The sequence below is a fragment of the Diadema setosum genome, chromosome 2, assembly GCF_964275005.1.
Source record: "Diadema setosum chromosome 2, eeDiaSeto1, whole genome shotgun sequence".
Classification (NCBI taxonomy): domain Eukaryota; kingdom Metazoa; phylum Echinodermata; class Echinoidea; order Diadematoida; family Diadematidae; genus Diadema; species Diadema setosum.
Window position 1 is genome coordinate 2,338,061 of NC_092686.1, and position 72,089 is coordinate 2,410,149.

At 38.3% G+C, this 72,089-nt stretch overlaps 3 protein-coding genes and 1 pseudogene across 3 annotated transcripts; 2 read left to right on the top strand and 2 right to left on the bottom strand.

Moving 5' to 3' along the window:
* Positions 1 to 15,996: 15,996 nt before the first annotated feature.
* On the bottom strand, positions 15,997 to 43,878 carry LOC140246367 (uncharacterized). The gene is made up of 22 exons (XM_072325835.1): positions 43,779 to 43,878; positions 41,925 to 42,065; positions 39,278 to 39,340; positions 37,739 to 37,817; positions 36,433 to 36,613; positions 34,299 to 36,095; positions 33,482 to 33,778; positions 31,918 to 32,138; positions 31,446 to 31,462; positions 30,880 to 31,000; positions 29,997 to 30,077; positions 28,196 to 28,407; positions 25,854 to 26,019; positions 25,161 to 25,218; positions 23,897 to 23,951; positions 23,269 to 23,303; positions 22,027 to 22,322; positions 21,366 to 21,457; positions 20,993 to 21,191; positions 20,089 to 20,168; positions 18,938 to 19,020; positions 15,997 to 17,907 (listed from the first exon to the last, which is right to left on the bottom strand). Exons 2-22 carry the CDS (start codon positions 42,055 to 42,057, stop codon positions 17,821 to 17,823), a joined length of 4,353 nt encoding a protein of 1,450 aa, XP_072181936.1. The 5' UTR covers positions 42,058 to 42,065; positions 43,779 to 43,878; the 3' UTR covers positions 15,997 to 17,820.
* LOC140238862 (uncharacterized) lies at positions 20,975 to 22,309 on the top strand. The gene has a single exon (XM_072318762.1). The coding sequence runs from the start codon at positions 20,975 to 20,977 to the stop codon at positions 22,307 to 22,309; it is 1,335 nt and encodes a 444-aa protein (XP_072174863.1).
* Positions 24,237 to 25,247, top strand: LOC140238872 (uncharacterized; annotated as a pseudogene).
* A 13,111-nt stretch (positions 43,879 to 56,989) lies between the features above and the next one.
* LOC140246369 (uncharacterized) lies at positions 56,990 to 59,561 on the bottom strand. Its single transcript, XM_072325836.1, has 3 exons — positions 59,555 to 59,561; positions 57,248 to 58,003; positions 56,990 to 57,171 (listed from the first exon to the last, which is right to left on the bottom strand). The coding sequence occupies exons 1-3, from the start codon at positions 59,559 to 59,561 to the stop codon at positions 56,990 to 56,992; spliced, it is 945 nt and encodes a 314-aa protein (XP_072181937.1).
* Between the last annotated feature and the right edge of the window lie 12,528 nt (positions 59,562 to 72,089).

The window sequence follows — 72,089 nt, forward strand, 5'->3', positions numbered from 1 at the left end:
TGAAATACTACCTGTCCAGTAAGACAACTAGATTTGTTTCCCTAACTCGTATACTGTATGTGTACCACAGTGTAAGCACCCTGTGTGCCACATTATTCTGAGACTGCAGCACATGAACTTTTTTTTTTTTTTTTGGGGGGGGGATTGTTTTTCAAAGTCATGCAACCTTTTATAGAAATAGACAAGCAATGATCAAAGTGATAGAGAAAATTTCAGGCTTTGCTGTAATGTAAATCTCATGACAAAGCTATAATCATTTTTCTTGCACATGGTCAGAAGCTACGATATTGTCCAGATCTAGAGGGCATGACTTTTGCAGATGCAACCGCAACAGTAAATTTGAATTTGCTTGAAAAACCCCCGTGGAATACCACTATTCAATCACCATGCAACTCCATTAAGCTTTCTGTGTGCAGTATGGAAATGCGAGTGAAGCTTTCATTGAAGCTTCCACAAAAAAGTCGTGTTATGAAGTTGAAGAGAAACACTGCAAAAATCCGCCTGAGCGACTAGCAAGTTCATTGTGCCATTTGATGCAGTTAAGATCACCACCAGAGAGAATGAAATAATTAGATTTACAAAGCTGGATCAAGGCACTGGATATGCCGGTACTCATTAGTCCCTAACTCAGTTGTGTGCCCTTCGACAATCACTTTTCAATCTCTGACCTCAAGAATGCATAATCACACTTCCTCCTCTGCCCCATCAAAACAACAAATTCTTGGCTCTCTTCAGCTCTCTAAGCACATGCGGGGGAAATAATACATCTTATAGGCGCTATTTCTTCTTTACGGCCCGTACATAACAGCTTGATGATGTCACTTCTTCCAAGAAATCACTAACCAGGGTACAAATTGTTTTGGAGAGACAATTACTAGGAGATCTGCCCTGAAATTAATGATGCACAGGCAGAAGGCTAGGCCTTCATCCAGAGTGAAACTCAAATACACATATGGATTGAGTGAATGCAGCAATACAAGTAGAACACATCAGCAAAGTTTTAAAGGGAATAAGACATTTTATTGAACAGTTACATGAATATTTAAAGTAAATTAGACATTTTTTAAACAGTTATATGAATATTTAGAGTTTCGGTGCCTCCACTGATGAATGAGAAGACCAACAGTAGGCCCTACAGTTTGTGATGTCACAGCAAGACAACGATACAAAGAAAATATAAAGAGGATTCCAGATCATTTTGCCTTTTTAACATGAAAAGTACATATTCCCTTGACTTGTTGGGAATATTATTCCTCCTGCTTTTTTGAAAGGGATAAGTGTTTTTTCATTATGCTATGAAGGTATAAATATTTAGAATGTTCTTTAAAATTTCTTACAGTATACTTTATGAGCTTACTGGAGAGTGATCTTGATAACATCTGTCAATGTCAATGCTAAATACAGACATAATTTATGACAGAATTTGCAGCCATTATGATACAATTTGTGTTCGGCAATAACAACGTTCTGCACCAATAGACTGGAAGTTTATAAAGAGTACCAAGGCAATCCCATCCATCACTGTATTACGAGAAATATTTGCAGCATGAAATTTTTGTGAATGGGAAACAACAGCCTTTTCCGCGGTGTGGAATGTTTGCAAATTGCCACAGGCATTCCATGTAAATAGTGTAGAAAAGAACTTTTGTGTGTACTATAATTTTGCAAATCTTGGCTCTCGCAAACTCAGTAAATTAAAGTGGATGTGAAAATCTCTGGCTTTACAGGATGTGCCAGAGATTTGTTAAAGAATGTCTTTTCTTTTAACAACTATTGATGTAAAACAATACATTTTGGACTACTCAAAGAATTAAAGAAAACAGGTGAAAAAAAAACTTCTTACTACTTCTTACTGTCATATACATTGGCTAAAATAATAATGTACATTTCTCCCAAGCATGTAAAGTTCAAGAATATTTCTTTAAGTTCCCAACGTATGAGGCTGGAACATGTTGGAAGCATGAGCTGCAACTTGGCAAGATCTCAAGAGTTTGCTATTCAAAGTCAAGTGACAATCAAATTTCCAAGAATCCTGGGTAACAAAGGGCTCCCCCTACTTCAAATGCCGTCACAGGTGGGCTCCAGCGTAAGCCACAAAAACAGCTCTCTGTCGATAGCAGCAAACCTCAAATGTGGTTTTTATTTCTGACTGGCTGAATTCCACCCTAACGACAAAGCATTCCTTCTGTAAAACAATAGGTGTTTGTCTCACTTTCTGAAGGTCATAATCATTTTATATGAAAGATCTCAGAAATCTGATAAACCTTTTTTTTTTTCTTGGTATCATAAATCATTGTGATTGATCAAGGAAAACAAATTCAGCATATGAATGCTGTAAGTCACTTTCTGGCCCGAATTCACGAAGGTGGTACAAATGAAACCACGGTTTAAACCATGGACAAAAACCATGGAGCGCCAAGTGTCGCTTGGAATATTTCGTTACGAAATCAGTCATTTCGTCGATGAAATGATTATTTTGTAACGAAATGACAACATTTTGTAACTAAATGAACATTATGTCCATGAAATGATAATTTCGTTAACGAAACGGTCATTTTGTTGACGAAATGACCAATTTCGTAACGAAATATTCCTTGCGACACTTGCCGCTCCATGGTTTTTGTCCATGGTTTAAACCACGGTTTCATTTGTACCATCTTCGTGACATCTTCGTGAATTCGGGCCTCTGTGTCCAGTGAAGTGGATACAATTTTGCTACTTGATTGTTCTGTCTAGTGTTAAGTCAGTCATCGAGATACATACAGTAGCTCATTTCTATCTGCCCCAGCATTACAGGGTGCTTACATTCTTGCAATCCCTATCAATTCTTTCTGAGATGATAAGGTAAAATAACTCACTAGCAACTTACCACAATAGTTTGCATTGTCTATGGCCTTTTGACAATAATAATAGTAATAATACATGGCACATATAAGGGCCAAATCCATCTAATAATTAAATGCTCTAGGCTTAACCATGTGCAAGATGCATTTTAAACTAGTTATCGGTTTTAATGGATTGAATATCATAAGCCGAAGAGCTGAAATCAACTTTGGTCTTCTTACCCCAAGATATCAAAGCATACTGCATCAAATCTGCTCACTGTATCGACCTTCCGATCATGAAACTGAGCATTCAAATGTACCATCTATTCAAATGACTTGAGAACCCTGAGAGTGGAGATCATGTTTCTTGATTTGTTAGGTGTTCACTCTTCAATAGAGCAATTGAAAATACTTAAAGTGTATACCAACAGTCTGAATTTATTCAAGAAAAGATATAAAATACATCCATTAAGTCAATAGTTTTTTCTGCTTTATATGATTTTCTAATCAAATTATCATTTCTTATGTATGAGGATTAACAAATTATCCTAACTTGCCTTTGTTGTTTTGCCTTTTGTTTTGTACTTTGCAGTGTTCTCTGTTTAAGTTTTTGAGATGTGTGTTTTCTCTTGTCCATGTATGATTGAACATATTTCTTGGGGATTAACCTTGAAAGGCTGGTCTACGCCTATGTTGATTCCTCCACTTCTCTCGATATAAGGCCTATGTTTTGTATATTTTTCATTTGAATTTATGATGTATGCAGTGATGTGCAATATAACTGTCTTTTTTTAATCAGATTTGTGGAAATAAATTCAATTGAATTGAATGGAAAAAGATTCCGGTCCAGGCATAATCATCTCCACAAACAGTATTACTAGCAAATATTTATGTGTTCTATCGAAGGGTTATCATCAATGTTAGGTTTCTATAATTACTATAATATCACTCTAATTAGCTGCAAAGGTGTAACAATGAATGTAGAAAATCCTTCCCTCAACAGAGGAGGGGGATTTCGACATAACTTTTTGCTAACCTAAAAATTGGTAATCCAGAAAATTCCTCAACATCAGAGCACTAAAGGCAGTAACACTGCCCATTCACCCATCATTAGGGAACACTTGTCCACTAACAAAGTGATGCGGACGAGACGCACAACTGTACCCTTTGTAATTTTCACAGTTACGTCTAGTCGAACAGATTTAACCATGTGTTGACACTAACCATCCATCCACAAAGCGAAACATTAAAACTGTCCCATCACTGCTGAGATACATGCATCACCACAAAAAAAAAAAAAAAAAAAAAAAACAATACACAAAATGGGGTCACGTGCTGGGATGGTGCACATGGAGCATGGTAGCCATGGCAACAGACATGAGTTAGGACTCCAACTGCCTTTCTGCATCAGAGTTTTGCAAAAACAACCACAAGGTCATCCAGAGGGAGCAGAGAAAAGAGAGTTCATGCTGTTCCTACTTATCACTTGATTTTCACCCAGATTAGGTGAGATTGGTTGATATCTGTTCATCCATCGAGAACAGCTCTGGAGTATACTTGAGTATACTATACTTAGGTATTAGCTTGGCAAGAGTACATCTATCACTGAAACTCCTATTTTCAAAAGAGACATTGAAAAATACAGTGAAATATATGTTTCAGTTAACGAGAACAAAGAAAGCCCTGGGCCCCATTTCATAAAAACTTGCTATGATAACAGCTCTTCCTGCAATGTCAAATTGTCATGGTAATGACGAGATTCTTGCTGAAAGTGATTGACTGTTGCTATGAGATGTTGCTATTCTAGCAAGAGTTGCTATCCTAACATCTTTTGTGAAATATGACCCTGGAGCCTGGTGTAAAAAACAGCAACATCAGCATACTGCACACTTCAAACACATCCAGTTGACATCAATATTCAAAACCTGTGTAATGGTAGAAGCAAATATTTTGTCTAGTGTGTCACACTTTGCACATTATCATGAATTATGAAAAAAAAAACATTATTGTTGTCAATATTCATCTTTGAAGCCTTTCAAAAACTTACTAAAATCATCTTCTGCCATATATATCACAACACTCTCTAGCAAAATGAACATGATAGATCTACAATAAAGCATCATGACAACTTCAAAAAAGTTAGACAATTCTACACTCAAAAGATACCGCACGGTATCTGCTTAGTCTATGCATTGAAATGTATATTCAATGCTACCTCTATACAGACTTTTCTCTGTTAAAAGATGTTTAAATGACTTCTTGATCATTGAATTTAGATTCATTGTTTTGTTCTCACTTGACACTCGCAAACACTCTTGTTAAAGGGATCGTATAATTTTGGTTGAGACCTAATGTCAGGTTTCTAACATTTTTGGTGAGATAATAAGAAACCTCTTATGAAATATGAAAGAGAATGTAATTCCATGAGGAATTCAACGTTTATTTGATGAAAATTGGTTTTGAAATGGCTGAGATATCCAAAACAGAGCGATTCTAATAAAGTGTGGGACCCACATTTTATTACGATTGCTTTGTTTTACTTTGTTTTTGGATGTTTCAGTCATTCCAAACCTGATTTTCATCAAATAAACTTTGAATTCCTCTTAAAATGGTATGCTCTATACTATTTCATATGTGTTTTCTTGGTATCTCGCAATAAGTTAAAAGCCCAATTCTCCTCTCCACCAATACTGTACCATCCCTTTATTCTTCATGATGCCAAAGAAACAGTACTTTCCACTTGTCTATCACTCACTCTAGACAGTATAGCATTAAAGAAGCCCTGGTCATGTGCTGGAATACAAAACATGAATGATTGACTTGATATAAGATCTTGTCTTTCATTCAGCTCTCACAAAGTCATCATCATGCGCACCACACCCATACTGGAACAAGAACAAGATGCATCAATCATTAACTACTGAAATCAGAATAGTTGTTTCATTATCACCTGCGTTCCAAGATGAATTAGTTTTTGATGCAGTCTCCATTTTCCTGTGTAAGTATAACTTTTGTTTTGTTTAGTTTATTGCACAGTAGCTGCTCTTACTACAACAAGAAAGTCAAAACTCATCTGTTTACCAGTGCCAGCCGAGACTTTCCTTTTTTTTTTCTTTTTAAGGGAGTAGCCCCTTTTCCTCCAAACTCTGTCCATTTCATCTAAGTCCATCTTCTCTATACCTGAAGAAGGCATTTGATTCAAATGTAGTAGGCTACCTATAGTGCTTCATGCCAAACACGGAAGTCAAGCTACCTGGAAGCTTTGGTCGGACAATGTAGTAGTAAATAAAATCGTTGCTTTTATTTCCTCTGCACGCTTATACATGAAACGTTAAGGTTATATCTTTGAGATGCTAAGCAGGACACATTCCAAAAGACAACATCTTGGAAGCATGATTTGCCGTAGACTCTCAGAGGAGCCAACGTTTAATAGTACAATCTCTTTGGAGGATGCTAAGCATTACATGTATTTCATTTTAAATATGACATACTTGCAATTCAGACATTTGCGTAATGTTTGATTACATAGTTCCATTCATGACATATGTCAGGTGTTCTATACACACGTGCAGAGAAATGATCACTCTTGACTTTCATGGCACACTGTTCTGAGACTGAGCATCTTCATTGTTATGGTTACTGTCATTATCATTTGGTACTTGCAGCACACAACTCTTCATGTTATGGTTGTATCACTAATCTCCAAAACATGGCCATTTTGCATCTTGTTAACTAGATTTCCTGCATCCTACCATGCAATATCATGGCTGGTATGACTTCTTAATCAACACTTGCAACAAATTGTTGTCCATCTTCAAAGCATGATCATTAAATTGTCAATCATTCTTAGCTGATACATTATACCACAACAGCAATCTGCACCTACATGTACAACTGCTATGTGCCTGTAAGGCACTGTTACTATGGTAACAGACTTGACTTTTTATCCTACTTGTTTTGAAGTATTCGTTCATATAATATGCAAGGTCATCTTAAGAGGCAACGCCCATATCAGCGGTGTACAATGTGCATCCCTCTAATTAATTACATCTTGTAAATGCTGAAATAACTTTTGCACGGATATTTTTTTGCATCGTGTCTAGCTGCTTTTCCATGGAATTTGCCTTACAAAGAAAATTTTGCTGTCTGAATAGGTCAAAACGTGGTAAAAGTCAGCGATTTTTAAACTGATATCAAATGAGTATCACAAATCTATACACGGTTTTCATGCCTTTATGCAGTCTTTTATGAAACTGTGCAGTGGTCCAGAAAAAAAGGTATTTTGCTCACATAACCCCAAAAGCTTGACTGGCATTTCATATCAACATGTCACCTAACATGGGACTTGCGAGGAATGTTGAAATGATGTATTAGTCTGCTTGAGTAGACTTGTTGAATAATCACATGTACAAATACACACAAGCAAAAAAAAAAATATATAAAAAGATAATAAAATAAACAAAAAACGATAAAGAATAACATGGGGGGGGGGAATGATCTTTAAAGATCTATTTGAAGGAATGCCTTCTTTTTGCTAATGGTCTTGAATTTGATGGATTAACCCAGAAAACTGACATGACAGTCACAAAGTCATATTACGTTTCCTGTGAGCATATGGAATTTGCATCATTTCATTTCTACTTGGATGTCACATTGAGGCATGACTGGATTTTTAAATCACTTTGCAAGAAATGGAATGGTGATTATTTTCTTTAACATTCATTGATAATGGTTCTGTGTAAATAAATCATTATAAAAAATATATATGAATTTTAAGCACACCTTTAGGACATTTAAGTGTCAAAGTGTCCCTCCTCATAAATATAATGATGTTCAAGAGTATACAAAGCATCTAGTTAATCTGATAATCCTTTTACAGTGGTTGCCATGGATATCTACATCCTTTGTGTTGTTGTTGTTTCATGCACAATAACAGGAAATCAGTGCACTTGACCAGATTTATAACTTCAAAACCTACTTCATCAAAACTAGCATTCCTGCATGCTTGATTTTCAATCATCTACTTTATGTTTGTTAGGATCACCCAATTTTGATGAGATGAAATCACTCTAAAGCTCTTCTTGCAGAATTTTAAACTCCCTCAAATATTCTGTCTGGTGAGTTTCATGGGTTTTGCTATCTAGGGTCACATTTGCACTTTTAAAACTATTGCCTGGTTGTTTCCCATTTAGATCACATGGCTTCCACTATCATACATGCAGTACAGTAGATTGTCATAACTCTGTTCATTTCATGTAGTCAATATAACTCTGTCCATTTTATCTAGCTGTTTCCTCTTCTGTCCACTTTTATACTGAGCCATTTGTGATGAAGATGCTTGCATGTGTTGGGGGCGGAAATAACCTACTAAGCAAATGTCATCTATATCAGCAAATATGAATAAATTTGGTAGCATGATTTTCAGTCTCCTGAAGAACCACACTTTACTATAACATTTGTAAAGTGAAACAATTTCTGGTTTGCAATATAGGCTTTAGCACATTTGTAGTACACTACAAATGTTTCCAAAATCACATCCAAAAAAAAAAAAAAAAAAAAAAAATCAACTTCCTATCTTGTGTTGAGGAGTAATCCATGCTTGGTTTGTGCTAATTTTGAGCACTAATATTGTCACACCTGATCCTTTCTTTGTAAGTCAGCTTAGCACCCAATCTGACACTTCCCCCCTTCCTCTTCTCTCAAACACAATCTTTCTGAGGTGTCTTCATCAATCCCAGCTCTGAAGAGTGTCCCCTCTAAAATGAGCTGCTTTGACCGCATGCCAGGCCTAATTTCTGCGAGTCTCATCACATTATCTTCACATCCCTGTTTTTGATGCGCCTTAAATCTCCCTTGTTCTCTGGCAAACTTGGCGCTTCCTTCAGGAATTATGTTCTGTTTTTCCCCCCTCCAAGCCAGCCATCAATCAGAGATTAGTACCTTCATGTACCTCGCCACGCATGCATGTGTAAGACAAAGGATTAGTCAGCTTTGGTTTGTGTACACACCAAGACAAAAGGAAAGTTTACTATCTGACCGTCACATAAAATGCATACTGTGATGTTCACAACTGTTCTTACAATTCTTTTATATAATCAACCGCTCTTTAGCAAGGTGTCAAACTTGCAGTAAATCATAAACTTTGCAAATGCTGATCTCCAACCTTAAAATGTACTTCATCTTCAAGATGACTATATTGAATACTGACAGAAGAAAATCAAACAGAAGAGTAGAAGTTCCTATATAAATTAGACCAAAATAAGAGAGAAAGTTACGGAAAGTTGCAGTTTGATTTACATTGCAGTGTCAAATGTTTTCATCCTCTATAGACTATTTTTTATATAGATTCATGCCATTACTGAATTGTCGTAATTGAATATCTATACCATGTTCAGCATCACAGAAATGTACACAGAAAGCATACAAAGAAATGTTGAATGTGAATGGGTATATAGTTTTAAATCTGTAACCTCTTGTTCTGCAACACTCCTGTGCATCTTCACTATGTACCTACATGTACCAATTCTATGTAACATAACAAGCACTGGCAATGACTAAATAAACGGCAGTGAATGGAGTGGTGACAGATATGACAATAATGCCATTTATATTCTCACAATAGGATAATGAGAAATGTAATCAGTGAACAGAAGAAAGGAAGAAATACAATTCTGGTTTGTTCAAATGCCCTATATAACCCCCTAGTTATGGTCCTGCTACTAATATCTTAATCAGTGAATGTTCTCACCAAATTTGCAATTCACAGTGGAGTTCCATACAACAAGTGGCAAGAGTGCTTATGTATCATATTCAGGTCACTATTATTCTGCCTAACCTCACAAAAGGCAGCAATATTACATGAATTGCATGTACCTTATTCATAAGGATGGGCCGGGATTCTATGGGTTAAGTTGCCTGCCTCTCAAGTAGAGCTCAATACCATGTGAACAACAAAATTGATCACACCAGCATGAGTCATGCTGGCCGTTTACTTGATACATTTCAGGGGGCGGGCTGATGATTCATTCACCAAAATAGCATTAGCAGAGGTAATTCATCGCCCTACATTAACTTCATTGCTCATAACATTTCACTGCTGCCGACAGCTGGTCTAACATTTGATACACATATCAGACAAGGACACTCTAGGAATTACAGATTGTAAAATCCTATGTACTGATAAATACTCTTTAACCTCTAATGATTCTGCAGTGATCTCAACAAAAAATAATAAACTTTTGAAAGACTTCTGTTTAAAAGAATGCCTACAGTAATTCCTACTAGAATAAGAGATAACAAACAATAAGCACTGCTCTGCTCAGCTTACATGCTGTCTTTCACTGCTGAGAAGCTAACCAGCCTCAAGTCTACACAAGACTGACAATTTGGAATAGATTAGACTTCTTATTTCTATCCACGTATACTTTGGTCCCTCGTAAGGTTACCATCTGGATATTAAATTATGATGAACTCTGTTGTACCATGGTTTTTCGAAACACATATACGTAGCTCCTGTCCAGGGACAGCATATACAACAATGGGACCGACAAAAAACTCTGAATAGCAATGTAGCCACTACAACTGGTGTACTGTGCTACATTTTATGACACAGATAAAAGAATGGATCTGCCTTGCCTGGGATTTCTTTGGCGGCAGCAGCAGATGCTGTAATTGTCTCCCATGGCAACCTGGTTGCCACGACATCAACTAGCACCTCCCACACTCAGCAATGAGTACTGAGTGAAGTCAGCATCCTTTCTTGGTTCTTCTTCTTTTTTTTTTTTTTGGTCAACAGTGAACACCGCAGAATCCAGGGCTGATACTGTAAAAGTGGATATTTTCGCGCGACTAATTTTTCGCGCTCAGCCTGGTAAGAAGAGTTTCGCATGTTTTTAATTCCACAGAATTAAGACATCAACTATTGAAACGTATGGCAAGCAAAAATATTCGCGTGCTTTTGTTTTCACGCTAGTTGCGCTGGTTGTGGCAACACCACCAAAATTTTCACTTTTACAGTATAAAGCAAGAGCGTCCCCATTCAAAGCTATCATATTTGGTACATAGGGTCTATGTATCAAGACCAATTATGTAATCATTATAGTGTTCCATGCATGAAGACTATTAGCATACATTCATGATTAATCATGAAATTTAGCAAAAACTGAAATGATATGAACATACTATACACACTCATATACACACACACCCACACAACCATTTCATGCAAAACAAAAAAAAAATTGTATGCAGACCAAAACAAACAACAGAACACCACGGAACATACCAGTCTGATTCGTTCTGAATAAAGAAATACTGTACAATTAGTTATTATAACAATGAAAATAACACAGTGGTCTCTGTTTAATCAGATAGAGTCTGGCAGAGCATTTCTTAAACCCTTTTCTATCATATGGGTTAGTCACACACCAGTTCATGATTGAATAAACATGATCATGTGAGTTACAGTTGTAGCTCAGTCGGTAGCGTGTCTGCCTCATATCATAATGATCCTAAGGACCCAAGGGGGGGGGGGGGGGAGGAGGGGAGTGTTTCATAAAGCTGTTCTCAAAGTTATGAACAACTTAAGAATGACTGGTGATCAGTTCTTGTGCTGAATTATTGAAATTCTGATAAGTACATCACATCAGAATGTGATCCAGTTGTTAAGTCGTTCGTAACTTTAAGAACAGCTTTATTAAACACCCCGCGGGTTTGATTCACAAGCCCCACTGAGCAATGTTGTGTGTAATCATACCATCACCCCTAATAAGAGGCAAAACACTCTGTCCCTCGGATAAGACATAAAATGGAGGTCCCGTGTGTGAGAGGGTCACAACTCATGCATGTAAACGATCCCGCTTAATGATATTCATCACAAAGAGCAGGGTGTTTAACCCAGTGGAATAGTTTTGCCTAACATCCAACTGGACCCCATGGAAAACCAGCTATTGCAGCTGAATATGGGCTATCCAGCCATCTTCTCAGATGGAAATGAAACAAATAAACAAACAATAATCAGCCATTTTCACAGTTCTCCCACAGATGAAATGTTCTTGGGGATAACCTTGCAGGGCAGCAAGTCCTCGCATCAACCTTTTGGAGGGATCCGTTCTGTGTTTCCTCCCGTGCTAGTAATCATGTAATGAAACCAGGCGCTGGCCAATTTTGTTAATTTACTGTTTATCTCCACAAAACATGACCTTTTTGGCTAGTTAATCCGCTCACTCGGGGCATTCTCATACCTCAGTCCAACAAGAAGGTCTCTGTGACACAATAGGGATTAAAGGGAATTACAGAATTTCTACTCAATGGCAGGTAGTGTCCAAACATCTGTGCCAGTCAATGACGAAAGATATCCAGCGGACGTGTCAATCAGTGAATAAAGCGTAGTAAAGGTTAAACATCTAATCCCCTGTCCTGTAATATCTGAGCATGGATTCCCTAATCCTCACAGAAAAAGTATAACAGACTCGGAGAAAAAATGCAACACTTTCAAAGTTGTACAAATAACAACCTTGCGGCATGTTTTCTTTTTATAAATTACAGATCACTCCTCCAAAAACAGAATATGAACATGACTGTGATTATGGGCTATAAGTGGGAAACTAGTGTACAGTAAACATGCTCTTCTAATCATTGAAAAAGATATGTTAGTTTCCCCTCAACTCAAGTTTAAAAGTTGCGAAAACAGAGTAGTCTGGCTGGAATGGTTTATTATCATATCAAATTCTTAACATACCTCTTTAGCAATGGTTGCTGCCAACAACCCAAAACCTTGCCAAAGACTTTCTTGACATATAGCTGTAAAACCAAACAACATTCCACAATTAAGAGCTGAAGTGTTTTCTCTGTGAATAGATGTAAGTGAATATCAAGTACCTCAATACTGCATTTCAGGGGAATATGTCAATGTACTTAAAGGCATGAGGAAACTTGCCCAATTTCTTGAAGAGAGAGAGAAAGGGGAGATGAAGGAAGTTTTTAACAGAAAGACAGATTATCAAGACTTCACAGCAACTTTATCTCAGCTAGCTGGGATACCATGAAAACATAACTCTCCACTCCTCCCTTTGATATTGAAATAACACACACACAAAAAAAAAAAAACCCTAACACCATCCAAAGCCATCCCAAGGTAGGAAGAGACAAAAAGGTCAAGAAATTCTCCACATCCCTTGATCAATTCCCGGTTACTCCAGCTCCAGATGTGATCTTGATGACTGCCAAATGACACGGCTGGTCTTCATTTGGAAACATCTCGAAGAACCTTGATACAGACCTGATTCATTAGATGGCTGAAGACCGACTACCTGCATGGCTCCAGTACACATGGGTATCCAAGAATTTGATGCTCCCATTGAGAGATTAGCAGGTTTATCATTGTATCCCTTATTCATGATACACCTGCCTAATATACTGAGCATTCAATCACAATAACATTAGATCAAACTAATGACTGTACACTTGCTAATATGTTCAAAATTTGGCAATGCTCCTCTCACATTCAGAGTATTACAGAATTTTGTACAAACTGAGACCACTTGCACTTTTTTTTCAACCTTTGACATTTCATTTTCAGAAAATAACTTTTCTATTTCTCCTTGCATCTCTCTCCCCCTCTCACATCCCGCATTCACACTAGTCCCTGCGTCACGCCAGGACTTTCCCCTAAAAAATGGTGTAGACGCTTACTGGGACTTGTCCCCCAGTCCCCACAAAGCAAGTTGGGTCCAGGGACAAAATTTGGAGTAGAGAGTGACCTTAGGCTCAAATTGATAGCGCCAAGCTGTATTCATCAAATGTTGACATGCACGAAGTCTAGTTTCATGTGGCATGGTTAGCCCCAAGCCCCGATTGCCCCTCCAAGTTGGGGATAGTCGAGATAGCAGTGTGGACGGTCCTGTCTTAAAAAAGATAATGTCTGTCTTGAAAAAGATAATGTCTAATCCCTTCTGACTATCCAGCGATGCAGTGTCCAGTGTAAACACAGGGAATTAAACAGGGCGTAGTCTGCCAGGATGCAGTCCTTCCAAGAATTAGGTCTCTCTGGAGGAACCAGGGCGGTATTCAAATAGTCCCTATGGCAGAGATGTTGACCACTATCAGGGAGAAATTTAATCTCGGGGGGAAGAACAGGAGATTTTGCGAAAACGGGCTTTCAGCGAGAGACCTCCCGTTGCAAGCCAGAGAGTTGGAGTCTCTGGCTAATGAATATCCCAGAGACATTACTCATAACTGCCAACCCTGAAACATAAGAAATATCAACAAATGAGGGGAATATCTTTAAAAAGAGGGTCATTCCGAACTTTCCAATACATTACTGCACACATTTTTCACAAAAATAGGGACACATTATAAAATAACTCATTTTTCTCTCTTCCTGGGGATAAAAAAGGGGACAGTCCCTTTTACATAGGGAGAGTTGGCAAGTACGATTATTTCCTCATCTCAAGTTGAAATCAAAACAAAATCAAGGTCAAAATCACACTGTGAGAAAATCGGTTAAGAATTCTGCCAAATCAAGGGGCATTTCTCAATATTTGGCAGGAAATCATACGTTGAGTGGCTGTAATGGATGTCTCAGCCAGTTTGAACGTTTTCTGACAAAACACAGAACTTGGGAACATATACTGTCTAGGCGCATTATCATTATAAAGTACGTATACTATGTTCACTTTAAAGTGGAAATATGATACTGGAATTTGAATCTACTTAAAGTATAATTTTGTATGATACACGACATATTTCTGTTTGTGAGATCATGCCATCTGCACTCTCATTGTATGATCTCTTTGTAGATCCTGATAAAGGCCATACGTGCTAGTAAGTCAAAAGCTTGATGATTTGAGGGCAACGTCCTTCTCAAACCTAATTTTTTCCACAGATACATATATATATATATATGAAGGGGTCGGTGCAATATAGTGCTAACCCACACTTCTGTCAAAATTGAGTTACATGCATTTTCATAATCCTTATACTTCACTCTAACCTCCATGAAAATATCATATTTGAATTCAACCAATAAGATGGTAAAAAATGCATGCATTCATGTTTTATCAATACACAATCTATGGACTTTCCAACATTCAACAGCGATTATCTCAAAATGAACATTGTGTGGGTTAGCACTATATTGCACCGACCCCTTCATATATATTATATATATACACTTTTGTGCATTTACATATGTAGTATATACACACATACATTTGAACGATATCCAGTGAACTCCCTCCTAATCAAAACTCAGGAAAACTGCACGCTTGTGAGGTTATCAAATGATTCTTTGATGAAAGAGCGGAGCTTTTCAAAAATGGAAACATGACAAATAAATCATACATAATTTACAATATTTTAATAGGCATAATTTGTTCACAGGCTTCACAATATGATGTAAACTCAAACATGACAAAATAGTGTCAATATTTTGTTCACCACTCTTGCTGCTAAACATTAGAAATAAACAATGTGTTCAAATTGTGGGACAATAAAAGCTGAAGTCTTAGAGTAGAAGCTCATTTGTATTGGGAATTCAACTGAAATTGGTGTTTAACTTTTGATCTCACTACAAAATATTTACCTCCAGAATTTTCAGCTGTCAATGCTACAGCCTTCATCAGAAGAATGACCCATCTTTGCCTTGATCATGTGACAGTCAATAAGCGGGTCATAGATTTTTGGAAGTTGAAAATTCCAGAGGTAAATATCGTATATTGAGATCAAAAGTTTAACACCAATTTCAGTTCAAAAGCTGAAGTCATCTATCATGTCCCATTATGCACCACTGAAGAAAAGTGTATCTTCTGTTGTCAGAGCAACAACTGCTTACATAATGTCACTTGGGGGGGGGGGAAGCTCAATGAGATTTAGATACAAAAATGTGGTGGTTCATTCATACTATTTTTCATGATGTAGGTAAAACACGATTTCACTTTCTTCATCATGTCAAGTGTGGTCTATATTTTCACTGCACCTTGCTGAAATTGTAAGATAAACAGCTACTTTGTTTCAATATATTCCAGTACAATCATACCACTAGATGGCAAGCTTGACAGTAAAATATGAAACAGACTGCATTAAGTAGAATGAGCTGCCTCAAACTGTATCAAAACAGTTACAACTTCAATGCTACACCTACTGTGGTCTTCCTGGTAAACCAGCTGCTGTGACTTGGCCCCACCACAGCAAAAAAAAAACAAAAAAAAACAAAAAAACAACAACAACAACAACAACAACAAACAAACACAAAACAAACAAACAAAAGCAAAACAAAACAAAAACAAAAAACAAAGACGATCAAATGCAATGATGATGGAATTTAAGAGCAATGGCCCAAGAAGAAACAAAACAAAACAGTGGTTCCTGAAAAAACTACCCAAGTCTATTACAAAACTTTAGAAAAAATAGAAATCATTAAATAATTTTGTAATGCTTTTAGTTTTTTCAGTTATTGGAATATTATTCATAAAAATTTAAATGTAAAACATTCATTTGACTGATTATCTATCTTTGTGTGACTACGTAAAGGGTCAACAAAGATGACAACCAAATTTGGACTTGGGTAGTTTTCATGTTCAGGTATTCAATTGTAGAGTGTAATTTCCTCAGAGATGAAGTTTGCTCATTGTGTGTGTGTGTTGTCTTCAAAACACACTGTTCAGTATTAAAAATACAATTTTACAAAGTCTAAATTCAATTTACAAATTAAAACATCAGTAGCTGAGAACCAGAAAGGAACTATAACCACAGGCAATGTTCAGCAAATAAGCCCTTCTAGCCCTTAACCGACATGCCATCACCATACACAAGCATTGTAATTTCATTCAAGCCCTGTGTCCTAAAACCCTCTCACTTTATTCTGCTTTCGTCAATATAACACTTTCTCTCTTTTTCTTTTTTTCCATGAACTCTTTTAAAAATAACCTTCTCTTCTTATATAAATCTTTTATCATATTTGCAGTTTCACACACTTGAAATAAAACTTCTCTGATTAACTAGGTCAGACTTGATATGTTGCGCACACTTTTTGTAGGTACATCAAATTCCACAAGGTTTAAGAGCTCCAAAAAGAGATGTGGCAGATTGTCACACATGTATACAACAAAAAGCATCATGTACAATGTACATGACTGATATAAATGTAAGTCATGCTAGTGAAATGTTATGATCAATCAATGTTTTTAGTATATGTGTTTAAAGTGGAAAGAAGTGTTGCAGCACAGCAAATCTTTTCACTCATCAGAGACTCTGTGAGTAGAATTCTTTAAAAAGTACCAACCAAGGACAAGATCTAATGTGAATGTATCACTCAACAGTACAGAAAGACCACCACTGATATCTAAAGGCACAGAAATAAGGCCTCTGCATATGTACTGTATGCATGAGCCTGATAGAAAGACAATGACTGAAGGAAAGTCCAAACAACTTGACTGGAAAGTTTTGTTTCTTCTTCCTCTTAAACAAACAAACAAACAAACAAACAGTGAATGTTCCGAAAATAAACATCCTGGGCAACATACTCAGATTGTGAGGACCGCCATAACAATTCAAGGAATTAAGGTTAAGGATAAGCTGCCCAAAGTGCATGGACAGAAGTTATGATTTAGTGGGTTATATTAACAGCAGGGTAGACAATGTCTCATTTATCATTGTCATTATAACAACAATGATAGTGCTGATGATAACAATACCTACATAGATACAGATGATGATCATCATCATCATCTTCGTCATGATCATAATGCTAACTGTGCTGTTATCATGATTTTTATTACCATGATTATTATTTTGGTTACCATAATGATCATCATCATTATCAAAGACAATGAAGAAACCATAAAGATTCATCATTTGACCTCAGCCACTACCTCTAGATTGCTTTTGCACTGAATGTCAATTTTTGTACTAATGTTACACTTGACTCAGTATGAATGCAGATTCATAAAATTTATGTCATTTTCATGACTGAAAGAGCATTGCTTTGAGGGTCAGTTTACTTCTTTGCTTTCGTCGACTTCTTCGTCCACTTCTTGGATGCCTTCTGGTCCCGCACTGCTCTACGATGTCTCTTACGGAAATCCTTCATGAAACGGAATAAAAAACAAACAAACCTCAAATCAGGTGATTTACTCAAAAGTGCATAAAATAATGTAATTTTAGCTTTGCACAAATTCTTCAATACTTTCCATTATTAGCCACTAAAGAGTGTCCAGACTGTGAAAATTAACTGGGAAAAAAAAAATGCAAACATGAACACTTCCCATAAAAAGATGTTGTTAACAGTATCTATAATTTTGAAAATATAATTTCATCACTGCTGGCTAGGTGAGTTACCTCCATTGTTCCATACTCAAATACTTCTAGATGTGTTTGCTCATAATACTATTATATTATATCAAGCATGACCATATATTTCTCGAAATATCATTATGCTGTGAGTGAAAAAATGTGAAATACAAAGGGGATTGCAATGTTGCATCGGTAATTTACTCTATCTCCATAATTCATTTTGAGTATGCGATAGTACTGTTGCAGTACAGGTATTAATGTTAATCACCTCAAAACACAATGCTACTGTTCACTTACATGAAAAGATTTTGAAGTGGGTGATAATATACGGCTGCTCAAAGATCACGGTCAAAACAGAATAATTAATTAAACAGAAAAAAGCAAATATACACTTCAACATAAATGTTTCCTTCCTTTCTCTACATCAATTATGCAATCACAAGGTAACTTTTTCAGACAGTGCAATGACATATAAAATGAAATAATAGAAAACATGCTACATTACACAGGTACTTGAATTTTCACAAAAAAAAAAGGTTTACAGTGTCCAAAACAAAGCATTATCAAGCTATAATAATGATGTGTGACATTCTTGAACAAAATGTATAGTTTACCAAGACTTGTGTTCCCAAAGAAATGTTAGTGCACATACAACGTAGTTCACCATCACAGTCATCACTAGAAACTTATAAATCTTTAATAAGAGTGACTGACACATAGATAGTAACTCAAAGATACAATATACATTGTTAAGAATTTTGCCTCAAGTACATGTTACAAGTTTATCATCTCAGAGAGTGAAAAACAAAACTCCTGCTTACATTTTGTAGTTGTGCTTTAACTTCTTCCCAGGCATTTACCATAGCACCTTGGTCTTTTGGGCGACAAAATGTTTCGGCACCATCTGGTAGAAGGAGGAATACAAAACAGTGATAAGCTTCATCAACTTAAATCATAAACATGTTCTAAAACCACAAGAAAATAAACATTCCTTAATCTATCATTAATTTTCAGCACTGCACACACCAGTTTGTATGTTTGCTGTCACTGAAAATTAATTTTATATCATTTCAAGCTGACATGCAAGTATTTCAGTAAGAGCACATCATGCCCATCCTCATGACAGTGATTACTGTTGCCACCACATAATTTGTCAATCCTTAGAGAAGACCTACATCTAACAGATAAATTGATCCGCTATTTTTCTGTGGATGCAAACAATTTCAAGTGATTCTGCAGTGAGAGCATCATTTGGGATGAGGTGGAAACTTGTGCACATAGTGTACAATGTATATGGAGTGGACATTAATAACATCAATGACATAGGTAGGTAATTGGCAATCAATGATTTCACAATAATGCAATATTATGAAGTGGCTGCCTTCAAGAATCAGGTGGCTAAACATGAAGTATTTAACAATGGCATATTCATAATTAACGATTGGTATATTCTGATGTAAATTTGCATTCATGACTGCACACCCAAAAACATTCGTGGCATGGCACTTTCATGAATTGCCACATGCATTCACTGCATTGTGAACACAAAACTTTTCACATGCATTTTACTTTTGTGAATATTTGCTCCTCAGGAAATTCATGAATATTTCATGAACATGAACATATCTGTTTTACAGTATTTCAGCAAATGATTAGACGTAGGTATATCATCACCACCACCAATACAATTAATCATTCTTATTCCAGTGTCTTATACAATAAGATACTGTATAAGCTGTTGCTTTCGTGAGGATTTAATTTTCGTGAATTTCGCGAATCACAGTGGGACCGTGAATTTAACAACAGGCGAAAATGTCACCATGCACTAAGTTAATAGTGTGCTTATGAAGGTCTCTGTAACAATTCGCAAAAACAACATCTCGCAAATATGTACGTGACCTCCTCATTCGCGAAAATATCTGTGTGCGAAAATAACAGCGTATACAGTAGCTATTTGTCATTAAGACATTACCCTCTAGTCTTTGGTCCTTGGGCTGGAAGAAGAATGTACAGGTAGAGCTGGCATCCAACTCTGGCTCTTTAGCTGTGTTCCTAAGCAAAGAAATAAAAGAAAACACAATTACGCCATTATGAATCTGGTTCCCATTCCAGGGAATGACACAATAAATTCTGCACAATATAAGAATGACAAGTCCACCTCTCATAGATGCATGCTGGAAGGTTGCAGTATAATTATAGGCCTGCAACAAAAGTATGGAGGTTTGTATTTTGCTTGGTAGTATATCATCTGCTTTTCAATGTACTGGGGATTTGCTAGGGGAAACAATGAAAACAAATTTGAAATTTCTATTTCTAACTGCAAACTCAAATACCCATATCAAATATTATATTTGGACTTACCAAAAAAAAATGAACAATGAGAGAAATAAGATACCTCGAATGGCAGCAGGGAAACATCAAATATTACAATTGTCTTTGGATGAATGTCATTATTCTACACATACACTTCGTAGAAATCATTTCCTCTTTTTTACTTTAAAGTACACATCAGATAACAAAGAGTTGAATGCAAGGCATACCTGTATTACCAACAGTTTACCAAGTCAGATATTTCACTTGATAGGGTGTTGTGCTGGATGATAAACCGATATTTTATCTCGTAATGTACGGTAGAGAATTCAGTCATTGGCTGCCCATTAGCCATTGGCTGAATTTGCGTAATATGAGAGGCCGTTCCGCACGCAATCGCCATCTTCGTTCCAGCGCAATTTTATATCGCGAAGCGATTTTTATCTGACCGGGAAAGTCGAAAAATATCATCGAAATCCGTGGAAATACGGAACTGATTTCGTGCTCTCTTAAAAGCGTGAATACCATTGGTTTGTTTCGTACTCAGCATGGAAGAACCAGCTGACAAATCGGACAATGCAAAAGCCAAAAAAGATACCGAGCTGTGTGAGCCTAAGGCCAGCCCAGCTCTGGCAGCGAAGAAGAAAGCTGCAGGCAAAACTCTGTCTAGCGGCGGGAGGCCTAAGGCATTCTGCCCCGCGGCTTCGGAGAAGGCACAGCCGAACCCGCCCGCACCAGCTGCTACCGCTCCAAACCCGACCGTGACTACAGCGGAGAATAGCATGGAGGTTATGTCCCGCATTGGGAAACTCGAGTCAGTGTTCGAGAAAATGATCAAGACCTTGAGCACACCTCATCATGGAGAACAACATGCCAACACGCCGCGGGATTGTTTTAGTGAATATGGCGAGTGCGACACGCAAAGGGGAAGCAGCTCACCACCCGTCATAGAATTGGCGGATAATCGCAGCGTGGCCGATTTCCTGTCGGCAAACCGGGATGACGCGGTCAGCTTGTTTTCGGACGTAGGCCTACAGGAGGCAGATAAAGACAAATGGCCAGAATTAAAGATACCACGAATGGCTCAGAAATTCGTGGCTCCGTCCGGGATAGGGGAACCACTCGATGAGGATGTCGCAGACACCATTGTGTATATGATGGGACAGAAACTTGACCAGAAATCTCTTGACGAAGCAGCAACTCGCTACCCCTGCCCATCAAACTGCACATGTCTGGAAACCCCTAAAGTTAACAGCACAATCTGGGAGAACATCTCCACGGGGACGAGACACAGGGATCTGAAACTACAAATGATCCAGTCATCCCTCTTGAAAGGGATAAACGCGTTTGCTCGTACCCTTCCAGCAACTTTGTCTGAAGCTCAGCAGGATGCTATGGCCTTTCTCTGCGATGCAAATTTCTCCCTCAACTGCATGAGAAAGGACAGCATAAAGCCTGACATGAACTCAAATTTCCACCACCTGTGCAAGCCCTCTCACAAAGTGACAAAGTACTTGTTCGGAGATGACCTTGGGAGTCAAGTGAAAGAGATCCAAGAACAAAGGAAAACAATGTCAGGCATGATGAAATCACGCTTCACGCGAGAGCAATCAAGGTTCCAGCCGTACAAGAAACCGGATGTGACATCTCGCCATCAAAACACGTCGACTGGGTTTGCCCGTCCTTGGGGGAGGGGCTATGACCGTCGAACATCACATTCCAACCCCATGGCCGGTTCATCTGCACAGCCTTTTTTAGGGAAGGCTTGGAGGGGAAGACCTCAAGATCCTCCTCACACTTACACACCATCGTCAGCAGCAAGGGAGGGTGGCAACAAGCAGCCAACCTACCACAGGCAGAGCCAAAGCCAGGGGAGGAAATAGAACAGGTAGGTGACTATGAACACAACATAGACATGAAAGAAAACGATCTAGTTACAGCACCAGCTGTCAACGGAGGTCGTCTGAAGCCATTTTTCCCTGCTTGGGAAAATATCACAAGAGACCCACACATCATACAAGCAGTTCAAGGCTATTCAATAGAATTTGACCCAGAAAAATTTCCCCCTTCTCGAGATAAACCTCTGCGTTCTTACAAGCGGAATGCTGAAGAAACAGCCAAGATTGACCATGAGATTCTTGTTCTGGAAGAGAAACAGGTCATTGAAAAATGTGTCCATGAAGAAGGGGAATTTATTTCAGAGGTTTTCACGAGACCAAAAAAGAATGGAGGAGTTCGATTAATTCTTGACCTGTCCGAACTCAACAAAAGTGTTCAGTACCAACACTTTAAAATGGATAATATTCAATCTGGTATCCTACTCCTCTCAAAAGGGTGTTATATGGCTTCAGTAGACCTCCGTGATGCATACTACACAATTCCCATTCACTTAGACTCTTGTAAATATCTCCGCTTCGTATGGAGAAACAATTATGGCAGTTCAAAGCTTTGTCAAATGGCTTATCATCCGCCCCAAGACTGTTCAGCAAAGTACTGAAACCAGTGCTTGCTTTACTAAGACAACAGGGACACACAGTTTTGTCGTACTTGGACGACACACTGATAATTGGGAACAATAAAGCAGACACTCACTCAGCTGTGCAAGTCACCACTGACCTTTTGACTAGTCTAGGGTTCATTATTCACTCAGAGAAATCAGTACTTGAACCATCTCATGAGATTGAATTTCTGGGTTTCCATTTAGATACATCTGAAATGAGAATTGCCCTTCCAGCCAGTAAAAGTAATGACATCCAAGATGCATGCAGATCCTTACTTGCCAATAACAAACCTAGTATCCGTGAGGTAGCTAAAGTCATTGGGAAGATTGTGGCTGCCTTACCAGCTTCTCAGTACGGCCCCTTGCATTACAGGCAGCTGGAAAGGGAAAAAATCAGAGCCCTGAGAAAACAGAAAGGACATTTCGATAGACATATGAGCCTATCGAATAGAGTCAAGGCAGAACTAGTTTGGTGGTCATCCCATGAACATCTCGTGTCTAAACCCCTGTACCCAGAGAAAGTATCAAAAGAAATAAGAACAGATGCTAGTGGACAAGGTTGGGTTGCCACAGACCTGCAATCTAAGACATGGGGTAGATGGAATGCTCAAGAATTAGCAAGAGCAGCAGGTAATGAAATAAACTATCTGGAAATGCTAGCAGCCGGTCTGGGCCTCAAAAGCTTCTGTTCAAATGTCAGAAATGCACATATACTGTTGAGATTAGACAACACCACAGCGGTGACATACTTGAATAGCATGGGCGGCGTCAAGTCTGAAGCATGTAATGAAATGGCATTGCAAATTTGGGATTGGTGTAGTAGACGACAAATTTGGATAACAGCATCTCACTTAGCAGGCTCTAAGAACACAGAAGCAGATACGATGTCAAGGAAATTCAATGATAATATAGAATGGATGCTACTAAGACAAGACAATATTCTCTGAGATAATGCAGAGGTATGGGTTACCAAACGTAGACCTTTTTGCTACCAGACTGAATGCCCAGCTCCCAACATACGTCTCCTGGAGACCAGATCCAGGGGCATGGGCAGTAGACGCATTCACCATTGATTGGGGACCCCTAGATTTTTATGCGTTTCCCCCCTTTAGCCTAGTTGCAAAGTGTCTCCAAAAAATAAGACAAGACGGTGCTAGGGGAATTTTGATAGTGCCCAATTGGCCAACACAGCCCTGGTATACCGTACTACGTAACATGCTACTGGAGGAGCCCTGGGTATTGCAAAAACACCAATTGTTAACTCAACCTATTACAGGTAGACCCCATCCACTTACACATCTCTCCCTCTTATGTTGCAGGGTTGGAGCAAACATTTCGTAGCTCAAGGGCTGACAGAAGAGACTGCCGATATAATGGCAGCGTCTTGGAGGAAATCTACCAAGGAGCAGTATATGGTGTATATTAGGAAGTGGCAAAGGTTTTGTCACGAGCGTCATTTATGTTGGACCCATACAAAGGTGGGAAATTTGTTTGCGTTCTTTAATTCCCTGTACGAAAATGGAGCAAGCTACAGCACATTGAATACATCAAGGAGTGCACTTGCATCAGTTGTTCTTCTACGGGACGAGAAATACACCATTTCTACACATCCTTGGATTTGCCGGTACTTCAAGGGCATCTTCAATCTCAGACCACCTACTCCGCGATACAGCTTCATATGGGATATGGGGAAGGTGCTGAGCTACCTCAGACAAGTAACTCCAGCTCACAAGATTTCGCTGTGTTAACTGACACACAAAGTATGTTTTTTACTCTCGTTGACTTCCGCCCAAAGAGTGCAAACACTTTCATACCTAACCCTTGACAATGTGAAGGTGTCCAAAGATTGTGTGGAGATAGCAGTTGCTGATTTGATAAAGCAGAGTCAACCTGGGAATGTTGGAGTGAAAGTAACACTGAAAGCCTTTCCCGAGGATAAGAAACTCTGCGTTGTACACTATGTTAAAGAATACATTAACAGAACAAGCACATTGAGGAAGGAGGAGAATGCACTATTTGTCACCTACAAGCAACCTCATGGGAGGGCATCAAAGCAAACCATCGCTCGATGGATTAAAACTGTGTTGAAAGCATCAGGTATCAACACCGTTCTCTTCAAAGCACACTCAACAAGATCAGCGGCAACGTCGTCTGCCAAGAGGAATCATTTTCCATTAGCAGACATTCTCAAACATGCTGGGTGGAAAAGTGAATCCACGTTCAAGAATTTTTACCTGAAACCCACATCCCAGGTAACGTCTTTTGGACAAGCAGTTCTGGGACAACAGACCTCTAGGAGGGGACAAGATACAGTTCTGTAAACATAGTAGGTAAAGTTGTCCAAAAACATATCTCTGACATATATCCTCTGTGAGCAATGACTACTGTGAAAATCTTTAAAGTCTCATATTACGCAAATTCAGCCAATGGCTAATGCGCAGCCAATGGCTGAATTCTCTACCGTACATTACGAGATAAAATGGAAAATTAAATGAAAAACATTGAAATTTAATTCATATTTTACGAGTAATGGGAGGATAGAGAATTCAGCACCCTCCGCTCCCTCCCTTACTCTGAACAGCTTTAAATGTGGCTTATACAAGAACTACAATTTTATCTCGAAATATTTTTCACAGTAGTCATTAGCTTTTAAAGATGGCGATTGCGCGTGGAACGGCCTCTCATATTACGCAAATTCAGCCAATGGCTAATGCGCAGCCAATGGCTGAATTCTCTATCCTCCCATTACTCATAACATATAAATTAAATTTCAATGTTTTTCATTTAATTTTCTATTTTACGGTCATCACCTCATATATTTTGGCCCTCTTTCACCAATAACTGATATGCCCCTGCACTATCACACTTTTGGAAGAAAAAACAATTCTGATCATAAAACAATGGACAAGAGCAAGAAAACAACTTACTGAGTCTTCTCATGTGAATCATCTGCTTCCATTTTTTCATCTCCTCCCTCCTCCTCCTCCTCTTCCTCCGTATCGCTGCTATCATACTTGAATCGTTTGGATGGAAAGAGGGATGAGGCAAGGTCAAGAGGCTCAGGATCTTTTTGAACATCTTCCTCAGCTCCACCTTCAAGTGACAAATGGACACAATTTACATTGTATACCAGCAAAGCATATACTGTATACGCCATATGTTTTAGCGAGTCAAAATTTTAGCAAATCGGGACTTCCCAACGATTTCATGAGTGGTTAAATTCGCGATCGTGGAGTACTGTACTGAACGGAGAAATGTATACAAGTGCATCACATTCATATCAGGATCAGAGTCATTATTTTCGCATGTCTTTAATTTCGCAAATATATGTAGCACCTGACTCGCGCAAATAAAAACGTCACGAAATATTTGTTGTGTACAATATGTATCTTCCACAATTTACACCAGCAAAGTGTACAACATCTGACCTCTCTTTATGGAAAGAAATTATTGACTAAGTCCCTCTTAATCTCTCCCTCATTTCAAGTCTTAAAGGGATGGTATAGTTTTGGCTTTTTTTTGTGAGATGATGAGAAACCTCTTACGAAATATAAAGGAGCATACAATTCTAAGAGGAATTCAAAGTTTATTTGATAAAAATCTGTTTTGAAATGGCTGAGATAATTAAAAAAAGGTGGTCTTATTAAAAGGTGGAACCCATCTTTTACTGAGACCACTTTGTTTTACTTTTTTTTTCTTGGGGGGGGGGATATCTCAGCCATCTCAAAACCTATTTTCATCAAATAAACTTTGAATTCCTCTTAGAATTGTATACTCTGTACCATTTCATGAGTGGTTTCTAATGATCTTGCAAAAAGTTACAATGTGAATCCTATAAAACTATATCATCCCTTTAAAAAAAAAAAAAAAAAAACCCAGAATGTTCCCATATGAAAAAAAATGCAAAAAATTGTCACCATCACATCCTACTACTGATACTCTGGTACCACCTAGACTATCTAAAATTGGTTAACTGTGTGCTGTTTCCAGGGTGACCGCAATCATTGCAACCACAAAAGCTGTCTCTAAAAAGGAGCCTAGTGTGAATAGAAATGATGTGAGGACTGAGGGTAATGGTATGGAAGATTCTAGTGCATGCTGGTGAATAAAGGGTAACTGCAGCACCTAGAAATGATATGTGAATTCAAGAGGTTTGAAGACTGGGGAAAGACAGGTTATTAAAGATTTCTGGTTCAATGAGATTGTTAGAGGAGAGTGGTGACCCAAGGAGGAAGCAGAGCTGCTAGACAAGGGATAAAGACTGACATGTCTTACGCATATTAGTAAGAGTTACTGTAAAAGTGGAATTTTTGCAGTGTGGAAATTATTGCGCATTTCACACAATCAGACGCTAGCGCGAAAATAAAAGCACGCAAATATTTTTGCATGCCATATGTTCGAATAGTTAAAGCCTTACAATCGTGGCGAGTGGTTTGTGCGGCACGGAGACGAACGCAACACGCTGCCTCCCCCCATTCTGCATCAAATGTCGTGACACCGAATGAGAATAGCGCTGGCTCAATGGGTCAGCGAACACACGCTGGACTCTAAATCACCAGACCCAAAATGGCTGTCCAAGCCACGAGAGCTTCCGATCAGTGCCGAATGGACGCACACTCACAGTGCGCATGCGCATGAAGAGAGGCCAAAAGAGCCCCGCGTCTTCTGGCCTCTCTCCTCCAATCACTGCAGCTCGCGGTCACAATGTGTGTGTATGATGCGTACACACACACACACACACACACACACGTGTCTCAGTGGCAGCATTGTCCCACATGTTTATGGATAGCACTGCAGTCTGGCATTGTGCAATTGCATGCACAAATTTCGTTCGTTCGAAAGAGTTACACAACAACGTACCATTAGAGGTGACGATGGTCCGACTTTAATGTCCTGATTCCGCGGAATTAAAAGCACACAAAATCCATCTTACCCGCCCGAGCGTGAAAAATTACTCATGCAAAAATATCCACTTTTACAGTAAGGTACTATGTCTGAAATGTCTGATGCTTAGATCTTTTTTTGTGTTTTTTGGAGGTGCAGACAGTTAGTTATTGACTACAGTATCACGTATGTATTTTTTTTTTGTTACTGTTATTTTGGTTTGCATTTTCCTCATGTTATTGTGCTTACTAGTTTTCTCGTATGAATAGCATTAGTGCACTTAGAAACACCCGTATAAAGCCCCATATAAATGCAATTATTATCATTATTATCATCATCATCATTATCCATCTATTTTTTTTTCATTATTATTTGGTAGCCTTACCTTGTGAATCATCTGGTCCAAAGAAGGTGAACATCCCTCCTCCTCCTCCTCCTTCTCCTCCTGTTTCCTGGTGTCCTCCGGTGCTGAATGCATCTTTCAGGTTAGTGCTGACCTCAAAGAACTTCTCCTTGGAGACCTCCGGTATCTTGGCTCTCTCCTCCTCCAGCTTCCTCTTCTCCCTCTGCATCTCTCTCTCCAATTTCTTGGCATCACTGGTTAACAGATGACACAGAGACCAGAATGAATGACATTGGAGTGTGGACCATAGTGTAACACTAGACATTTTTGCAAGCATGATACTTCCTCAAATTTTGTTTGGAGCCAAGGTTCACAAAAATTTTTGTCTACATACTCCATTGAATACCAGTTACTGGCAATCTGCGAAAGTTTCATGACTTGATAAAGGCCATCAGCTCCAATTTTCAAAAGTTTCATGCTGCAAATGTTCTGGTTTGACAGTATACTGGGTAGGAATGTCCTCACTTACTTCTAGTTTGCATTGATATCTACTTGGTTATCACAATGGTGCAAAGACATAACACATTTTGGTATAAAAGTTTTGCAATGCTAATGAAAGCAAGACTGTATACACTGTTACACAAAATGCTGTTCAAGGAGTCAATCTCCTTAAAATTTCAAGTGGGGTCACCTACAAAGGAGACAATGAACTTGAGACAAAACAGATGCAACTACAAAAACTGTTAAACTCTACTTGGGATGTGATTTTATGCTTCTAAACCATGTTGTTGTTGTTGTTTTTTTTTGCATATATGATAAAGCGAAGTCCTGTCAAACACACCAAATCCCACAATAGAATTGTCATTCCTATTAAAAAAATTCACCTATCATACTTTTTGAGGATTATGGTGCAGCATTACATACTGATACTAAAGCCAGCCACAAGGCCACAAATCATCCATATTGTGAAAACTGTGGCCAATATTCTGTCACAACCGATAAGCTAAAGAATAGATTTTCAAGGTGACCGAATGCATCACAATATCTATGACATCTATTTAGACGTGCATAAACTTTGTTGAATAAACTGGACTCATCATACAGCAACTTGATGATGCTGTAAAGATAAATTGTTCAGTATCTCCCAGGAGCAACTCAGGAACATGCTGCTACAAGTGTACCAATGCAGATGGATTCTCTACCCAACCAGTGGCCAAAAGGTGAACAAAATAAGAAAATAGCACAAATGATTTCTTTCCTGTCTGCCTAAATACAGATATATTTGTTTGTTTGTTTGTTTTTATTCTGCATTCAAACAGATACATTTTGAATACAAATTTCAAAAAGTACAAAGACAAAGAATAACAAGTGCAGTGAAATAAATCCGTAACAGTACACAAACAATACAAATAGGTGGTTGCATTGAGCAATGTAGATACAACTGTACACAGAAACATAAAATAAGATACACAGTATTTTTCAGTAAACAACAGAGATCACTGAATGCAGGAGACCACCATCGTAAGCGATTAAGCTTGAAATGGATGGAGGCCTCATGCATTCTGCAAGCCAGTTCATAGTTGTGTAGTTCATATGCACTTTGGTATAAATGACCTTTCCTTTTTTTATTTCTCATTTGGTTAGGAACTTCAACTTGTTTCAAAGCAACATGATGCATAAGCTTGCCAGACATATCAATTTATGGAATCATCATTCATGTTCAAATAACTTGCATTGATCAGGTGACCAGAACTATATGTCAATGAACACTGGAGGGAGCTAACCATTCTATCAATTCTGCAAATTCTTCAAAAATGTCAGGCCTGACGGAGGTTTCATTTACCTTTCGTCATCTTCCCCGCCTTTGATTTCATACTTGCTGTGTTCCTCACGGCTTGGATCGTAGTGAAGTAATCCTGGATCTCTGCATATAGAGCAATGAAATCAAAGTTTTAAAAATGTTAACATGCCAAACAAAGTTGATTAATAACATCCAAAGACCATGTATGTTCATTTTGACCAAAAATAAATAAATAAATAAATAATTCTTTTTAAAATAAAGAAATAAACAAAGAGCATTCTAATTCAAAGTCAAAAGTGCACACAAAGTTCAGCATTTCATACTGACCACTTAAAATTGTGATATTCAATTGTTTTCAACTCTTATTATGAGAGGACCACTATTACAAATGTATACAAACTATTTGGACAGGCAGAATCACAGAGTGCTTTTGGTAATAATTGACTTCAATATTTCCCATTTAAACACAAATTACAACTTGAAATTTGAGAACACACATATCTTTGAGAACACACAATCTTTTGCTTTTCTCTTCTTTTTACTGAGTGAGAGGGCCAACATACCCTCTGAATATGGAAGGAGGTTATGATGATGCTTTGTAGACCAAAAATTGCCACATACTAAAAATATACACTACCCTGGAATTTTGTGATGGAATTGACTATCAATGTACTGTTACGCATGACAACAGTTGATCTTTTTTCTCGCATATAGTGTACTCACTGGCATGATTTCCTGCACTTTGCAAAAACCCACAGGAACAGCATATGTTTTCCACACATTTCTATGTAACAGACAAAAAAAAAAAAATGAAATGAAAAATCCTGTCTATTTCCATAATGTAATTTCAATTTCCTGGGTAAGTTTATACTCTTACAACAGTAGAAAACTAAAATAGGAAGATTTGTACATTCATGGCACATACTTAAAATTTGGCTCCTTGCTCTTCACTGCTTTCACTGCCTCAGTTCCCATCATGGCTTGCAAGATGGCGAGTGACCTTTGTTTCTCTTCCTGGAGGTCACGCCCAACTTCATCCTGGACCACTGTGGTAGAGATATGACATGTTGGTGTTTTTATTTCAAGGTAAGCACAGTTGCTTTAAGTTGACCTCTCACAGTCTATTACTGGGCAGAGCTTATGCTTTCCAATTCCTGATAGTGTTTTGAATCAATATGACTTGCGGGAAAGTTGAATATAATTTACACAAATGCCTTTTCTATCATTTTTTTTCTTTCTCTCTGTTTGAATTCAACCATTAGGCAAAACTGACAGTGCTTGTTCTCATTTCATAATCAGAAAATGCACTAAACATTGCATGGAGCTACAAGGTAACAGTGACAATGCTGGGTTTCTCTTCCTAGCTTTCCAAATGCAGATTCTTCACTCTCCCCCAGGTAATCACGACCTTTCAAGTTTCTCATTGGCTTTTCTGCACGATGGGTCACATCTTATCAAGGGTGGGGATGCCAGTCCTTCCCCTCCCCTTACCCAGGCTCGAGATCACCCTGGTGGGGTGTGAAGAAATGGACAGAGTTGTGATGATCTGAGGTTACACTGAGTCTTAAGGACAACTTTCCAATATCTTGCAACAGAGGAAAAAATATGTTGCGCACAGATAAAAAAAATCCGGTAGGAATGCTTTTCTATGCAATCAAAAGAAACCATGAAGAAAAGTGATACAATGCTACTGTAAAAGTGGATATTTTCTCGGACTAATTTTTCGCGCTTGGCCGGGTCAGAAGAGTTTCGCGTGTTTTTAATTCCGCGGAATCAAGACGTCACGCACAGGAACATATGGCAAGCAAAAATATTCATGGGCTTTTATTTTCGCGCTAGTTTCTGGTTGTGCAAAATGCGCGATAATTTCAACACCGCAAAAATTTCCACTTTTACAGTAATCATGACAGGCCTTGTAACATTGGTTTGCACCAATTCTCTGTACCCAATTCTATTTTCTTACGAAGTACAGTAGACAGGAGAACTGATGAAATCAAAGTCAGCTGTTGGTATGACACTGCCATAGCTGGCTCTTGACATGGTAAAGTTGATATGGAAAACTCTCCTACCAATCATATTGTCATCCTTGACAGCATCATCTTTCTCCACCTCCTTATCATCCAAGAAGTGCTGGCTTAGTTTGAAACGATCATCCCCTCCGTATCTCTCCTCCATTTCTCTCAGCTGTGCACAGTGGGTAAAGATAACAAACTCTTATTACCACAATAAAGGTCACTGGCAGACCAAACAGTAGTCTTAAACTCTTCCATTAATGGAATCATTACCTCCGCCAAGGAAGGAAGTTAAGTGATCATCGGCGTTGGTTTGTCTGTTTGCAAAGTAACTCAAAAAGCTGTATTCGGATTAAACTGAAAGTTTCATAAAAGGTCGATATCGACACAAGGAACACCTCATTCAATTTTGAGAGTGATCCAGAAATTTTTAATGGATTTTTGAAGGATTTTTCATCTTTCAGCATATAAGGTCAACGAAATTGGGGTTGAAGCTGCGCGTACTGGAGGTTTACATATGCGCACTAAAGCGCACTCTCTGCTCGGGCAATGACATAAACAAAGGGCTTCTATTTTGGGATATTGCATGCATGTAAGGGTGGAAATGAGTTGCTGGCTTGGCGGAGGTCTGTGCTCTCTGAGTGCTTATCTTAGTTTAATACTGCTGTAGTTTTGACACCCTCAAAGATGCTCTTTAACGTTGTCGTGGCATGATTAAAAAAAGATTTTTGGACTTTCCTGACTGAGCTCCAATGATGATGTCTAAATGCATTAAGAAACCCTTAACACTCCAGCATCGCGTCGCTGGGGCGATAAGACCTCGTATCTACAAAATGTCAAATGTTCAGGAGAGCCAAAAAACATGGCGGCCAAAGCACTGTGGCGAATGGAATAGCCTTTCCTTTGACATGCCGTGGTGGCTTCATTTTTGGAGTAAGACAGTTGGGATTTGGACAGGACATCATTTAATCCACTATTTGACCATTAATCCAAAAAACTCATTTTCACCAAAATTGCAGATACAAGGTCTTATCACCCAGCGACGAATTATATAAGAATAAAATATGATGTCACTATCATAAGATCTATGAACCAATTTCACCACACTAATAAACTATTACCTAAATTGTTTATTCTAACACTATTGTCAATCAAATAACAATTGGGTAAATAATTAGAAAATGATTGGCCAAATGTAACAACGGTGTGTTCTGTTGAATGCCTATTTTTCATCTACACACAAGTTGCACAAGGTCTGTGAAGTCATTGCCACTTGGAGAATAAAAGAGAACAAAGAAATGTAAGATTTACCAGGACAGATAATCTATGATTAAAATCACCACAATTTGAAATAATGATTATCTTGCATTGTTGGATTTTCCCACACTGCTCTGTAGTAGCCTGCAATATCCAATGAAAAGACATACAGAAACTGCTTGTTGCCTACCACACTTGTAAACGGATGAAATAATCCAACAAGGCTAGTAATTTTTGGTATGGTTGGCCTGTACTTACTTTCTGACCAGCTGTTCCTTCGTACTGGGGCTTTATCCTGAATCTCTGATCATCGTCATCGTCATCATCATCATCATCATCGCCATCGTCATGGTTGTCATCTTCGCCTTGACTATCACTGCTTTCCCCATCACTGCCAAAGAGAGAGATTCGGCCATATTTCTTTTGTCTGCTGCCAGATTCCACAGGCTCTGACTCGGGAAATGAGGCTGCCACTGGTAGAATAGCTCCATCATCATTGTCATCATCATCTGAATCAAATGTGATGTGTTTGCCTTGTTTCTTGTCTTTTGAGTCCTAATAATGCAGTTAATGGCACAAAAAAAATGTTTCCTTCATTAGAAATGTATATATAATCAACTGGCACATTTTAATTTCATCTTTATATAAAAAAAGGAGTTTCTCTTTTTTTGCAACACTGAAAAAACAAACAAACAAATCCATCAGAAACACTTTGGGCATTGAAAAGATTTTCTAGAAGTTGCAAATTGTCACTCCAAAAGCTGGAAATGATTTCACACCTGAACAAGTAGCCTTCAAAGATGCAACCATACAGGTTGCTCAAGGTTACCTTGAGTTTTATGGCCTACCTAGCAACTGTCATTGTAAGCACTTGTTTAATACTCAATCGTCTTGCACAGTATTTCATTTATTCTAGCAGCACTAATGTTCTTCACATTAACTTTTCTTTTTTTTATGGACAAACTGCAATGATTGGACAACTATATTTGAATGATGTACCTACATGTATTTCTATGATGCTAAAACAATGCTAATACTGCTAATTCTATAAAGGATGGGAGATAAAAAATCTTACCACAGCAGCAAGAGCTCCCCTAATCGCAGCCTGACGATCTAACAGTGCCCTCTGCTGCAGTTTGGCAGACTCCAAACGTCTCTCGTTGGCAAGTCTCTGCTTTTCCGCCAACTCTCTGGCGAGCTGCTTTTTGGCAGCTTTGGAGAGTTTCTTCGGTGTTTCAGTCTTAGCTTCCTCTTCTGGCGAAGCTGAGCCTGCTAATGACTCACTACATGATGTACTTCCAATATCAAATCTATCTGGTTTAGACATATTTTCAGTCTGCACATTGCATTCACCTGCATCATTTTTGTGAGGCACTTTTGAAGTTTCATCATCAACATCATCATCACTTGTGAGGCTACCTGTAGTATCCTCCTTCTCCTGCTCCTCCACTTCCTCCTCCTCCTCAACCAGATGACTACTAGTCCTTTCATCATCAGTACCAGTGCCATCACCAACTTCACCAAGTCCTGCAACTGGACACGTCTGCTGTGTGTCCATGGAGATGGCTTGACCACACCCTGATGCTCGGTTCCATCCGTTCAGTGCAGTCCTGTCAAGTATCAGCGGTTCAAAGTCAAATCTGGCCAATGGATTCAATCCAACAACTTTTCCTTCCACGTCATCATCTGGATCAGAAGACCGAGGTTCTGCGTCATCCATACAGTCTTGCTGAAGAATCGAACCCTCCGAAGTGAGACCCTCAAAGTCAAGGCTGGAGTCTGCTGTTTCTTCCCCAAATCCATCTCGTTTTGGGGCAAGCACCACATCCTGATGCATCAAATGTTCTATATCTACCTCTGAGTCATTTTCACAAGCATCTTCATCAGAGCTACCACTGTGATAGCTACTGGTGACAACAGGGCCCTCTCCGGCTTGACTGGATTTCCTAACCTTAACTTTTTTCATTTCCTCTGGAGCTGCTGAGCGCTTCTTGCTTCCTATTTTCACATCTCCTTTGCTCTGCATCTTCTCGATGTCATGTTCATCCTTGCCACCATCCTGCTCTGAGGAAGCTTTCGTTCTTTTGGACCTACCAGGTGGCTCGTCTCTGAACTCTGTCACTGAAGGCGTGGCATTTTCCTTCCTATTTTGTGTTTCGACAACATCAGGTGCTCTAGCTGATAATGTTTTAAAAGAGCTGCAAATTTCATCCGTATCTACTGAATCCCTGTCAGAGTCGTCCGACATCCCTCCCAATTGGTCGCTTCCTGGCAAGATTCCATGCGCATGAGATAAATGCACAGATGAACTGTTTATGGAAGAAGCATTCACACTTGGGCAGGAAGTATGGCTCTCGACAACAATCTCAAAGTCTGAAGACTGGCTATCCTCATCACGGTCACCTGCATCTTTCACAAGGTGGTCATTACCTTGGTGATGGTCGTAGGGCATCGCAAAGTTGTCATCGCTGCTGTCATCGTCATCATCGAAAAGATCCTCCCCACTGGAGTCCGAGTTGTACTGCCTGCGAGCTCGGGCAGCGATTCTGCTCACCGGTAGTGTGCCCGCAATTAACTGCTCCCTCCTCACAGCGGCCGCATCTTTTATCCTCTTTCTGTGGATCATCAGTGGCCTTCCCTGGGGAAACACCCCTTTCCTCTTCAACGTGCTCTCCGAGTCTCCTTCTGGGAGTTGCCACGTCAGCTTGGAGAGGGGAGGGAGGTCGTCCGCCTCCTCCGTCCTGCCTTCATCTTTCAATCTCTTCACATGGTGGCTATACTTGGAAGGGTCATAGCAAACAACTTTCTGCTTGTCTTTCCTCCTGATGTACACAATAGGGAGCACCCTCCCATATTTACCTACAACCCAGTTCTGCAACACGGAATGAGAACAGAGAGAAAAACAAGTTAACAAAGAGATCACTCCTGTATGCTCCTGTATGTAAGTAACTGTTAGGAAACTTTTATGACTAATACACTTCATGAAAACGAAACTATTCCCAACTATACAAAACAGTCCCCTAGCAATGCCAATAAACTACACAAGATTGTCTAAGCAGCTAATGCATTACCCTTGTTGATAAAAAAAAAAAAAATGTTAAAAGCAGGGATTGTAAAGACAAAAGTTACAAAAACAACAGCATAATCATGTGCATCTCTTATTCTCACAGAATCCTGGTAACTGAGTGTTGTTGATTTTCAACACTTACCTTTTCTCCTTCAACCAAAGTTCCTGGAACTTTCCCCTTCACATTGAAGTCACTTGCTCCAAACTTCTCAAGGTTTTCAGATAGCCTCTTTTCAGCCACTGCCCTGAAGGATGGTGAACTCGACTTCTCTGGGACCTCAGATTTACTTGGAGATGTCATCTCTGCCCTCTCCTGATTTAACCTGTGCATTAAGGTTTTGGGTATACAAAGGAAATGATTATCACACATGTCATTCATGACTGAGTTAATGTTTTGTCAATCCTCATCACTAAGTGGATCCACAAGAAAAAAGTTCTACTTATACACAATAGCTGTACAAAACAAGAATGTTGATGGCAAACAGGTCCAAAAAATATGTGTGTCTCTGCAGACGTCACCTGAGAAAAGTGGCAGGTTCCATCATACCCTGTGTATCTACATTATGTAGATCCTGTGTGGCGGGAACAGTCAGAAGAGATCTTAAAATATTATTTTGACCGTCCCAAATCTGCAGGCAAACGGTGGTTTGGAGTGAGCACTGCCATATGCCACAAGAGTTCGCGCATGTGCACACAGCTAGGTGCTATCAATAACAAGTCTAAGATCACTTCTCCCCTCAAAATCTTGTCTCCATACTTGACAAGCTTTGATGGGGTGCCCAAAGAAAGACCTCTCGGTGAGAGTCCACATGATTTTGTGTGTGTGTGTTTTGTTTATTTGTTTGTTTTTTTTGTGTGTGTGTTTATTTGTTTGTTTGTTTGTTTGTTTGTTTGTTTTTTTGTGTGTGTTTTGTGTGTGTGTGTGTGTGTGTGCTTTTTTTTTTTTTTTTTTTTTGGGGGGGGGGGGGGGTCCTGCAGTCCACTCAATGATGTGGGACCTAGTGTGAAAGAAGGGAAATTTAAAGGGTGTGTACAGTTCTGGTCGAGGTGAGGATTTAGCTTTTAACGTTTTGCGAGATATTCAGAAACCACTCTATGAGATGTCAAAGAGCATGCCGTTCTAAGGGGTATCAAAAGTTTATTCGATGAAAATCGGTTTTGAAATGGGTGAGATATCCAAAAACAAGGTGAAACAAAAGACCCTAATAAAGTTGTGGCATGTCGCCTTTTATCATTAGCACTTTTTGGGATATCTCAGCCATTTGAAAACCAATTTTCATCAAATAAACGTTGAATACTTCTTAAAATTACATGCTCTTTCATATTTTATAAGAGGCTTTTCATTATCTCACTTAGGAATGTTCAAAACATGAATCCCCACCTCAACCAGTACTGTACAGTCCCTTTAAGAGCAGTCACTAAGAAATTCATATAAATCATGTGCTTACTTAGTCAGAAAACTCTCCTTGGCCAGTTGAATTTGCATGACGTTTCCCTTCCATTTGGCATTGTTGTACGTACTCATACCTGGAAACAAAATTATGAGGCAAGATTCAAAAACACAAAACCACAATGTACATTGAAAATAATGTGAAGAAAAAAAGCATACATGTAGGAATATGAAAAAAAAAATTAAGTATCATAAATAACTTTATCTCCATAAATATTCACAATGTATGTTTCAAAAAGATTTAATCACCTGCAATGCAAATCTCAAGATCAATTGTCTTAACTGAAGTCAAACATACAAAACGAGAAGATTGTAATATCACTGCTTTTTTGGTCATATGTGCAGCTCATTATCATCACTACAAATAAAGATTATCAACCCTGGAAAAGTATGAAAATACCATATGTGATCATGCAACATAATCCAATATAACACTTTCCTTTCCAGTAGGCCATGAAGTATGTGTTTGGGTCAACACAGTTTATTCCTGGAATTAGAATTTTCTAGAAGAGTAACTACTTTTCAGGACAACACTTGAACATAAAAGCTTAGAAAACATTAAATCCAACGCGAGTAATGACTTTTACCATTTTAGTCAAACATAACTATTTCTTTTTTGTTAATAGTTTTCTTGGTTTTCTAAGTATGATGTGCATGAAAGTGTGTGTGAAAATAAGACAAAACACTGTTCAAAACAGTAAGCACATCATTGATACTTTGGAATATTCATGAACAGAATTTGCCAAGTTTTGCAACTTAGTTTACCGGATAATACTCATGCTATTAAGATTTAATTTCCCTCTTTGTGCTGTGCACAATAAGATTGGAGCATGGATATTTCAATCAACTACTTAAATATGTTAGGACAACCAGATGTTGATAAGTGATGTAATACTTCTATGACATAATGCTTCCAATATCTGACCTGATCAGAAAAATGTTTTCTGGCAACTTTATGTTAAGTTTTGTGATGTAAGGTCTCACATACTTTATTGCATACTATTCAAATATCATAGTGATATGGGCTCCTTTGTATTAAATTCCTATATAGTGGACTCCCATTCTAACGAAGTCCTTGGGACTAGCAGTTTTCTTTCGTTATATTGAAATTTTGTTACAACCGAACAAATAAACAATAGAAAACATAGATCAGATAATGTTTGCGGCCCAAGTTTTTATTTCGATGTAACCGGAATTTCATTATAACCATGTCATTATGAATGGGAGTGCACTGTAATTGCAATGTATAATGGTGAAAGGATACTTTAACAAAAATCTTGATAAAATAAAAGCGAAACATATTGTCCATAAACACAATATTTACAATATTTGTCAACAGAAATGTAAATACTATACTCATAATAGTTGTGAAGATTTTATCTCAAGCCAAATCACTACTTCCAAAGTATGTACGGTGTTTGTAATATGTCACAATGTGCTTCATATGAAGACTACTTCATGACTTAAGATAGATACTCAAATGACCCAAAACAACAAAATTAAAATGAAGTTTTCAGTCTGGATGATCAACACTTACATTTCTTTAGTTCACTTTCAGGCAGACAAATGTCCAAGTAGGCAAATGTCTTGACAGGATTACCTGCAAGAAACATAAATAAAGTGACCTACAAATTGCATATTGAGAATGAAAATAATGCAATTCATATGTGGTGCAATCATGAAACTTTGTGCTGGACTTTGATCTATGACTGGCCCAATAATCACATACAAACCACTCAAAAAGAAGGATACTGCATAAGGCCAAGTAAAAAAAGAAAGTAGTTTGTCGTCCGGGTTTTTTGAGCAAGGCGATGAGGGAGGTCCTTACTATTTGATATCTTACTATTTTTTCGAGGATTGTCAAAATGAAAGTAACATGTGTTTCTCATCCGGTAATTCTGAGAAGGTAACGAGAGAGGGCTTTACTATTTTCTATATCCAATTTATGAAATGAAATATAACTCTGGTATGCGGTAGCCGTGTTATGAGAGACCAGGTCCCAAGTGGATGTCTTGCCAGCACTCTGTGCATTTTCAAACAAATAGATATATGTACCATACTTGAAATGAAACTTCATGCATGCAGAAATACATTTGCTTTTCCTTTCCACTACAGATGTCAAGGGAAAATGACCATCTTAATACTGGTATTTAGTGTCGTAATGGCATTTCTGATACCAGTGTACTTGCAATTCTGACGTATTGTGCTATTAATTGAAACAGGTATAAAACACTCTATCAACAAATGTACGACTGAAATAAATTCCATGATATTCAAAACACTGCTTTATTTATCATTGGTGTTTGTGACTTTTTGTGTCCACAGGCCTATCTGCATCTCTTCACAGCACAATTGTAGCACATTCAACTGGAAACTGGCTGGTACATGGATGTCAAAATGATACTGATATGGCATTATGGCATTAAACATTTAAAGATGTTTCTTCATGTTCTAAAAAGACATTTGATAATCACTCATCATTTGGATGATGAATGATTCAATCACACTACAGGTGATACGACTCACGGCCGTGTCCATGAATTTACATCGTAAAGAAAAGTATCCCGCAGAAATACGAGACAAACCAGAATCCGTGGAAAAGTTATTCATTTTGTAGATACACCCATCTAATAATTCTAAATTTGCTGGAAAAGCGCATTCATATTCTCTTCAAAATAGAATACTAAGTAATAATAGTATATCGCCGTCAGATGCAACGTTACAGAGCAGAGTGTTTGGGCCTCTACACATTCGAATGTGTTCATGCGTGCGTGCAGACAGCTGACAGACCAGGGGATGGGGACCCTGACAGTTACAGACACGCATACGCGGCCGGCACGGCCACTGCACTGGCACCGTACCTTCCGACACGGCACACACATGCACATAGTCACAATGACATGAAAATGTATACATACAAACTCGATACAATCCTCACAAGCATTTGCACAGTACAATTCATCCGCTTAAAATATGGGAAACGGGGAAAAATACGAACAATGCGCGAAATATGCGTGGAATTAAATGTTACTGCTATCGCGTTCACGACGTACCGAGTGCGCTGTACATATACATCACAGCCCAGGCCCGCCGCGCGCCCATCCAACTACAGTTCGACTGCTTTGTGGGTCATTCCTTCTTGCCGAGCTCGCAGTGTGAAATGCATGCGTTAACTCATACGCACTACAGAAGCTACAGCTGTACTAAGTAGAGGACGCAAGGCGTATTTAGCAATGAGAAATCACGATTGGTAGGTGAATTGTCGATATTTTTTTTTTCGGCGGCCGAAAAACTAGTAAATATCATAAAAGTCGATGCGGCAACTGAAATTCGATGCGGGCGGGGAGCGGGCTGGGACGAGAATTATGAATTTCTTGGTATTTTCAGCGCCATTTTGAAAATAGTAAATACTTTAAAAAATCGATGCGGCGACCAAAATCGATGCGCGCGAGGACGAGAAACTGGTTTCTTTTTTTACTTGGCCTAAACTGTATCTTTAACATCCAAAACAACCTTGCTTGTAAAGAGGTTCTTGGTTACCAATAGTACTGTAGATGCAAAGCAAACATACATGTAGTTTACAAAATCTTGCATATCAAAGTATGTGTTACCTTTTGATGCCCATGCCCTTTTCTACAATTAAGTTCTCATCATGGCTGTCAGCAGTTGAATAAAATGTATCAACTCTGCGAAGTGAATGGCATATTAAAGAGGCAGAGGTAAACAAAGGGCGAATACCATCTGCTGACATGTCAGTTTTGTCTATAAGCTGCTATAGCTCTGAAGAAATGTTAGTGGTAGAATGTCTTTCTTAAAATCGAGAAGAGTCTGGTTTAAGGCTCGGAGAGACTAGCTGAGCAATGTTGCGTGCTATCATACTATCCCCTCTGGTAAGAGGGAAAACAATCTTTTTTCCCCAGTTGGTCATGAAATAGAGATCTTGTGATCTAGAGAACACAGAGAGAGTCACATATCTTCCATGTGACCCATCTCATTTCACTCCTCATGATGAATACAAGTGTAAACTTGATGATGAAGTGTTCCTTCCCACACACAAGGAACACAAGTAAAGGGCATTGGTCCCTTGTACTTTGCCCCAAGTGAGTAGATAAAGGTAATGAATTGTGACATAAAAATGAATAGAGTAACTCCTCTATTGATGGTTTGAACTGCTACATTGTTACCTCTCAGATCCTTCTTTGTCTTGATCTCTACTGATGAGATGGTCCCATGTCTGGAAAATCTGTCCCTGACTTCTTGCTCAGTGACTGACTGGTGGAGACCACCTACGAACAGCCTTTTTTGCTCCGCAGCCATTCCAAACTCTGCAACAAAAACAAAAGGAGAATAAAAAAGGAGTGAATGGATGAAGGGAAAGGGGAAACTTCAATATAGATGAAATCAATAAAATATATCCTTTTTCATCAAATTACACATATTTTGTGACAAATAGGACAAATAAATCAAGTAATACAATCAGTCCATGCTCTGCCCTGCTCAAGTGTACTGCTGCACAATAGACTGCTTAACCTGTGAAAGTGCAGCACGATGATGATCCGGTTCATATCAATGATTACTGTGCGGAGAAATGTGATCTAGAACTTAGTTAGAACTAGAGTAACTACGGCAGTATGCGGCCTTGCAGCCGTTCGCGGCAGGTAGAGCATACACGGTAATATACCGCTAAACACAGCACTGCACTGAGTATGCACACTACACATATACTAACACACTAGCAATCAACAAAAACCAACCATTAAAATGGGCACGATCTCTGACGAAAGTGAAATTTTCTCACCTAAATGACAACATATCGCATCCAAAATGAAATTTTCGGTACTTCTTAACATAACAGTTAAGAAACAATGGTCCAAGAAACTGGTTTTTTGTCATTTTCTCGATGTTCATGGATTTTGAAAACATATCCTCACGTAAAATAGAACTTTCGCGAGCCGATGTGGGCCGCCATTTTTTTCGGAAAGTGGATGTTGCCATAAAAAAAAATGAGAAAAACACGAGAAAGACATCAACAACACCGCAAGATTTGCGATCTTGTTTGCGGCCAATGCATGTGCGCCCGCTATTTTCATGTGCTTTCGCAATGGGAATTGGCGCTTACGCAATGTTCGCGAGACATGTGAAGGCGTTCAGCTACAGATCGCGGAGCACGCGCGTATTGCATAGGGATTGTACATCGTGCCGCAAGCAGAAATACTACGTCGCATATCGCCCTTATCGGCGAAAATTGTGCCGGGTTTTGCCCTGGTAAATCATGAAAACTGCGTTGGTCATTGGTAAATTTCTTTAATGAAAACAGTTGTGTTAATTAATAATCTTGTCTATGATATATGAAATGGTTGAAAATAATTTGCCTGATTTGTTTACAAGTTGGAAAAACCCTTAACAATGCTTAAACTGCCGCAAACGGGATATTTTACTCTAGTCACAGTGTGCAGATGATGCATTAAATCTTTGTTTTCGGTTAAGTTGGAGGCCTGAATGTGAATTGTGTATTTCAACCCCGACAACATCAAAATGACGCTTATTTGATTAAGATTGTTACAATGCTTCTGAGTAACGGGTGTAACGTTGGTCGTTTCAAGGGTAACAAACATGATCAGCTGATGATGTCATGAATCCAAGGACAGTAAATTTAAGTAAACATCTTACATCTAGAAGTTGAACATCTACCCTGGCTTTATTTATTTATTTATTTATTTAATTATCTATCTATCTATTTATCTATTTATTTACTTATTTATTCATTATTACTATTACTATCATTACTATTACTATCATTATTATTCTAACGATGCGATGCGATGACTGTGCAGTGGCATGGGCATAAATTTAGCTCGCGTGAGCATCCATAAGTTTTTACCCGACTTACTTACATATATTTTCACATATGGGACTAACGAGATCTAGGCAATCGTAAGGACAACTTCACATCCAGCACAAGTTGACGCCATGACGAGGAAGGACATGCTACCTTTCTTGCCCCTTGAGAAGTACGCGTAATAAATAATCATACTGACCTGTTGTTGTGGATTCAAATATTCTACATTAAATTGTAGAGCTAAATACGGTGCAATGCCGTCATCACACATGTGTCCCGCGTGTGCAGTCTGAGCGGTCAAGGCCAAGGAGGTACTAAGCTGTACAGTATACACAACATTAATGTACTAGCACACTACGCACAATGGTGATGTCACGAGCGTGGGAGAAAACAATTTCACGTGGGGAATCCCACACATAACATAACCATTGTTGTGATCTTGTGAGAGATGGGTTAAGAGGTGCACTGAGAATCATTCATTCATTCATTCAATAGAACATTTATTTCCAGATCAATTCGTGTAACAGCAGTAACAATTCAGTAATGACAAACTGGAGGTGACAACTCAGTAAGCACAGCTTGAAGTGAGTGCACCTTTAACATTTGAAAATGTAGTTGAATCTGATTGAAACATAGCTAAAAAGACATTTTTGTTTAAAATACACATAATTACAAGACGAAGTACAGATACACAAGAGACTAAAGCTAGGGATGCAGGAGGGAAAACAGATAGGAAGAAGGAAAAAAAGAAAGAAAAGAAAAGAGAAGAAAAAAAAATACATTAAGGAGAGGTAAAGAGAACCTAAAATACACACTTGTAATACTATAACAAACAAGGCAACATTGTACATACTGTACATGTACATGTATTTCATTTTAGTATAATCAAGAGAAATTTAGCAGCCCTCACTATAAACTACCTTATATGGATGAATACAACTTTCTCTTGAGTCTTATCTTAAAACAATTTTGAGATGGTGCATTTCTTATGTCTTTAGATAAATTGTTCCATTTCTTGGGGCCCACAAAACGAATATTATGTTGGTAAGACATGGTTCTGGGTCTGGGCAAATGCATTAATGACGAGGAGCGTGTATTGTAATTATGCACATTCTGATTGATATCAAACAATTGCACAAAATGGTCAGGCATAAGTTTGTTGACACACTGATATACAAAAATACATTGCTGATAGGTGGTGATATTTTTCAAAGTAAGCAATTTTAGTTTTGAGTATAACGGGCCTGCTTTAGATTTCGGGTTCGCTCCATGTATAACTCTTACTATTTTATTTTGCTTTGAAGTCAATTTCTTTAGACTGGACTGAAAAGTACTTCCCCACACCATGTTGCAATAAGACAAATAGGGCAAAACAAGAGTGGAGTATAACATCCGTAATACATCAGTAGGTAACATGTAGCTTAGTCTGGATATAATACCAATGCTCTTTGATATTTTTTTCTCTGTCTCTTGTATATGAGGCTTCCATGTTAATTTGGAATCTAAAATAACACCAAGAAATTTAGTTTTCTCTACCCTGGGAATTTGAACATCATTCAATTCCACTTTAACAAAATCAGTGTCGTATGATTTGTTACGATTACTAAAAACAATAAAGTTACATTTGCGGGGGTTAACAGATAATCGATTTGCCTGAAACCATGTACACAATTTTGAAAGGCTACTATTTACTTGATCTTGCAAAGAAGGAAGATCCTTACCACTGAACAATATATTAGTGTCATCAGCATATAATATGTACGATGAGGTATCGGAATTAGAAACATTTCCAATGTCATTTATGTATAATATAAACAACAGTGGTCCTAATAAAGACCCTTGTGGAACTCCACATAATATTTTTTTTAAGTCTGATATACAACTGTTATATTTTGTACATTGGTATCGATTGGAGAGGTAGCTTTTAAACCAGTTGTATGCTACACCTCTAAAACCATAGTGCTTAAGTTTAGCTAACATAATATTATGATTAATTGTGTCAAAGGCCTTTGACAAGTCAACAAAAACACCAATAAGAAAGGAATTTTCCTCAAACGTATCAACAATCTTATTCGCAATGTCAGTAAGGGCCATGGAAGTTGAATAGTTGCTGCGAAAGCCGTACTGATAACTACCCACAATATTATTTTGATCAAGAAACTTAACAGCACGGTTGTAGACAATCCTTTCCAAAATTTTCGAAAAACAAGGAAGCACTGAAATTGGTCTGTAATTTGACAATTCACATTTGTCACCATTTTTAAACACAGGGGTTACACGAGCAATTTTCAATTTATCTGGAAAGACCCCTGATGATAAAGATAAATTGAATATATGACATAACGGTTTGCTGATTTCTTTTATTGTATGTTTGATTATACGAGGACTGAAATCATCAATTCCAGAGGCAGTATTATTCCGAAAAGAGTTGACAATGCTACATATTTCTGCTTCAAATGTTGCATGAAAATAAATGGTATTCAAACAAGGGTTCACCAGATAACTCATAAAGTTAGAATTGTTTTGTGGTATCAACTTATCAAGATTTGGACCAACCTGAGTAAAATATGAATTAAAAGCATTTGCAATTTTGTGAGAGTCAGTAGTTAATTCACCATTACATTTCATTTGCATATCAGTAACACATTTACCACCTCTATTCAAAAGTGTATTTATAAGATTCCAAGTTGCTTTAATATTACTTCTATATGCAACAAATTTCCTTTCAAAATATTGTTTCTTCACATTTCTTATTGTAGCATTCAGAGTATTCCTAAAACGTTTATACTTTAATTCATTAAAGTTGCTTGGTTTACGCATATATTTCTTATATAACAAATTTTTATATTTGATAGAACGTAAAATACTGTCAGTCATCCAGGGATTAAGCTTTCTTGCACACCGACTTTTTTTCTTTAGGGGAAAGTGTTTATTATATAACCCTGACAGAACAGACTCAAAATAATCATAAGCTTCGTTAACATTTTCCATAGTATACAAATTATCCCAACAGTGTGAACCAAGTTCAGTCCTGAAAGCGTCAATACTGTCTTTGTTTACAGTTCTCACATAAATATCACTTCTTGGTCTGTCACTTTTTATTTGATTTAGATCAGTTAGCTGGAAGACAGGTAAATGATCAGTAATATCACAATACAACAGTCCACTTTGAATAGGCTTATTGAACTGATTGGTAATGATATTGTCCAACAGAGTAGTAGTGGCATTGGTAATGCGTGTAGGCCTCGTTATAAGAGGGAGACAATAGTTACTAAAAAGTGTGTTAACAAAATCAGTTACATCATTATCCGTGCTATATTTTAATAAATCAATATTAAAATCACCCATAATATAAACTAATTTGTTTTCTTTCAGTAGCGGTGAGATCTTTGAATCAAAAGTAGCATTAAAGTTATGCGTATTTATACCTGGGGGCTTATACATAGTGCCTATCACAATATTTTTTCCTACTGATTGACAAATCTCAATAAAAATCGATTCACACATACCATCATCACTAACCAGATCAGGTCTCTCAAAATAGGAGTAAGAGTCCTTTATGTACAAACCAACTCCGCCACCTAATTTCCCACGTCTATTATAACACACAGAGTTGTAACCTGGTATATTAGGCAGTTTATCGGCATCTTTGAGCCAGGTTTCAGATAAACCAATAACATCAAAATCAAGTTTGAGCAAATTTATGAAGTTTAAAATTTGATCAAAATTCTTCTGAACACTTCTAGAATTGAAATGTATTGAAGAGAAAAAAGCTTGACTAGCATTAGCATCCTTAAATTGACTAACAAAATCATCAATATCATAATACTTGGATTGTAAATCATAGCAATTTTGAAAAAAATTTGCATCGGGATCAAGACCCTGATTTTGTAGTAGGGTATCACCAGCTGAGAGTACGTCAAATTGTAGGCCGTCCAATCTATTCTGGCTGGCACTATTTCCATGCATATCATTTAACACAGATTGAAAATTTAGTTCATCAAGATGATTGAAAGGTAATATATTAGCAGAACATAAGATACAAGAGGAGTAAGATTCATTCCATACCAGCGGATCAACATAACAATTGCATAGATTGCAATAAGGGATTGCATTCAATTTATCCATAGACATTGGTAATAACTACAGTGTTCAATAACAGTAAGTCATTTGACGAAAAACCAGATACACTTGTATTTGAATAGAGATTATAGTGGGTGTTGCCATGGGAACTATACACACAAAACACTAAAACCGGAAGGACACATATGCACATGTACAAAAAGTCACACAGCAGTGTGGTAGTAAAAAAACTAGCAAACATGTCAAAATCTGACACAAGCATTCAAGGTTAAATGTAAAAAATATCTCCAGCCACCACTTGGCCTGGGCTGGCTATAAACACCCAGGATACACAGTGTTGTTATTTAGTGTCAGGATAACAAAGAAAGAACATGTCATTGAAAACTTGACACTAAATACATTATTTTTTATTTTTTGACAAGGTAGAGAAATCTTAAAGAATATTCAAATGTGTCAGGTGTAGAACCTTACCTGAAATAGTGAAGGACTAATTTAAAAAAACAAACAAGCTTGGCACCAAATGATACACCATGAGAAAATGCAGCAGGGTTACGTCTTTAGAGGCAGTTTAATTCTCATGGGTATTCCATCTAGTAGAGCCTTTCTCTTTCCATTTAAGAACAACTTTATCCTCCTGAAGGACAATCTTGGTGGAGACACCTCTATCCCTGCGAAGCTTGTAGGCTTCTGTTGCGAGAATACTGCGACGCATTTTAAGGGCAGGAGGTAGATCTGTCCTCACCGAGATCCAGAGACTCCAACTCTCCCGTTTTCGACGGGAGATCTCCCGCCGAAAACCCATTTTTGCAAAATCTCCCGTTCTCCCGCTTATGATTTAATTTCTCCCGCCATGGCTCTGTGTCTCCCGTTGGAAAGGATTTCTTACTTATTGCTATCGTATGTTGAAAAAATAAGCCTTAGATAGCACTAGAGAGCATCTAGAACCTGGGAATTTCGCGCTTCGCACACATCAACTTGGAATCTCCCGTTTGCTAGGGGTTTCAGGCGGGAGAATCTCCAGATCAGTACGTAAGGTGCTTTGGGTTGGAATCTCTGAGAATCATTAAAAATATTGAAAACTTGCGAGGAACAAAATTTTAAAAAATACTTTAATTCTGAATTGTGAACAAACTTTACTACAGAAAAAGTCTGTCTTTAATTCCATTCTCTTCCTTCTTTCTCCATTTTCCTCTCTCTCTCTCTCTCCATCTCTCACCCTCTCGCCGCTCGAACTTCTCTCATTCACAGGACACACTCACACTTCATTTGAATATAAACAGCTGCCTGTGAATTTGCTGATAAAATGTCATTTTTTAACTTGGGATACCACGCATGCCACCGATTTTGTAATTGAGCTGTTTTTATGACCTGCAATAAAATCTACTGCCGATCTGTTTTTAGGCTACAAATGTCTGCAAATTAGGCTACAAATGTCTGCAAATGTCCACGTAATGGATATGATTTTCTGAAATGTTGAGGATGGAACCTGTATTCATAATTTTTTGGAGCTGATGTGTATTTACACCGGATGTTTCCCCGTAGTGTGCCTTGGCATCGTGCATCATGCAAGTTTTGATTGCCCCCGTCAATATTCAACGTTCAAGGCACCAATACAGCCGGCGTTATTACGACTTATCTGCATTGCACTGTGTATTTTGCTACGATTTGATGTGTGATAAGATTGTGATTTGGAACCATGTGGATCACCGGCTTTTGAGAACGAAGCTTGAGTATCCGAAGTTTGAGTTTGTGTAACTTATAACTATTATCAGCAGTTCATGGTATGCTCTATCACATCTGCATTTGTACGTTATTAACGCGATCAACTTTTGACGATCAGCATCACTTTTGGTCAGATTTGGTTGTTCCTGTTGGTCAACTTATAATTATATCGGTCTGTTGAAGTTTGTATGCATTATGGGCCCACATAGGAATACATGCTACTTCTTCATCCTGCCATGGCTGACATTAACTGCTCTCATTGTAACTTGTCATCCTTCAACGAGAAGCTATTGTCCAAATTCACTAGGTGGGACCACTTACTGCTTTGATGTGCATCCTTACATCCCCAGGCACATAGCTAGTAGTGACGGCAATGCCCACAAAGCACCCTCCTTCAAAATCAGTTTTTCATCTCAGTTTCATGCCCTGCAAAAACTCTCTACTACAAAGCATAGATATGTACTGACTTTTTCAAAGCTAATGATATTATGTCAGACCTTCATCTCGTTGAGCACGGTTGCCCAGTCTGGTGACATTCACCCCAACCCCGGCCCTCGCACTAAGTACCCCTGTGGGGTTTGCTCCAAGGCATGCAAGTGGAACCAGAATTGCATTGTGTGTGATGACTGTGAAACATGGCTCCACAAGCAATGTATTGGTATGAGCAGCACAATTTTTAACCAATTGAGTAATTCCTCTTGCACCTGGATATGTGACAACTGCGGTCTTCCCCAATTCGGCTCATCTCTATTCGAGTCGTCATTCTCCACTTCAAACTCGTTTGAAGTCCTGGCTGACTTCAAAGGAGCTGATGATGAGCCATGTCCCCCTCTGATGGCATCATCGCCCATCTCTTCACATAGGAGAAGGAATTCCTCATCCCCCCGTCATCCCCCAGGACCTCAACATCGCAGAAAGGGGCAAAATCACACAGTGAAAGATGTCCATGGGATACGCCTACTCATTGTAATGTAACGGGTGGTGTTACATTTGGAATGTTATTACGAAGCAGAAATGAAGGAGCTCAGGTACAGTTTTGGTACGTTTCACCGATGCAAAGTGTTTATTCACAATCGTTCAGAAATATCATGATGAAGTTCAATGACAAGTTAAATGACGAGTATGTACATCAGAGTAAAATATAGAAGTATCAAGATGCAGGAGAGAGAGAGCAATATCAAGTAGAGGTTGACTCTCTGATGTCGAAATCATGATCTCCCTTGGGGCCTTGGAAAGAACACCAAACTTGGAAATGTTCAATGGGTGATGGGTGAGAATTTTGGTAAGACAACCAATCAAAAAGGGGTAACTAAAAAGAGTGACCAAAGGGGTTGTCCTAAGGGGTGATGTTTGACCAATTAAAAGAGGGGGATTCTTTTGTGGAGGAGGAAGTATTATAAGATAAGGGGCAGACAAAGAGTCTGAAGGTTCACACGGTGTGTGTATATAATCTTTGGGTAATTAAACCAGGGACAAAGAAGGGTTGTTACAAGGGTGATTGAATGACTCCTTGATGTAAACATCAAACAAGGGTAATTAACCACAGGGAATTAATAGTAAATAATCTTGGTGTTATATTCTGGGGTGAGTTTACAAAAGCAAGGGAATTTAAGCTGAGTTGTTAATGAACAGGAAGTTATCCCCAAAATATCCTAAATATACATTACATCCCCTTTTGTTAGGAAACAAGGCTGGGGGGGGGGGGGGGTTAAATATTACAAACAAATCAGAACAAAAAGAGGCTTCTGGAATTTCCAGAATCTGAATGTTGGAAAACACAAAATGATAGATATTATAAATAAAAACAAATGAATGGTAGGTAGTGGAACTCATATCATTACTGTCCCACTGTTACTTTCACACATTCACTCTCACACATTTAAATGACATAATGATGATCTATTTACAATGAGATACAGTGAATAAAGTAACCAAAACTAATGCAATATTCTTCAACATAATTATCCTAAAATGGTCAATTTCTTTAACCATAACAGTAACAACTGAGCAATGACTATAATTTATAACTTCAATATGCTCAATTATCAAACAAGGAAAATTAAACCAGCACAAAATATGCATGAGTAGGAATTCATGATTAAAAGAGCAAATCAGGAATTACAGCGAAAATTAATATATCAAATCATAATCAAGAATTTGAGTCATTTTCGCAGACGCTAATTTCCAAGCATCTAATTGAGTATCAGCGGAGAGGTAACGAGTGCGCTCGAGGTATGAGAGCTATCTGTGCGGCCTATTAGGAATTATCACTTCAGTGAAGGATGTACACAGAAGAATATGACTCTCAAACCTCACTCGATAAGAAAGTAAATATCTCCAAATTGATAACGATAGAAGTAAGCGAAAAAACAGACACTTTCAAGTCTGTTTATTAAAAATGAGTTTAAACTCAAATTTCTCCAATCAGTGTCAAGACAATTAATTTGATACAATAATATAACATGCAATTACACAGCCTTGAAAAAGGATTCCAAAGCTTATATTCTCATTATTTTGGCAATGAGATTGATAATGTGAAAGTTACGTATATTACTTCAGCAACAAATACAACAAATCATAAAATGACAAAGAAATATATCATACAGCTTTAGACTTATAAAGCTTATCAAGAAAATCATGTGTATAATCGTTCCATATATTTCTTTGGTGTTCCCGTGACAGGAATGATTCTATCAATCAGAATTTGTCTTATCAAGTTACTTGTGTCTGTATACAGTCCTATGTTCCACCAAAATCTAACCTCTTTGGGGTTATTACCGTCAGTCGGAGTCCTAATGAATGCAGTCAGTACTTGTAATTGCCCGTTCTTAAATCGTCCTCGGTGTAGGGTCATGTCATTGTCAGAAGGCGCAGTTGTTAGAAGGTCAAATTGTCGTTCAAGGTCAGTTTGTCGTAGGGGGGTTGGGGCGGCTATTCCGTTGTTAGGGGTAATGGATGTCACATAGATGTTTGGATTGGGTCTGTCGTCTGAAAGCACATGATGTGATCAGCAGTGCATTCAGGAGGGGTGTGGTCATGCTCATCAATAAAATTTACTGATGGTTTGTCAGAGGTTTCACCGTCTCCAGGGGTCACTGTCTTGCCAAGTGCCTCTTTCAGTCGCTGGAGGTGGGTGATGGGTTTCCTCTCATCCGATGCTTTCATGAAACAGGGTTTCAACCTGTTGTAGTTAAAGATATCTCGCAGAATTTCACCTTTGAGAGTGGAGAGAATGAAGTGGGTTCTATCGAGCACTTCATGCACAACTAAAGGTCCGACCCAAGCAGCTGCAATCTTTCTCGAGTTTGCAGTGAGGGAGGAAGAAGTTGGCTTGTACAAATAGACTAGCTGGCCTACTGAATAGATAGGAGTTTGCCGTAGTTTATTTGTAATGGCAACATTCTGCTTGTCTTGAGTTCTCCTTTGGAGCGAAAGCATCGTGTGAGAGATCTGGTCAAATTTCCGTTTGAGATGGGAAACATATTCGTCATAAGTCTGGGTCAGACCAGACATTGGGTTGAAGGTCAAGTTAGTCATGGTTGGGGGGTCTCGTCCAAATACAAGTTGGTAAGGGCAGTGGTCACCTAGATGAGGGGAAGAGAATGAGTTGTAGGCATAGCAAGTAGTGGGAATAAACCGAACCCAATCTGTTCCAAATTGGTTTAAGTTCACCTTGAGGAAGTCAGAGAGTGTTCGAATGTGGCGTTCAACTTGTAAGCTGCCGTGGTTTGCAACACTAATCACTTTCCTATCAATGTTCAGGGCGGTACACAGTGTAGTCAGTAGTTTGCCTGTGAGAGCGGCTGCTGCGTCAGTCACAAGGCAGGAAGGGGGTCCGAAAATGCAGATAACCTTTTGTATCAATGCCTCACAAATTGTTTCGGCATCGAGAGTGCGAAGTGGGGCACAAATAACAAAGCGGGTTATCTCGTCACAAATGACCATCAAATGTCTAAAACCAGTTGCCGAGGTAGGCATGGTCTTAAAGTCAAGGCTTATTCTGTCAAAGGGTCGATAGGAGTCAGGTACACGAGTGTGAAATGGGCGTAACTTGTCTGGTTTGCCACGGAACTGTTGGCATCTCAGGCAAGCTTTGACATAGTTTTGTACCCTGTCAAACATCTGTGGCATATAGTAATTACGTCGTATTGTCAAGTAAGTGCGCATTGTTCCTTGGTGGTTGCTAAGTAGGTTGTCATGGTATCGTGAAATGATAACATCAGTCAGTGATTCTGGTACAGCAAGTTGTAGTTTAAAGTCGTCAGTCTTGTCAAAGAAAAGGCGGAATAATACACCATCACATAGGATGTATTGCTCAGCTTTCAGCTGAATTGTTTTCGCTGCCTTTTTGTCACTAGGTAATATGTCATGGGCTAGAAAGTCATAGATCGGTTTGAAAAATGGAGATGTCTCTTGTTCTGTCTTAAGTCTTCGTATGTCAATGGGCAGGTTGTAGTCACGGATGATTTTTCTCTTTATCAAGTCTAGTACTTTGTCTATGTCATGTTGTTTGGGTATATGTGGAGCAACAATCTGCTCAACATTTGAGATCAGTGGCTTAGGGGCTGTAAACAAGTCTGGGGGCACATCCCTGTATGTTTGTGTACACGGTGACTCATTTTGTTTGTCCACCAGTCTAGGTTCTGTTTCCTTCGGAGCTTTAGGTGTTGGTTTCTGTGTGTTGGGTCTGTTATGGTCATGTGGGGCAAAGTGTGTCGTAGTTGGGGGCAGGTCATGGGGTGTGTCTAATGCTGATCTCTGATTGGCCGGTTCATGCGAATGTGGGGTATTGTTATTGGGTGCAGGTGTGATGACTGGTTCAGGGGGTGGGGCGGTGTCAGTATCAATATTGTTGTGGTTGTTAGTTTTGGGTCTGTCAGGATAAAGATTGGGAACAGAAATACCCATCTTTTTAGCAAAGGCGCGTGTCACTGGACGCTCGGCAGGTTGTATAGGATTAAGATGATCTAGGTCATGATCATCAACTAAACTAAATGAGATGGGCACTACATGATCTATTTCGGCATGTTTGTCGCTTGGTATGCGAGACAGAAAATCTGCTAGGACAAGTTCGGTACCCTTGTTGTATGCAATCTTAAAGGAGTACTCTGATAATTTCAAGATTAGTTTCTGAAGGCGGGTGGTGGATGGTTCATCTTGGACTTTAATATCTGAACAATTGAGCTGTGATCAACAAATGCATTGAATTCACAGCCACGCAACAAGTGTTTGAAAGCAGTTATGTTTATCAAAAGGCCAAACAATTCTAGTTCTGTTACACTATATCTCTGGCAAGCGTCAGGGAGAACTTTAGAGTAATAGCCTATAACTCTTTCATGTCCGTTGATGATTTGAGTCAAGTAAGATCCAGTTGCAGTCCGTGATGTGTCACTGTAAAGTGTGAATCGTCCAGTATTCGTAGGCATGTGTAGTATAGGGGGTTTGGTCATGAGGTCTTTGATTTTGTTAAAGGCGCGTTCATGTTCGTCAGTCCATTTGAATTTCTTACTCTTTCGGGTAAGCTGGTGTAGTGGCTTCAAAATAGACTGTATTTTGGGGAAGAATCCTGCAACATAATTGACAGCACCAATTAACCGTCTAACTTGTCTGGGTGTCTTGGGTCGAGTCATGTTGTGTATAGAGGCGCATCTATTGTTCAGTGGTCGAAAACAAGCCTCACCGTCCGAGTTAATAGTTATCCTATGTCCCATGTAGTCTACGTCATTGGTGAAGAGTTTACATTTCTTAGGAGAGATTTTAAGTCCATTGTCAGAGAGGGCCTGTAATACTTTGGTCAGGTGGAGTTTGTGGGATGTCTTGTCAGGGCTAAATAGGATTATGTCATCATGGTGAGCAATGCAGAAATTGCGGGAGTTGGGAATGGTGCCTAGAATGTTGTCGATTTTTGCTTGAAATAGTCCGGGTGAAATGTTAAGTCCTTGGGCAAGTCGTTTATAGTAATAGTGCTTTCCTCCATGATAGGAGGCAATGCCGGTATACTGTTGTGCTTGTTTAGAGAGGGGAATGCAGTGAAAGGCAGATTTGAGGTCGATGACACTCATTACTTTAGTCTTAGCATGTCCGATGCGTTTAAGGGTTTCAGTCAGTAGGGGAAAGGGATTGTTGATACGTCTAATTCTAGAGTTCAGGTAACGAAAGTCAGTCACTACTCGTTTTTCACTCTTGTCTTTCTTGGCAATGAGTAACACAGGCGAGGTGTATGCCTGTTGTCCAACCTCAAGTATACCAAGTTTCACGAGTTTGGTCAGTTCCTTTTCGATTTGTCGTTTGTCAGGTTCAGTAGCAAAGTATGGTCGAATGAAAAATGGTTCGTCATTGGTCAAGTGTATGTCTACTTCAAAGTTTGGGCAACTAGATAGCTCACCATAGAGGGAGAATGCGGGTCTGTTGTCTTTAAGGATCTGTATCAACTCATTCTTTTCAGAGGGAGAAAGCACACTATCCTTTAAGTCAATATGGGCTCTAATGATTTGGTCTTCAGTCATGTTAGCAATGGGGTCATTGGGATCAAGGTGGGGGTATTTGTCAAGGTTTGCTTGTCTAGTCTGGTTGTCAAGGTTACTGTCTGCGGTGTCAAGCTGAGTGGAGTAAAGTGCATGTGTGTTGTCAGTCAAGGTCATAGTTATGTTATCTACTGGGAGGGGCTCAGTCACACGTACGGGGTTAGTAGTGTCGAGAAAGGCAATCGCCCTACCCTTAGAGAAATGTAGAGGTCTGTCAGTAGTATTAGTCACAATGATTTGAGTCGCACCTTTTGTTAGTTTCACCACCATTGTTGATGGGCAGTGCCTACTGAGGTAGTCATTGGAAGTCAGTATGACGTCAGAGTTACGTAAGTGAGCAGGTGTATGTCCCTGTAGTGTCATGAGTCTGGACCCAAATGGTTCGATTTTCACCTTTGATGTAGAGGAAAATGGTATCCTACGCCGTTTGATTTTGAACCTATGGTCCCTGAAAGTCAAAGTCTCGTCTACGTCCGAAAGTGTGTTATTGCCTAATATCAAATCAACACCAACAAGGTTTTCAACGACTAAAGCAGAAATTTCGAATTTGTAACCTTGAATTGTGACTCTGAATTTGATCGCGGTTTGCGCTTCAAGGAACTGCCCGTTCCCTAGTTTAAATCGAGTAGGAGTCACGCTCTGCCTCTTTAGGTTGGAAAGGTGTGGAGTTGATTTAACATAGCGGTCAGAAATCAATGTCTTGGTAGCACCACTGTCAAAAAGGATGAAAATGTGCTTACCACTGTCAATTCGTCCCTTAACAAAGTTATTACTAGTCAGTTGCAGGTCTACGTCCTCTGTCCCTAAGTATGTCGATTTGAGTTTTTGTCCGTCCCTAGGCCTGGGGTGTTCATTTTGGGAGGTGGAATAGAGAGCGCTTCTATTTTCCTCCCTTAATGAAAACCCTGGGGATGTGTGTCGAAGTACTGTCCTGTGTATTGTAGATGTTGTTGTTGTTGTTGTTGTTGTTGTTGTTGTTGTTGTTGTTGTCGATGATGATGTCGGTTATAGTCATTGTATTGTTGTCTGTGGGGTGGGGGTGGTCCGTAATATTGGGGTCGTCTGTCGCGTTCAATGTCTCTCAACCTATGCCGACAATCCCTCCAAAAATGGCCAGGAATGTGACAATAGTCACACTTGCCAGCGAATCGAGGTCGAGACCGTTGGTCGCGTCCTCGGCTTTGTGACCGATAACGATCACGAGAAGGAGAGCGCCGTCCAGGATGTCTGTCTCTACTATCATGTCGTCTGTCTCTACTACGTCTGTAGTCAGAATGATGTCGGTCCCTACTTAAGCTACGTTCATGTCTGCTGTGGTCATCCCTATGTCGAGTCCTACTAGCGCTGCGGCTGGTACTGCGGTCAGAGTCATTGTGTTGGGAATGTCGATTTCGCCTTCGTCCTCGGGAGTCTAATTTCTGTTCGGTTTTAAATCTAAGGGAGGAAATTTCCTCACTTAGGAGGTCGACATCGTCTTGGGTTGCGAATGTCACCTCTTTTGTCGGGGTAGTGTCAGTCCTAAGATCTATGAAAAGCTGCGCTTTCGCGGCTATCTCGTCAGGGGTGGTCGTTGATGTCTGCGATGCCATAAGAATGGCGGCGCGACAGTCGGGGGTCAGTGCAGCAAGTAAACGGTCCTTTATTTGCTTCTCCCCATAGTCTATGTAGGAGGCAGTCTGTCTGAGTCGTTGGAGAAAAGTTTCGACACTCTCTCCATCAGTCATAGTCATGGTGTTAAAGTCAGTAACCCTAGCAAAAGTCGATTTGGCGGGGCTAAATCGCCTAGTGAAAGCTGTCTTTAGGTCGTCATAAGTAGTGAAAGTCAATTTGTCTATCCAGAGTCTGGCCTGTCCCTCTAACGTCCGCTTGAAAATCTTAAGTATAGTCGTCAAGTTGCCAGCTTTGTCCGAGTCAATGTCATGGACGTCTAAATAGTCTTCAAAGGTCAAAATATGGGCAGTACAGTCATTGTAATCTAGTCGGCTGCCAGAAAATTTAGTCGGTAAAAAGTCGGTCTGTCGGAAGGTCCTACTGGTGGTCATGGTGGTATTGGTACTGTGATTGGTGGTGTAATATTGAGTAACACAAAGCCTATCTAATCAAATATCAAAGTCAAAGATCAGTAATAACAGTCAAACAAATATGAGTATGAAAAATTCATAAGGAAACACATGAGAATTAAATACAAATAACCAGTCAAAATAAAATAATGCAAACTCAGTAAGCACTAATCAAAATCAACATACTCTCAAATATCTCTCACACTGGGACAGTAATAACAATCAAAGTTCCACTTACCCAATGTGAAAGGGTTCAACCAAGTCTCCAATTCCCAAAATGATTGCATAGTATAGTATTCCAAAAACAAGAAAGTAATCACAATAAGCAATCAAACTATCAGTCCTCCAAGTTAAGAGTCAATTATCCTTGAAAATGTTATTAGTGTTTCCACTGTAAGTGTCTGGTCCTGAATCCGTCTGGTAGTCCTATATCGTTGTCGAAATGTGTCAGTCATTATTCAGCAAAGCGTCCATTTTTGAAGAATTTTCCCTGGAGCTGCATCCGCGTCAACACCAGTCATGGGTCCTCTTCGTACGTCCCTCAGGTCGTGGTCGTCGTAGTCCTCGTTGCGTCGTCATCCAAGTCGGTCGCCAATCAGTCGTCATTTGCAAAGGCCATGTCACCACAAAGTTCGTTGTCTAAATAATTGTTGAAGTCCATGATTGGATTGATTCGTCAGCATTGCAGTTTCGAAGTCGACGAAAAATCTGTTATAGTCACATTTCAACAATTTTCAGGTCGCATGCTGCCACGGTCCTCCTGTTAATGCTCGGCCTGCATGGTCTGGTGAAAGTCTCCTTCCAAAAGCGATGTCGAGTTGTAATGATGAGGTATTCCGATATAGGATCGATATAAGGTTCTCCACCATGTAATGTAACGGGTGGTGTTACATTTGGAATGTTATTACGAAGCAGAAATGAAGGAGCTCAGGTACAGTTTTGGTACGTTTCACCGATGCAAAGTGTTTATTCACAATCGTTCAGAAATATCATGATGAAGTTCAATGACAAGTTAAATGACGAGTATGTACATCAGAGTAAAATATAGAAGTATCAAGATGCAGGAGAGAGAGAGCAATATCAAGTAGAGGTTGACTCTCTGATGTCGAAATCATGATCTCCCTTGGGGCCTTGGAAAGAACACCAAACTTGGAAATGTTCAATGGGTGATGGGTGAGAATTTTGGTAAGACAACCAATCAAAAAGGGGTAACTAAAAAGAGTGACCAAAGGGGTTGTCCTAAGGGGTGATGTTTGACCAATTAAAAGAGGGGGATTCTTTTGTGGAGGAGGAAGTATTATAAGATAAGGGGCAGACAAAGAGTCTGAAGGTTCACACGGTGTGTGTATATAATCTTTGGGTAATTAAACCAGGGACAAAGAAGGGTTGTTACAAGGGTGATTGAATGACTCCTTGATGTAAACATCAAACAAGGGTAATTAACCACAGGAAATTAATAGTAAATAATCTTGGTGTTATATTCTGGGGTGAGTTTACAAAAGCAAGGGAATTTAAGCTGAGTTGTTAATGAACAGGAAGTTATCCCCAAAATATCCTAAATATACATTACATCATATTAAACTTACAGGGCATTATGAGTAAGACTCAGTCTTTTGCTGATGAACTCAAGAAGCATAATCCCCACATTGTTTTAGCTACCGAAACCTGGTTATCGCCCAGCATAGCTGATAGCGAATTTCTCCCTCCATCTAGTAGCTTTCCACTGCAGTATACAGAAAAGACCGCCAAACTAAGGGTGGCGGGGTTTTTATAGCTGTCCGCAACGACTTGGTAGCATCATACGCCCCTGAACTGGACACGGATACAGAACTCTTGTGGGTCAAACTACAAATTGTAAACATCAAACCAGTTTACATAGGAGTCTTTTATAGACAACCCAAGTTAGGAGCAGATCCATTAAAGAAACTTCATGATTCGCTTAGCAAAATTGATTTAACAAAAAATCCTTCCATTTGGCTCGGGGGAGACTTCAACGTACCCGACATTGATTGGGATATCCCCTCACGCAAACCGCCTGGTGTATGTAACTATGCAGAAGCTGTATCTTCTACCCTACTGGATTTATTAGGGGATTTCTCACTGACCCAGCTTGCGAAGGAAGTTAATCATGCTCATCAGTCTAAAGTTCATTGTGTTAAAAACATTTTGCAACTACTTTTAGTCTCAAACTCGGATGCTTTCTCTCCAGTGAAGACCCTTCCAGGAATTTCTGATCACTTTATCCTTAGCTCAGATGTCAATTTAAAACCTGTCATACAGAGATCCTCTCGCCGCAAAGTTTTCAAATTCGCCAAGGCTGACATTGACGGATTGAAAGCAAAGTTAGGAGCATTCACCACCACTTTTCTTACTAAGGCTGACACCAACTCCTTAGATGATAACTGGAGATGGTTCCGCACAACGGTGACTGACGCCATGGAACAGCACATCCCATCTTCTATGAAGAGCTCCAGGTTTAACTTACCCTGGTTTTCAAGATCTCTCAGGAGGCTCTCGAGAAGGAAACAAAGGGCTTTCTACGCAGCCAAATCCACCAATAACACAAGATGCTGGCAGCGATATCGTTCAATCAGGAAACAACTCCAGAAACAACTAAGAAAGGCAGAGCAAGACTACCTCTCTACTACAGTCTTTGACTCCCTGAAAGATGATCCCAAACGGTTCTGGAATTTCATTAAAAGCAGGCGTCGGGATGCATGTGGGATTGCTGCTCTGTGGAATGGGAATCAACTAGTTAGCTCAGCTGTTGACAAGGCTGAGGCACTTAGTAACCAGTACAAATCAATCTTCACTAGGGAACCCACACTCTCCTCCATGAACCCTCCCAAGGTACCAGGTAAAGAACTCCCTGATGCATCTCCACTAGTCTTCAACACCAGTGGAGTCATGAAAATACTCATGAAGTTATTACCACACAAATCACCAGGCCCTGATGGCATACACCCTTTCATCCTTCAGAAATGTGCATCGGAAGTCGCTCCTGTTCTGACCAAGATATTCAACCAGAGTCTCACTCAGGGCAGAATCCCATCAGATTGGGCAAGAGCCAACGTCACCGCAATCTTCAAAAAAGGATCCCGCACAGACCCTGCAAACTACAGACCGGTCTCACTAACATCGATTTGCTGCAAGGTGATGGAGCATGTTATATATAGCCATGTCATTAATCACCTAGATTCGCATCATGCCCTCCATCACGCACAGCATGGATTCAGAGCCAAGCGGTCCTGCGAAACTCAATTACTTATCACAGTCCATAAGATCTGGGAAGCCAATGAGCACACTAAGCAAGTAGATGCAATTGTCCTCGACCTCGCTAAAGCATTTGACATGGTTCCCCATGAACGGCTTTTGCACAAACTGCGCCACTATGGGATTAAGGGACCATTACATAGCTGGATCTCTGCATTCCTTAAAAATAGAACACAGTCAGTGGTAGTACAAGGTTCATATTCCAAGCCTACAGAAGTGATCTCTGGGGTACCTCAGGGCACTGTGCTGGGCCCTCTACTTTTTCTTATGTATATCAACGACCTGCCAGATGGTTTGAAATCCAATGTCAGTCTTTTTGCGGATGACTGTGTGGTTTATCGGCCTGTCAATACCCCATCAGATTGTAACTTGCTCCAGAAGGATCTCAAACTTTTGGAGAGATGGTCCTCCCGCTGGCTAATGTCCTTCAAACCAGACAAATGTAGTGTGATTAGGTTCTCCAGATGCAAGGCCAAAATTGAGCGCACATACAGGCTCTGCGGTCAAGATCTCCAATCAGTCCACCAGCATAAGTACCTTGGAGTCACTCTGTCATGTGACATGAAGTGGAATACTCATGTGGACCACGCAGTATCTAAAGCTAATGGTATGATTGGTTTTCTACGTCGCAACCTGGGATCAGCCCCTCCAAAAGTGAAAATCCAAGCTTTTAAAAGTCTCGTCCGTCCCCATATTGAATACTGCAGTTCAGTATGGGATCCACATACCAAGAGCAATATTCAGAAAGTTGAAGCTGTACAAAGGCGAGCGGCACGGTTTATCCTTAGCGATTATAAACGTGAAAGCTCTGTCACAGCCATGCTTGCATCCCTTCAACTCCCACCCCTCCAACATAGAAGATTCATCAACAGGCAGGTCATGATGCACAAGATGATCCACAACAATGTAGATCTCTCTATTACGGATTACTTGGAATTTAAGAAACGAGACCCCTCCGTGTCTACAAGAAGATCTCACCCGCTCTCCCTTGAAGTTCCTTTTAGCAAGACAAACTGCTTCAAACAGTCTTTTTTCCCAAAATCTGCCAAAGATTGGAACTCCCTTCCCCACTCATTAATTTCCATCAAAGATTCAATGATATTTAAACAAAAGCTAAAGAGCGCACAGCTCGATTAGATACCGTTCCCTCACAGACCGCTATCAACGTTGAGTGATGTTCCGGATGGAGCTTTTCAACCGTGATACCGTGAAACCGTGAAACTCAAAATCTATTTACTTTTCAAAGTTTACTATGTAGGTACTAATTGGTCTAGATGCCAAGTAGCCTCTCATTATAACATACTCGATGGAATTGAATATATCGTTGTTGTTTTTTATATCCACTTTATTTTGCATCAAGGCTGGCGAAATAAAATAAATTACTAGTAACTAGTCATGTTAGACTATTGAAAGGGCTCAGAAGTCTTTTGTTCTGTGAGTAAAAGTGATAGTGCTCTTTTCCTTAGCGAGAATCTACTGTACAATGAATCAAAGCAGACATTTGGTGATTAAGAGAATTTATATGATGTTAAGAATAAAACGTTACACACATATCAGTCAACATTTCTGATACCTGAGATTATAATACATGTATGTATGTTAAAAGCATATTACAGTATTCGTATGTTATATTGCAATTGTATGGCCACATGATAATAAAAGGACATTTATATTGCGCAGCTACTATATTAATATACTCTACTGCGCATTACAAAATAACATGCATACAAGAAATTCAAACAGAAATTACAATACTTCAAGAGATGACTTTTTAACCTGACCTTAAACTCATTAATTGTAACTGCTTGTCTTACAAACAAAGGGAGATTATTCCATAATTTTGGTGCAGCATACAAAAATGCCCTGTCCAAGAGTAACTTTTGATTTCCCCGATGGTTATTTCAATAACGTTTGGTCCCGTGAACTTCGAAGGTGATAAAATGTTTGAAATTATGTTTTTAACTGTACAAGTTCCTGTATGTATACTGGTGCTGTACCATGAATAGCTCTATATACAATTAGCAGAGTTTTAAATATGATTCTCTGCTTTACAGGCAACCAATGTAATGCACATAGTAATGGACTACAATGAGAAAAATGAGGAGAATTGCAAACTAATCTAGCACATGCATTTTGCACCCTTTGTAGTTTACTTAATTGATTATCAGGTAAGCCATAAAATAAACTGTAACAATAATCCAATCTGCTTGTGACAAACGCATGGATGATTTTTTTCAGTACTTTCCCGTGTCAAATGCTTCCGAATATGTGCAATATTAAACAAATGATAAAATGAATTTTTACATACTTCAGAGATATGTCTGTCAAAGGCTGGGCGTTAATCAAACCACACTCCCAGATTCCGTGCAGAATAAACAGGATAAATATCAACATCAATCACTTTCAGGCTTTCAGTGCTTAAAGGGACATTCCAGACGATTTTCATAATTTCACATTATGTAGTACATAAATCGACAACTCCATGTATAGATTTGTGGAATTTATTGTGGTTCTTGAGCAGAGAAACAATACTTTCAAAAACCTTTAACAAATCACACTGAACAAGGATGATGACATAGGAGGTTCACATATTTCAGAAATGTAGCAGTGTAATTCTATTACAATACTGCTTGCTTGCGAGTTCACCTGTGTATAATCTATGCATGCCTTCTTCTTTTGTTCTGCTTCCTTGAGCCCCAACTCATGCATTCTTATGGTGACTCTGCTATGTCATTATCCTTGTTCATTGCAATTTGTGCTAAATTTTGAAAATATCCTTATTCTTCTTCCCAATTATCACAAATTCTGAAACTCTGTCCTCAGTATAACTAATTTATACTTGTTCAAATGTAAAAATCTGAAAATCATCCGGAGGTCTCCTTTAATTTTGAAACTTGCTGTTGAGTGCCACATATTACAAATTCAGTTTTCTTATCAATTAAGTGGAAGATTATTGGATAATATAACCATTTGTGAAGATGCACAATACATCGCTCTATAATGGACACAGAATAATTCTCATCTGCTGCAGTAGGTAAAAAGGATATGTACAGCTGCGTATCATCCGCATAGGTATGACACATTACTTCTGGGAAATTGTGTTGGATTTCATGGATACATAAATAAATTACCATGGTTGCCTGGTTCAAGGACCCCTGCTGGAATGAGCTTCCTGAATTGCATGTATTCTCTTTTGGTGACTTGTTTACATCCACAATAAGTTTGTATCCTACAGTTAAAATTATGTACTTATGCCATGCTATAAATCTACCTTATCCCCCATTTGAATCATTATAATCTGTCATTATTTTCTCAGTGTTCTTACTTGTTAGTAATGCTACTGATGTTATTGCATCATGTGGCTTTTCTGTGATTTATTAAGTAACATTTAATGGACAGGTTTTTTTTTCTTTGCTTTAATCGGCTCCCCTTAATCATAGTATGTGTATGGTCTATATCTGTATGACAGTATTCCATAGTTCCCTTATCTAATTTATCCCGGGACCTACAACTGAACAAGCTTGCTTTTATTAATATGTAGGCCCCACCATATTTCTTGTACTACGTGCATAGGATAACACTAATGTAAACAAACCTTTGTGTTCATACAACTGTATGGAGACAGACTATTATATCCACTTCAGTAAGTTTCATCTAATTTATACTATGTAATTTTGGTATTGTACTATAATTGTATTTTTCTATGCTATTTTTGTGAGAAATATGAATTGAATTGAAATAAAAGTACAACTATCGTAGTAGTAATGATGATGATAATAATAATAATAATAATAATAATAATAATAATAATAATAATAATAATAATAATAATAATATAATAATAATAATTATCATAATTATTATTATTATTATTATTATTATTATTATTATTATTATTATTATTATTATTATTATCATTATTATTATCATTATCATTATTATTAGGGGCCTATTGTTATTCATCATAATATATTTTTTTTTAAAAAGCAATTCTCATCTCTTCTGAGCTCTCCATTAATTTCATGCCAAATTCTAAATTTGCTAGATCATGTAAGTTGGAAAACAAGTTTTACCACATGCTTTATGTCTGCTTTTAGTTATGTTTGCCACAATACCTTAAAAATATTCACAAAATATCTGTTCATATGCACAATATGATGGCATCCACACGACGTCAAGATACCTATTTTAATGCAGTCAATGCCATTATGTGTAGAAAGTCTTTGTGTATGATCTTACCATGAAGTTATAATGCCTTATAGGTAAGATACAGTAATATCAGTAACTGGCTAGATGTGGTAGAGATCAAACTTGTGTGATAGGAGAAGTTACCAGAAGTTGTCTTAAAGTAAAGTGATGGTATAGTATTGGCCAAGATGAGGATTGAGCTTATTCTTTTTGGGAGATACACATGTACTAAGAAACTACCTATGAAATGTTACAGAGCTCACAATTCTACGAGGAATTAAAAAGTTTCTTTGATGAAGGCGGTTTTGGAATGGTGGAGATATCCAAAACACAAACTAAAGCAAAGCAATACTAATAGAAGGTGGGTCTCACCTTTTATTAGGATCCCTTTGTTTCAGATACCTCAGCCATTTCACAAACCAATATTCATCAAATAAACTCTGAATCCCTCTTTGAATTACATGCTTTTTCATATTTCATAAGAGATTTTGCATTATCTTACAAAAAAGTTGGAAACCTGAAGCCTCATCTCAACCCAAACTATACCACCCCTTAAGAATGTAGGAGAAATATGTATGTGATAATGATTTTAGCCATTAGTTGTATACTCCAGTACTCTTGCCTTTCAAATTTCTTTAGGCATACATGATAGAACAATCAACATATTGGAAACACAATTCAAATATGCCAGGGATATAGGCATCACAGTTTTATTTCTGTTAAGAAATGAATAAAAAGAGGTTCTCAAATGAATGTTGTACAACTGCCAATGTGAGATATTGAAGCTTTCTCATGATTACATCTACTACAATTAAGCGAACACTGCATAATACATTACTACTATTTGCAGCCACAAGACTTGCTGTCAAAGCAAGCTTATTTCAGAAGGCAAAACGGAGCCCAAAATGTGAAATAAAAATGTGCTGAGACTACCATTATAGCAACAGCTGAAATCATACAACTGATTGGTTATTGCCTGCTGGCTATTGCCATACTTATTACACACAATGCAAGTCATGGAACAGATATAGCATTGGCATTTGAAGCACACATCCTGAAATCAGTGTACACTGATGTGAATTAAATGTGTACCGGTACTTAAGGGGAAATCCAGTCCAAATATAAGTTTGTGTGATAAGAAAGAGTAAATATTACGAGTTTAATGGTATGATTTTGATCAAAATCGGATGAAAAACAAGGAAGTTATGACATTTTGAAGTTACAACCTTAACTTACAAACTTATATTTGGACTCAATTTCCCCTTTAAGTTCAATAAAGTTTAAAATAGACAATCATGAAAGAAACTGTAGCTTCACTCTTTTTCAAAAACATGTTGCCAATTTCAGAATCATTTATAAAGATGGCGACTAAAGCTTTTGAATATTCTGCAACCAAAACAAAGCTAAGGGAAATATGAAAAAGATAGGGGCATTATGTGAAAGAATCTTTTTCTTTTTTACTTTTTCATGAAAGACTTAAAACAATTAAAGCTCTGAATTGGAATAAAAAAAAATATATACAACACAATGCACAGAAAAACATTGTTTTGGGAACTTCATTCAATGTTCAAGTTGACCATGACCAGAATAAAATAAAATCAACCAAAGATAACTGAAACAGAAACAGAAGTTTCAGTAAAAATTAAACATATGACAAGAATTTGAAAGCTGATCGCATTAAAAAGTGATACAGTGCACTCCCGTCATAACGAACACAGTTATAGCAAAATTCTGGTGACAACAAAGTAAAAATTAAGGCAGTAACATTATCCACTCCTTGTCTTTTGTATTGTCTAGTCATTCACATAATTATTATCAAATTTCAATATAACGAAAGAAAACTGCTAGTCCAGAACACTTTGTTTCAAGGGGAGTCCACTGTTTTGGCTGTAACCACATCTTTTCTAGCAATTTCAAGATGATGTAATTACCTCACAACTCTCCCTCTGGTTTGTTACTGAACAGCTCATAAAAATATCTGGCCAGCAATTGGCAACTACATACATGTAGGCATAATACTGAGGTTATGTCAGAACTATGACGAAAGATTTAACAGTTACACATTATTACCTCCATCAAGGGAGGAGGTTATGTTTTCGTTACTGTTGGTTTGTTTGTCCGTGTGCAAAATAACTCAAAAAGTTGTGAACGGATTTGGGTGAAACTTTCAGGAGAGGCTGAGAATGACACAAGGAACAGATGATTAAATTTTGGATGTGATCCAAGAATTCTTTTGGATTTTATGAAGGATTTCTGGTCCAGGGCAAGGCGCGCTGCACAGCTGGCATTGATGATGTAACAAAAGGCTTCTATTTTGGGAAATTGGGCAATTTTCAGCATGCATACATATGGGTAGAAATCACTGATCTCTACAGAAGAACAAGATCAGTGGTTGAAATGAGCTGCTTTCGGGGGAGGTCTGCGCTCTCAGAGTGCTTCTCTTCGATTTCATATGAAGGGAAATTTAATGAGGGTTCGTGTGCAGGCCAGTGGAAGACTGTGAGACAGTGAAACCAAAAAGTCTTCTAATTTTCATTTGTGACTGCTATGGATCACTGTTTTGTGACAATGTGCACTTTATGAAATCCCACAATTTATATAATTGTATGCCCTATTTTTATCAAACTCCACTTGTCTATTTATTTAATTTTCTCTACTTATGAAAGTCAATTTGAAAATGGACTAGATCTGCATTGTAAATAGAAACATGCCATCAGTGGTGCATTATGTCACTGGAGTAGAAGAAGAAAATACACAAGTGTTACATCAGTGAGGCACAGTACCATTAAAGCTTACAACAACAATGTGTCAACTGAAGTAACATGATTGCATAGTTTTAATGACTATACAAATTGAAACTGTGTTTACACAATAATAATGAATTATAGCATGTAGATTTCTACATGAAATGCTTCATTAACAAATACATTAAAAGTTATTACTGTTTAAGAAGAGCACAAAATGTACATCAGCAGTGTTGTTGTGTTTTTTCCCCATGATCCTGACACCATACAATGCAGCCATGCACTCTACGGCCCAATCAGTCTCAGCCTGGAATCATCTCAAAAGAATCACTAGGCTTCTGTACTCCATGGATTAATGTTGCAAGGTATTTAATACTATGATAGATTACATAACAAAATAAAACGTAACCAAAGATATACATCTATGTTTGTATACATTCAATAATTCTCTTGAAATTAAAATATCTCTTCATATATTTCTTAGAGGTTTACACTTTGCAGAGAAAATTTGCTTTGCTTTATTCATTGTTAGTCTTGAATAGGGAACATATAAAAAATTGACAACTTCAAGAATAACCTTTTTTCAATCATTTACATGTACTCTTGTTGTAAATATTGTTACATAATCATTGTGATTTAAAACTACTTAAAAAAGATTGGGTAAAAGTAATATACATAAGTATTCATTTTTCTACACAATTGCAATTTGAAAAATAGACATAGTACATTTGTAAAAATCTTCACATTATATCTGGGAAAAAGGCATAAGTTCAGTGAAAACTGCCTGAAGTTCTTCATAGAAATCATGTAGATCTATAGTCAGAGATAGATCCATGATAAATATTTCACAACTGGAGTTGTTTCCATAACAGTACTGTACCATACATGTATGTTTATGTAAGGATACATTAGTAAATAAGTATCTATTAGTAGCTGTCATGAACAACCTAATAAGCACATAAAAGGTAGAAAAATAGTACAGTACATGTATACATCGCAGCAGCATTCACAGGAGAAGTATTGAGGAAAAATTTGTAGTACATTGTATAAGAATAAAACATGGCTTGGCTCTCTTTATGGCTTCCAGGCATGTCTCTATATCATATCTTATGCCATAAGCAACCTGCTGGGGGTTCACCCAAGGTTGACTAGTAATAGTCGGCAAAATAAACATGTATAACCCAGGCACATTACCACACAAAGACTCAATTATCAGATCAAGGAGCTGGTGTGGAACACCAAAAACAACAACAATAACAAAAGAAAATCAAATCAAATCAGGGACACAGTCAACACAGATACAAAATACTTCCTTAAATCACAGCTAGACCTGTTTGTCTGCAGTGTGCAGTCCACTGGAATGCCTTGGCTTTTTGGATATTCACACAATCACTATCAACTGTCATACATAATGCATGTACATGTAAGTTCATGGTCCTTCATTTATTCTACTATTATACACTAACATTATCATGGACATATCTAGTAGATGCTGTGGCTAGCTAATAATACATTCAAATAAATTTTGACTATTTATCACTGTTTTTCAGGCAACTAATTCTCTACTTATGTCTAGTCAGCATATTAAATAATAAATAATAATGCCCAAAAGAATTCTACTATACAAATCTTTTTTCCCCTCAAATTCTTTTTTCCCCTCAAATTGAAATACATGTAGCAATATCTACAACAGCGTTACATAAAACTTGTTATCAGTGACAAGAGCCACATTTCTGTGACAAATTTGCTCTTAGCCAATCAGATGCAAGGATTTCAGTAGCTTATAAAAACTATGACAACTGATAACAAGTTTTATGAAACGGGGCCCAGGTACCATTACACAAGCCATAACACAAATCCCTGTGTGAAGTACTAGAGAATGAAAAAGAATCCAACTCACATCATACATTGGATTGCACTCACAGCACTCCCTCATAAACACTTCAGCCTGGTTGTCATTGATCATTGCACACACGGTAAACTCCACCTAATGAATATTTTTAGCTTCCTGCCATGTATTCATTTACACACCTGTTATATAATGAGGTACATAATGACACACATATCTATCAATAAAGAGAATAACAAAAAGTATCAAATAATGAAATAGCTCTAAAAATGTTAAGTATGTGTTCAATAAGTTTAACATTTGTTATTATGTGGAGCAACAGAGATATTATTTTAAAAAATTGAAATCATTCAAAATTCTAAAGCTGAAAATTGGTTAAAGGTATAAAAATTCAAGACATTACAAATGCACAGTGTCACTAGAACTATAAAATTCTCAAGCAGACAAGCATGATATACAGTATAATAGACCATTGATTTGATTTGATATGTAAACATTTGAACAGAGTCATACATGTTACAAATGGTCAATGAAAAGTCAAAACACATCAAAAGAAACACCAAAGCTTGTAGCCAAGATGTGTTTCAGAACTCAAATCTCATGAACAAACAGACAGCTGGGGAGATCATTTGTGACCAGGCAAAAACAGAATGAAATGTGTAATGGGTCATTACATTATTACATGTACATTTGCAGATACAAAACATCAGTTAGACTGGAAAGGTCAATCTTTTGGATAAAGATGGTAATTGAATGATGAGATAATTGTGTATCACCAGAAAATCTGTGCACTATGGCATAGATCACTGTTCCTGGCCATACTTTTGAATGGATGCATCAAGTTTTGGGACCAATTTTGATCTTTTTCCTAAACAGCATGCTTCAGTGGGGAAGAAAATTACTCTCCAAGACATTCTATGTTACCAATCTACTTTATGGGCTGCTGTGCCAGGTTAATGTTCTCTCACTCCACATGTTACAAGCCAGTTTCCTCATACTGTAAAAGTGGACATTTTCATGTGACTAATTGTGACCGTGCAGCACAAAACGAACAAAAAGTCGCCAGACATGGATTTGTAGTTAAGGTCAGATTCTGAAAGAGAAGACTCTAAGCTTTAAAATGACATACATGTATAACTCAATCCAAATGGACTCTCCTAACCTATCTAAATATTGGAAAGAAAGTACATACCCTGGATAAGTGTGAACTGAGAAAAGAGGCTCTGAAGAACAGGGTCTATTCAAGCGTTTAATCTTTACCAAGCCACGCTAGCTGTGCAATGAATGGACCCAATAACAGGATGATAACCACAAGAGCAACAACAATGAAGGGATTAACAGATTAAGCTTAAATTGTGCATGCCTTATTAACACATGTTGATGATAAATGCCAACTTTCAAAGCAGTTGCGTTATTCCTTCTAAAGTTATTGGAGTTGAAAGTGATGAGCATGGACAGGGTTTTTAAGAAATGAAAAGAGGACTCTTCGAGAAATACCTAATCACACTATTCCACTAAAAAGTGTTCCAAAAAAACTGCTGATAACCCCATTTCCTTTTTGTTTTATGATCCAAAACTTTAGTATGATGTAGAAGAAGACTTACTCTTTCAGAAAATAGGACAAAGACAAGGTTGGCTAGGTAGACCTATTTCACCTGTTTTCCGTTCTCACACGAAATCGGTGCGTGCGACTTTTTGTTAGTTTTGTGATGCACGGTCACAATTTTTCGTGCTCAGCCGGGTATTAACTTTACAATTAATCATAGATTTAATGAAATTGATTCATGCTCTCATATTCAAATCACCTCCAACTAAATTGTACACTTTTCAGCTATTACTCATATCAATGACAGTGTTAACTGATGTTTATTCTTTGAACTACATGTATTAAGGATCAAAAGTGGGGAATGTTTTCTGTATCACCTAGTATGTCTGCATTTACAGATTATATACCTTTTTGGAACTTCCCTTCTAAGATCGCTCTTTGGGATACATGTAGATAGCTCGAACAATGAGTAAAAGTATTGCAAATTGTTTTAGAAATTGCATTGAAATCTATTACAATGG

Bases quoted from the DNA above. Each gene is read 5' to 3' on its own strand.
- LOC140238862 (XM_072318762.1), top strand. From the start codon at position 20,975: ATGGAAGAACCAGCTGACAAATCGGACAATGCAAAAGCCAAAAAAGAT.
- LOC140246367 (XM_072325835.1), bottom strand. From the start codon at position 42,057: ATGGCTGCGGAGCAAAAAAGGCTGTTCGTAGGTGGTCTCCACCAGTCA. The intron at 39,341-41,924 runs GTAACAATGTAG...TGTTTCTTGCAG, and splicing joins GACAAAGAAGGATCTGAGAG to GTAATCCTGTCAAGACATTT. The intron at 37,818-39,277 runs GTAAGTGTTGAT...TTTTGTTTCCAG, and splicing joins TGAAAGTGAACTAAAGAAAT to GTATGAGTACGTACAACAAT.
- LOC140246369 (XM_072325836.1), bottom strand. The intron at 57,172-57,247 runs GTAGGACTCGAC...TTCTGACTACAG, and splicing joins CAGTACCAGCCGCAGCGCTA to ACGTAGTAGAGACAGACGAC.